The following is a 72,089-nucleotide window of genomic DNA, read 5'->3' on the forward strand; positions in this document are numbered from 1 at the left end:
GTACCCGGCCACGTGGAGCTCGGTAAACCCAACTGATCAGTGGTTGCACAATAGGTGCCGTACCCGGCCGACTATAGCGCGGCTCGGTAGAGTAAAATAGATACTATATATAATGCATGCTAGACTCATGGAATCATCTTCTAAACCTTTTGGAGTGACTTAAGAACATTATGGACATCCCTACCATCAATATGAACCTTAGTAGGATTTAAGGATCATACACACTTGTTTAGAATAATTTTATAAGGAAAGAACAATATGGACAACCTTAGTTACTAGGAGTAGAGTCATTATGAAATAGCGTATCGTTTATGTTCATTTCATTTTAGACCATGCCAAAAGAAAGAAGAAAGTGCCTTAACATACCTTAAACCCGTTGAGTCCTTAATCCCTTCCAAGCAACTCTTCAAACAAGTCAACTCAATCTATCATAGTATAAGGAGATTCAAAATCAGTGCTGAGCAAAGGCTAAGTCTATAACTTAAGCTAGTAGCTCGTTTACGTAAATTTGGGCAGCATCTCCATTGTAACAAGGGCCTCCTCCAATACCATATACCAACAACAATGACCAGAGCAATCCATCAATACATAATTATCAATATCAAGACACCATATAACCACAACAAGTCACAACTACATTACGACGAGCGGCAAACTCCGATTGGAATCCGTATACCCCTTATCAATCCTTATAGACTTCTTACTTCAACATAAAAGTATCATTAACTTGATAATGAAGTCATTAATCAATGATTCCATCCTTATACCATATATTTATAACAACGAAAATAATCCACAACTTCAACTATCCCCAACTAGCAACTTTATTCACTAGTTCAGGTCTAGCCCATCCATTTAACTTAATCAATATCAAGATAACCTTAGGCACAAGCAAGAACACAATATACATACCTCCTACAGTAACTTCAAGTCAAAATCCAAGTTATATTCATTTTACAACAACCCTTAATAGCAATACAACACCATAGAAGTGACTTAAGCTAGTCCAAGTATTATCTTATAGTTTATCATCCTAACAACTTAACCAACATACAAGCAAGCTTAAGCACAATTAGTAGGTTGTTATACTCACCTTATACAGCAGCAACAACTTGGAATTTCATCCAAATACAACCTACAACAATCCTCAATGACAACACAACCTCAAAGAGGTGTTGTTCTTCACTAGAACTAAGTTTTGATGTTGAAATATGGTGTAATCACTTTGGAATCACTTCAAACCCTTGTGATATATGTTTAGGAGGATTAGGAGAAGTTTGGAGACGAACTTTAGTTGAAAAATGAGCAAAAATAGGCGTCCAAATCATTTATAAATTGAAGTAGGTCAACCACCGCCTAAGTGGGTCCCATTGGGAGCTACTTGCGCGGTCTAGCGAAAATGCGAATATCTCTCTACTCCGATGTCGTATTAACAAACGGTTTAATGCGTTAGAAAGTAGACTAGTAGACCTTCAATTTGGTAGGTAGAACACCCCATTATTCCAAGTATATTTGGAGAAATTCTCAGATACATTTGACCTAAATTTCAACAAATTTATGAATGTAACTTGTGATGTCCTTTGCCAACTCTTGTTCCACAACTTGCTTGCCTTCAAAATGTAGAAAATGAATATCATACGACTAAAATAACTCATAGAATAACCTCCTTATCATGTTAATAACCCTAGTCTCACCCCAAAGTACATGTTATAACATTCGAAACTTGTCGACTTTCGACGAAACTTATTTTCTTCAATTGGTTTAGCTTCTAAGATTTCCAACCCTCTTGGTAATCGTTATTCATGATCTTAAATATTTGTAACCTCCAAGGTAACATTATTAACTTACTTTATTTGCTTCCAAATAGAATCTCATTTCCGAGCTTACATCAATGACTTACGATGTACTCTCACGTATGAAAACTTGGGGTGTAACAATTTATAGGCGTACCCCTGATAATATAACGAGTAATGCATTGCTCTTCCTTCTCTCCACTCAATGAATGCACGTTTAGAATGATTTGAAATGAATGCAGCATAGTGAGTTCATCTATTATTGGGCTTAAAAGGACATGGCAGCTGACAACCCAGTATCTGACTCAGGGACTCGATCCCTCGACCTCTTTCACGAAATCTGACCAGCCTTATTCAACTTGGGGCTGGTCTCAGGCCCAATGTTGGATTTATGTGAAATATCTGTCCGATTTTCTAGGCTTTGTATGGTTTGGGTCGTTTTGGCCCAAAGTCAAAAAGGGCAATTGGTTTAGTAATATCTAAATGGTAGACTATGGTTTTATTTCGTAACAGTAAATTAATTAGGACCCTTTTTATTTTTTAGAGACAAATAAAAAATAGAAAATCATAGTCACTTTAGGTTTACTCCTTTAAAAAAAATGGGACGAGCCTCGCCAAACAAAAAAATGCAAATTTACGGGGCCCTCGATAAATATTACACTAAAATATTTCAGAATTCGGGATGGGCCGCTTAAAAATTTCACGGCCTTCCCCAAAGATAAAAACACGTTAGTCTCTTTAGGCTCGCACTTTAATAACATTATCTTCCTAAAATTCGGGTGCATATTTATGTGATCCGAATCCAAATCTCAACGAAGTCGAAATGCGTTAATAACCACGGGTGCATTGATGTGACGTGGTTCGAGATGCATTTTCACGACGTTGCAATTCTTCTAAAATAATGATAAAAGTGGTTTAAAGTAAAAAGGCACATAAGTTACAACATGTATCAAAATCAGATTTTAGCCATTTATAATAGTTTAAGCGACCGTGCTAGAACCACGGGATCCAGGGGTGCCTAACACCTTCCCTCGGGTCAACAAAATTCCTTACTTAGAATTTCTGGTTCGCAGACTCCAATTGGGAAGTCGAAAATTTTCCTCGGTTCGGGATTCAAGATAAACCGGTGACTTGGAACACCAAAAGCCAAACCTATCCCAAGTGGCGACTCTAAATAAATAAATAATCTTGATCTGAATAATGTCACTTTAAATGGAAAAACTCCCTTATACATTATCCTTCGGGGTTTTAAATTAGAGTTTGTTTTTAAAAAAAATTCTCCTAGTTTATTTTCTATATCGATGAACCCCCATAAACTCCACCAACGGATGCGTAATTGATTTTCTATATTTGAATGGTATTTGTTGTTCTATGATGCTAAAAAATATACCGCACTTTGAGATAAATTATTTGACGTTACGGTGTAGAATGCATAATTCGTGATTCTATGTTTCTGTTGTGCATTTTCTAAGCAATATATGATATTCAAAGTGCGAATTATTGGATGCAAAATGAGCTTGATCAGTTTTGCGTAAGTATAATGAATTTGAAATTTCTGCACTTCATAATAATATTATTTCACGTTATTTGGTAGAATTGTGTAACGTGCGATGGGTTTGCACTTTTCAGAGTATTAAACGATGTTCTATCCCTACGGGTAGGGATAAGGTCTGCGTACATCCTATCCTCCCAGACCCCATTAGTGGAATTCTGGGTTGTTGTTGTTATAGAGTAATAAAGGATGCGCCAATAATGAATATACCTTTACCTTATTTTAGAATATCTTTTTTCTGGTGAGAAAGACAAATTTTACATATTAATCTCTCTTTTGAGCAAAGATTAGTAGTCTAAACTCTCTTTTAATGATGAATGAGGCTTTGCTTCTCATACTGCTTTTTTAGTTTCTTATCACTAGACTTTTTTTATATTCTTTGAGCTTTTGAAATTCTAGAGCAAATTACTGCTCCCAACGGAAAGAGCTGTCTAAAAAGGAAGAAACAAAAGAAGAGTTACATGATATTGGCTTAAAATTAGATTTGGTGGAGATAGTGATCTTTTCCCTTTTTCTCCTTCAACTTTTTCCTTCAACAATCCTCTTTAAATGGCCTATATTTGTCTGTACTCGCTTTTACAAAAGCAATTTTTCATCATCATGAATATGAAATAAGGATACTTTTCGAAAAAAGGATTCTATTAGTCCCACAAATATATCAGGAATAGGGGGGGGGGAATCAATGATACAATCTTTATATGCAAAAAGCGAAGCATAATTTATCATAATTCTATTGAATATCTTATCATGCCACTAGAAAAAGGAGAGGAACAATTTTCATATAACTAATGATTGACAGTGGAGGTTTAATTTCAATGCTGTTGGAATTGGTCCAAAGTGATAATTGCCTACATATAAGCCTTTAATTTGTTTACAAAGTCGGTCTTCGTTATCAAATTTTTTTCTTGTTCCTAATGATCTCCAGTGACCCATCTATGAGATTATTTGCACTAGTTTAAATTCATATAAAACGATCGACCGTATAATAAAGAATGGAAAGCAAAGAACCAACTCTCGATTGTCCAACATCACATAAGGACAAAATATATTCTTAACCAATATGAGATATTCTAACAACCCAGGACTAGTTAATTGAAGCGTGAATATCATAGCACGAGAGCCAATGTTGAGTAGATCAAGAATATAAATGAGTTTGGTTTTAATGCCATACTAAAAAAAGATTCTTTGTCTAACTTAACCTCAAAAAATTAGATCCTGAGGTAAGAATTATTCAAAATCATATAAAAAAATAACACTTTATTTCCTCTATCATTGTGGCCATTCCAAGGAGATTCACGTTACTATCAAATCAAAAGCTTTTTTCTAACGTATAATGTAATTGTAGATTTGGTATTTAATCATACAAAATGACACAAAATAGGGTACTGCAATAAAGGGTTTCTATTATCCTATATTAGAGTACAGTATTAATTATTTATGCTTAGTAATGATGTTCAGCGACACCCAGAGAGATCTTTTAATGTCTACAAATGGAAAAGTAACAACAACAAAACAAAACAAACCAAAAGGTGTCCAAGATTCCAATGTCCCTTGGCTCAATAAAAAGTGTAAGATTCTTTATCAAGACAGTGGAAATTGACCCAAGTGGCTGGACGACTCTTTAGGTTTTATTTCAAATGAAGAAACTACTTAGTGACTTCAGACCTAACATTTCTGAAATTTGATATTATAGGCATATCTCTTGCTATTTTGGTATAGTTGGATCGATCTTGGCAGAAAGGTTGGGAAAATGTTGTATATTCCTCAAGAGAACTATATAATAATTCACCAACACATGGTACAGGTGCAATGTGCCAAAATATATAATTAAGGTGCACATGCAAAACCAGATACGTTATCATCTTTTATTCACAAAGAACAACACCCATTCTTGGCTATTAGATTACTCCAAAATCATATATATGAAATGTCATAATCTTTTGAAATAGAATTTAACTTCTACACACTGATAGATCAATATGTTTTAACCTATTACAATAGGTAATTAGCTGCCTTATTTTTCGAATTACTAATCTCAATTTTTATGTAAAGTTACTTGTAATTATCTTTTCTGTGGCCTAATAGTGTAAAAAAATTCTTTGCACTATTAATGTATATAATTAAAATGCTTTTGTGATATGTTTCTATTGTTAACCGAAGACTAGTTACTTAAAATTATCTGTTAGGTGATCTGATAATATAATAATTCTTTACATTATCGGTATATAATATGGTGTTAATCGAAGACTAGACAATAATCTATTAAAGAACGACGAAATATATACCGCGCACAAATTCACTAATGTTGCCTGTTAATATAACTTTAACGTATCATTATATTTCTGCACATGATGACAAAATGCCAATAGTTTAGATGTTGATCTGACTATAAACATCAAATTATTTGCTTATCGCGTCCAAGTTCATCAGAGACATACACTGATATTTATCCTGATTTCACGTCAAAAAATCTGATCTCACCCGATTAACCTAGTGTACGCGACAAGAATTGAGAAGCAGAATTTCTTGTAGTTAAAAGCCAATTTAGACGTGGGTTTTTGGCAAAAGAAAGTTGGGTTTTGGATGATAACGTGTTGAAGAGGTATAGTAAATGAATGAAAGAACAAGACAAATAGACAAGTCATGACTCATCCAAATATTTGAAAATCATCGTGAGATTGAAGAGGGCTTCTAAAGGATATATAAGTTGGAGTTGTCGATCTATATTTCAACCAAGCAAGACTTCTGAAAGCCCTTATGGCTACTAAAGCAAATAGAAAGCGGGCAACGAAATCTAATAATTGGCACTATTTTCTTTTCACCAAAAAGCTCCTTTGGAATAAAACTCGAAAAGATCAAGAGGCGCATGACGTTGAAAAGTAGGGGGGAAGAGGGGGATTGATTGTCTATCAAGGGAGGCATTCAAAAATAAATTGAAAACTTTTATATATCTCGAAGAGGAAATATGCCTATCATTTTATTTTTCGTGCCTACCAGCATCAAGAGCTATAATATTTCAAATCCATTAGAATTGTATTATAGTTCCATATTAAAAACCAATCACATGCGAAAAGGATTCATTACTAACTTGAAGATTTTATTACTCGCAATACCCCTGACATTATTTGCCATTCCAGTAGTTAGTTATCTGATCTCCTCATCCCAGGAAGAAGTAAACTCAAGTTCATGTATGACACTGTACTATAATTATACATAATACCCTCATGGTGGAGTATAATAACCGACCTATGAATACAAATTAAAACATTAATCAAGATTAGTGGTGGCAAAATGGTTAAAAGAAAATAGTTAACTACTTATATTATCCACTAAAAAATGGGTTGAATAATGAACTTTTTAAAAACAGGTCAAATATGCATAAGAACCATATTATCTATTTAGAAAATGGATAACCAATTGATAACTAATAGGTTTAAGGCGTAATACATACGGAGACACCTAAAATTGACACAATCTTTCGCTTAGACACTTAAATTAGGTATTTTTCCAATAAGATACGTTTCTTAGGCAATTTTCATACCAATTAGACACAAAACTATGATATGGCAAAAGAAAGTGTTTCTCAGTCTCGTTGAGCGCGTGAATGAAATAAACATGACATTTTTCAATTAATTAAATATTAAAAATGCATTTGACCACAAAAAACCCTATTTTCACTAAATCCCCCACCCCACCCACCCACCCACCCACCCAAAAAACAAACTGTGTTCCATCATCTTCTCCATTTCTCCACCATATCAGCTCATCTACTATCTTAAACCTTCCTCCTCCGTAATTATACTTCAATAAGTCATCTTCTCCTCATAAATTACCTAGCAGCAACCATTTTTCATTTATCATCACCAGCCCCCAATTCCAAAATCCCACCAAAACTTCTCCTCCAACCACCATAATATTTCATTGCGATAACACCAAAGAGTAAATAAAGCTGCAGGAAAAAAATCATCAAGCAAAACTATCAATCTCAAACAAAGACAACTAAAAAGTGGTGAACAAATGAGACCAACATCCTAATAAATAGAATAAAATTACTTGGCCATTGTTATGTAATTTTGATGTTTTTGCGGAAATTCTTGGCTTCATTAAGGAGTTTGATAATGGGTTTTATGAACTTTAGGCTTTGGAGTTTGGATATGTTTGACGCCACTTGCCAGACGAGATCAGACGACAAAAATTGGACAACGAAGAGGGAGCAGGGGTGATGTTGGCGACGGGATTGGAGATATCGGCGGGTGGGGGCCGAAGGGGGTATTTGTATTTTAGTGGAAATAACACTATATAGCTGAGGTGGATAGTGAGGTGGACAAAAAAATGATGTGGCACGATTTATAATGGTTACTTTTGCCACGGAGATTGCAGAACACGCGCTTGGTTAATTAATAAGCCAGCAAAAACGTGTCTAATTGGTATGAGAATTGCCTAAGAAACGTGTCTAATTGGAAAGAGGCCTAGTTTAAGTGTCTAAGTGAAAGATTGTGCCAACTTTAGGTGTCTCCGTATGTATTACGCCTAGGTTTAACTTTTACATTTGTAAAGCCTCAAATTGGGGCGGGGTTCCTCAAGTTTGGGAGACAAGGAATTTTCTAAAAAGTGATTGTCACACCTCCTTTTTTACCACCCGAGGGGAGTATAAGAGAGTTTTTCCAATTAAAGTGACATTATTCGAAATGGGATTATTTTATTTAATTTTCTCAGAGTCGCCACTTGGAATAATTTATTTTTGGTATCCCAAGTCTCCGGTTTATTTTTAAATCCCAAATCGAGGAAATTTTTCGACTTTATTTAAAAGTCTGCAAACCAGAAATTCTAGATAAGGAATTCTGGTGTTAGGCATTCCCGAGTTTCGTGGTTCTAGCACGGTTGCTTAGCATTTTATACTTCGCTTAAGTTGTCTAATTACTTATTTTTAGAACCTATGTACATTTACCTTTTTAAAACGCTTTTATTTGCTTAATTACTCTTAATTATGGGATTATCTTAAAAAACGAGTCGCGCGTACGTGTACTCATTTCATTTGGTGCGTCAAGAATCATGTCACGCGTACATGTCCACAATTAATCATACTTTATTATTATTAAAAAAGTTCGGTCGAAGTTGCGCGAACGCATACCTCGATTTTGGTTTTAGAAATCGTGGCTATGTCACGCGAACGGATACATAATCACAATAATAAATTCAAAATGCGTCTAAAGGTTCGCCCACCCGGGTTGTTGGCCTAAATATGCTCCTAACATTTAAGAAAAATGATGAAAGCAAAATAATTAAATATTCACGGTCTGATTTTCACATCTAATATCACATCGCGACCCAATACAGCCAAAGAAACACGCAAACAGTTGCGATCCAATTTCAATTTTTAAGAGTTCCATCTTAACTCTCATTGAACCAACCCAATATAGTTCTAGTAGAATAAAAATATAGTTTATTTTCAGCAGAATAAGCCATTCTTGTCATCCAAACAAACCAAATACATGAAAGTGCTAATTAAACCAAGAATTGTGAATGTAACCACTTGAAAATCCACATAAACTGTTTACTGAAGAAGACTATGAGAATATATATTGAATCATAGGCATACGGAAATACAGAAGCTGATTTTAAAGTGAATGCATACCGTTTAACTTTAAAGTCCATGTTTATCACAACACTATACAATTATAAGCTCAATAATGGAAGATAATGAATTAGAATCACTAATAGCACTCAAACCACAGAATCTCATTCAAACTAGCATACTTGCTGAACATAGGAACAAACAATCAGAACCAAATAAATATTCAACCAAAGAAACTAAAACAAAGCCAAGATATTGCTAAATCATTCTATATAGAGAGGAGATGCACCTTCGGTAATGAATATTTCTCATGAGTACAGGAAATCAGGCGATGGTCCGAAAGCAAACAGAGAACGTGACACGAAACAAAATCCTTGCAGAGAACCTTCAACGAACTCAAATTAAGAACCTGGCTGCTAACGGCACTTCAAACCGGAATCGACGACTCAAAATCCTTCTGCCTCTCCACCTTTATGCGTGTGTATGTGTGTGGCTTCGATGAAGAGGTGTTTTGGGTGTTCAATTTTGTGAAGAAGAAGGGGTAACAGATATTTGGGGGGTCTGATTTTGGAGTTATCGCTAGTTGAGGAAGATGAACCGGGGGGGTTCCTGAATTCCCGCGGCTGTTGTGTGTAGAAGTAGGGTCCGTTTTTCACTTATTTTTGTCGAGGAGATAGGATCAGCAACTCTGTTCTTAGAAGGTTCTCTAGGATATCCGATGAAGAAGCAGGAACGGACGATTTGTTTATGGGTGTTCAAAGGTTATGGAGTTGAAAGGATAAGGAGGGTCGTTTGCTTTCAGAGTCATGGCTGCTTCTCTAGGTTGAGGATGGATCGTTTGGGGTGGTGTGAATGAGATGAAGTTCAGGGGGAGGCTTCTGTTAAGGTCAAAAAACGCGGGTCTGTCTTAGGCGTTAGGTCTAGGCATTGAAAACATCGGATATGGTTTCTATAATTGGGTATTTTATATGGAGGTAGGAAGGGATGATGACCAGTGGATTAGAAGGAAATGGATGAGTAGGATTAAATCTTGTACTTAAGTAAGCTAATGGGTTGGGAAGAATGGGCTAAGGGTAATTGGGTTGGACCATGTCCTTTGGGTTTGAACTTAGGCTAAAAACACCAAATAATACATAGTATCTATAAAAATGTAAAAATCACTCTAAATTAAAATAAACAATATAGAACTAAATACTACGACTGAAACTATTTTTTTTTTTTTTTGCATTTTCAAATGTTATAATACTATAAATATAAATACACTAATTGACTTTAACTTAAAGTTAAAAAAAAATTTTTTAATTTTTTATTTTTTGTGGTAAAAATAAAGTAAAAGAGTCAACATTATTTAGAACAGCGATACTAAACCTAAATTAAATATTTACGTTAAAATGTGTAACATCTTGGGGAAGGTCAAAAATTACATATCTATAATTGCCCTTCTTTGACTGGAAACACGAAGAGTTTTCAGACAAAGAACGACAAGACAGGTTTTTTGACCCGACCTTTAATTTGAGAGACCAAAACTAAGAGAAAGGAGAATGTGACCGAGCCCTGGTATCGGAGCTGCCTACATATCCTTGGCTATAAAGGAATCAAGCCATGTGTAGTTCAAAATTAGGAAGAGTGATGGAGTATTGAGGTGGAGAGCCGATTGAGGTGTCATCGAGGTTCCAGTCCACGATCCTGTTATTATATTAAAATCAAAAATGAAAAAGACTAACTAAGCCTATCAGCTACGAGTTACAAGATTCCTATCTATGAGTTTTCTGAAGCTTGATCTCGAGTCTTGGATGGTTCTTCCTGCAGACTCTGATTTGAATCTTGATTCTCGTTAGTTGTGAACACTGGTTCATTTTTCTTCAGCTCTTCGGATCAAGACGGGACATACGAAGCTTGTGACTTCAATTATATCTTGAGCAATTAGCATCTTTTCTCCGCTTCTACACTTAAAGTTCACTTCTTTTCTTGTTTTTCTTTTCTTTTATTTGAATCGAGACTTCTTCTTTTGGTCGCCTCGAAACTTGTGCCTCAAGTTAAAAACCTGCTCAGTCACCAAAACAAACAAACGAACAAAATTTTTCTGCCCAGTTTTCACTAGAAAAATCTCGTGAGTTATTGTAACAAAAATCTAAACTACTTCTCTATTGAAAGCAATAAAATCAGGATTGTGTATCCTTGGGGAAAAAGAGATTAGGGAGTGGAGCCCTATATCCAAAATGAAATCAAATGGGGATCGGAGGCCCTAAGTTGGAAAGATTAACAGGTTATGCTGGTATCAACTAGGAAGTGGGACCCTATACTAAAAAGACTACCAGGTTATGCTGGCAGGGTCATCGGGTTATGCCGGAAAGTTTCTTGGGTTATGCCGGGGAAGTCATCGGGTTATGTCTGTCACACCTCCTTTTTCGCCTACACCCATAAGGGCGTAAAGGAGTTTTTCCAATTAAAGGACAATCGGAACTGGATTTAATTATTAATTATTCAGAGTTGCCACTTGGGAGATTAATGGTGTCCCAAGTCACCGGTTGAATCCCGAACCGAGGAAATTTATGACTCTATTAACAGTCTGCGAACCAGAAATTCGAGTAAGGAATTCTGTTAACCCGGGAGAAGGTGTTAGGAATTCCCGAGCTCTGTGGTTCTAGCACGGTCGCCTAATTGTTGTATTTAATTTTATCTGATTTTAATACATGTTTTAGCTTATGTTTTTTTATTTTAAATCGATTTTATTATTATTATTATTTAATAAGAATTGCAACGTCGTGAAAACGCATTTCGAACCACGTCGCAATCAATGCACCCGTGGTTGTCAACATATTTCGACTTCGTTGAGATTTGGATTTGGGTCGCATCAATGCGCACCCGAGTTTAAGAAGGTAATTTAATTAAAATCGCGCTTAACGTAATATTATTCTGGGAAAGGCCGTTGAAATTCGCTAAACGGCCCGTCCAAATTCTAATCAATTTTAATAACCAATTATTGAGGGCCCGCATTTATTTTGATTCGGTGAGGCTCATCTCAACATTTATTTAAGGTCAATCCTAAGATGACTATGGTTTTCCTTTTTGTTTCGTCTCTAAAAGATAAAAATCCTACTTACTTAATATTATGGAGATCGGGCCTCAAATTCAAGTTTGGGTCCAAACAAAAGGGAGTACCTTTTAGCTTGTACCCGCTACCTAACTCAAAGCCCATAACTACCCCTTTTATTAATAACGAATCAACTGCCATTTCACCTCTGGGCCTGAATGCCTTTAATTGGCCAACATTGGCCCAGTCCTTTAGTTCCAATTTACGTGAATCGAAATCCAATCAATGTTCACAAAGCAACGAAGATAGAGAAGTTGATGATTATTTTAAACTTGAGTGACGGTATACTTTAAACAATCGTGCAATTTGATAAACGATTTACTACTCAGCACTGGTCGCGAACCTAATTTCGTAATCATTCCCACATTAGCTAAAAATCCACCATATTCTAGTTACCTACTGATTTCAATATTATTTACACGAAACTAAACATGCTTCATGAAATGACTAGGATCATTTTTGACTAAAAAAAAAATCCAACACTGCAGGTTAAAATGCAAACAATCACTAATTACCAATTCCTGTTAATTACAGATCCATGAAGGTCTCATCACAAGAAATCAACTCCAATTTACATGGATTATCCTATCACCCTCACAGGAAGCTAAATTCACTCAGTACTCTACAGATAAAGCTTCACATGAAGAAAGTTTATAGTCCATAAACTACAGTTAGTATCATATAACACAGTCCAATTCCAATCACGTTTAACTACACTAAACAATTAACTAAATCATATTAAATCATACACAGGAATACTTAAACATAACAGAAGGAGATTTATAACAGATACTGCAGCTTCATTTCCCATCAGGAGAATTACATTGAGACAGACTTGAGGTATGTACCTGGATAAGGGAAAATATGAGAAGAAAAGAAGTCAGCTACTTTGAACAGCAACAGCAACACAACTCAGCAGTATAGCATCACAGAACAGGCCAGGAAATGATTTTGGAAAAACCAGAAATACAATCAGACTCAACAGATCAATTCAACACACACTTGAAATGCGCTCCTAGCCCTCACAGCTGAACCTAGATGCCTTTGCAATCCTGCTGGACCTAAAACCCAACTGAAATCCAAACTAATAGGCCCCAAATTCACCTAAATCAGTTGTTGATCACTTTTGAACACTTTTAAAAATAGAACCTCAAGCTGGAATGAAGAATGCCCGAGGAAGGGCTGAGAATCACTAACACTAGTAATGAAACAGAAAAACTGTTTTTGATTTTTTCTTTTTTTGATGTTTTATTTTTTGAGTACTGGAATTGAAATGCTAGCTGAAATTGAAAGCAGGGAGGAGAGCTTTTGGTGGGGATTTTTGAGTTGAAAGTTCCAGTCCCCTTCCTCAAGGCACTTGATAACCTTTTATAGGTGATACAAGAGGGTTAATCAGATTTTGGGTTTTCTTTTTAGTCCCTCCCCTATTTTCAGTTTAGTCCTCTTATTTCTAACTAGTTACTCAAGTAAGCACCTCTATTGTGCTGAAATGTGCACTAAAATCCTATTCCAGAAGGCCCTAGGGTATTCTTCTACCCATGCAATACCTATACTGCCCTTTCATTACTTTGAAATTACTATTCCTATCAGAATTACCCTTTTCCATGCCCAAATTACCCCTGAAAGCTTCTCAAAGTTACTGAGTCTACCCACATTTTCAACAGCTATAACCAATCTCCTAAATTAATCCAAAACTAACTAGGACTGATTAATTAGAACTCAGAAATTAACTAATCAAACTAACCAATCCCAATTGTTCAATCACACCAACTCAATCAAACTAGGAAAAACCAGAGGCCAGGGTCAATCAAAGCAAAGCTTAAGCTACTGATCAACATTAAATGAAATTAAACTAACTCTTAACCAATAAGCTCACAATCGACCATTCAAACATCAAATTCAAAGCTAACAGAAATTGACAGAACTATACTAATACGCAACAATAAATCGTAAAATTAACAGAACACTTAATGAAATCAAGACTGTAACTAAAACTTCAACCATGCAAGTAAAAGAAACAGGAAAACTCACTGAAGCACGAGAAACTCCGGCCAGTCACTGACGTCCGAATCCTTTCTGATTTTTGACACGCAACATCCCTAACCATGTGTTCTTACAAGAGAACACATGGTTAAGGATATTACGGTTCGAAATCATAAAGATTTTGGTTTAGGGTTTTGGCCAGAAATTCTTAGATCTGAAATCCGAGCCGCTTCACAGAGATTTGAAGGAAAATAATCATGGATTTGGGTTGAGGGAAGTCCGGGGATTGTGTGGTGTGATTTTGGGCTGGTTTGGATAAACCTGCGATCTGACCGGAAACTTCTATCGAAGATTCGACGAGCTTCGGCAACATTTGAGGGAAACCAATAACGGGAGTGGAAAGAGGAGTTCATGGGGGATCTATGGTGTTAATCTGGGTTTGAACGGTGTAAGTGGCGTTCACCGCCGGCGAGGGATTTAGGGGCGGCGCGGATTAGGGTTCATGAAGATGAGAGGTAGGGTGAGGAAGGTGAGAGACCGGGGTGGGGGGGGTAATGTTTCGGACATATATATATTAAGGTGTGAGGCTTGCTAGCCGTTAGATCATGGGACCTCGACGGCTTGGATTAATCGACGCCAAACGACATCGTTTTGAATCTAACGCCTTGGACCGGAGGGTTTTGGGCTGCTTGGGCGTGATTGGGCTGGGATCCGTTTGGGCTGGGGGAGTTAAGAACGAAATTGGCCCAACTTTTGGGTCTTTAAGACCAACTCCTTTTAATTGTTTTTCCTTTTATTTTTCTAATTTTCCTCTTTCTTTTTCTTTGTTTTCATTTGTCTTTTTTTTTTTTATTTTATAAAATTGCAAAAATAAAGTCCTAATATATAAACTAATTAATGCCTAAGATTGTTTAAAACTATTTCATGACAAATTCATAATAAAAATCATAAAATGCAAAAGTGAACTAATTTTTGTGATTTTCATGTTTTGTTCTAAACAAATTAACCCTTAATTGATACTAAAAATATAAAACTAAAACCTAAATGCAACATGCATATTTTTGTATTTTATATAAATTAACATGCGCAAATAAAATGCGACAATTTATCAAAAATGACACCGAAATGCACAAAATTGTAAAAATAAAGAAAAAATTATTTTGTTGGAATTTTTGGGAATTATTCATATATAGGGCAAAAATCACGTGCTCACAGCTGCCCCTCTTTGCTCGGAAACATGAAAGGTTTTCGGGCAAAGACAAGTAAGCAAATACGAGCTATTTTTGCTCGTTCAAACATTTCGTTGTGAAGCATTGTTGAAAAGTTTGACCGCATCCTTCTTCAGAGGTTGCCTACATATCCTGGGCTAAACAGGAATCAGGTCAGTGTAGTTCGGGAATGTCTGGTAGCTGGGACTACCAGGAACTGTGATTTCACTGCGCTTGCTGCTGTTACTGCTTGCTGACCTCCCTTATTACACCGTGTAAAAATAAAAGAAGTTAGACTAAGCTATTGAACTATGAATTACAAAAGTCCTATCTAGATTCTTCAAACTTGCTCTTGTACTTCCTTGTTGTCTTGTGTTGCCTTGTTGTCTTGTGTTTTCTCGCTAAAATTCCCTGTTGCTATTTCAACTGGTTAACTGAGATGTTATTCCCTCTCTCCAAACTGCTGAACTTGAGTAATCTTGAACTCTAATGTATTTCTCTGTTATCCAGGCGGGCTCCTGACTTTGACTACTTAAAAATTTAACACCTCCATTCTCCAGGCAGACTCCTGACTTTGACTACTTAAAAATTTAACACCTCCATTCTTCAGGAGGGCACCTGACTTTGAGCACACCAAGAAATTGATTGAAAACTAAAATCTAAATTGTGTGACCTCTGTTCTTCAGGCGGGCTCCTGATTGCTAAAATTAAATTGTATGTCTCTATTCTCCAGGCGGACTCCTGATTGCTAAACTTGACTTGTATGTCTCTATTCTCCAGGCGGACTCCTGACTTTTAAAACTTAAACTGTATGTCTCCGTTCTTCAGGCGGACTCCTGACATCAAACTTGAAAAGTATGTCTCTGTTCTCCAGGCGGACTCCTGACTTCAAAATAAACAAAGAGATTTGATTGAAAGCTAAAAACTTGAACTGTATCACCTTCGTTCTTCAGGCGGGCTCCTGATTGCTTAAAATTTGAATGGTATGTCTCTATTCTCCAGGCGGACTCCTGATTTCTGAATTTGAAATTGAATGTATTCCTCTATTATCCAGGAGGGCTCCTGACAACTTGCATTTATTCTAATCATGCAAACTTTGCAACCAAATTATATTCCCCTATGTTATTCAGGATTATCTTGTATTTAGTCAAACCGTACTTTGTGGTCAAGCCTGATTACTGCTTGTTTTTCCCTCCTGGAGAATTCCTCTCAACGGCTAACTTTTCTGCCCCTGTTTCAATCAAAGAAAATTTCGTCAGTTTAAAACGGTGGTTAGTTGATGGCATTCTTGCTGAAAAATTCTTCCACTGCCTTGCTTTGTGTTGACTGCCTTCCACGCACTGACCCTGAACCGTTTGACTTTCTGACCAACTTTTAGATTTCCCAACATCTGGCGACCTAAATGTTTTACACCCATGCTGTTATTTCACTTTTTTTTTTACCTTTTTGTTTGAGCTTTTGCCTCTCCCACGACATTCCCCAATCATTTCACCGATGAAACTTCCGTTAATTCCCTGTATTCTACTTGACATCAAGTTATTTTTGACATGCTCTGACCACGTTGTGCTTTACAATTATGGAAGCTGGTAGTGAGCTTTGAAGTCCTTTCTGCTTATATTGACCAAAACTAGCACTGAAACATCTCAGCTAGATAAAACCCTCAAAAGAAAATGAAATGCGATGATTTTTTGAGTTAAGGATAAGAAGAATCCAAAACTAGATGATTGTTTTAAAAAGAGAAGGAAAAGAAACTTATCTGAGCGAGACAGCTGGTACCAATGGTCATGACATGCATTTTGGATTAAACGTCCCAATCTGTCCAAATAACCAGCTTTCAATTGCCATACTTTGTTGCCCAGAACTTCCATAAATTGTTTGAATTACCCAGACCTTACCCTTGCTTTCTTGCGGTACCTCGAAACATTTTTCCACCCACAGACCTCTTGCCATTTAACCATCTTTCAACTCACTTTCGCCTCAAGGTGCCCGCGAGGGTTTTCACCAATAAGACTCTCTCATTTATTTCTCTCAGCTCCCGTCGCCTTACGGTGCCCGTGAGGGTTTTCACCCATAAGACTCTCTCATTTTTATCTTTTGTTCTTCTTGGCTTTAACCAGAGTGTTGCCGCTGCCACGAATTACCGTTACCCGCTCGACTTGGCGTTTCCTAAAAATTGATCAGAAGGTCTTTCTTTGGACCGTAATGTAGGCTTTTGGATTGGGTTAGAAAGAAAGGTATAAAAAGGCTCAAATAATTCAAACGGGCTTAAATTACAACTTTCGGAATCCAATTTTTCACAACAATCATAAACTCTGCCCTAGTTTCTTGCTTGGGAATTTTTGGATTTCTATTTTGGTATGACTGAATCTCGGAGTAAGGCTGCCTACGTACCCTTTCGGGATCAAGTCAAACGTAGTTCAATGTATCGTAATTAACTTTTGTTGTTGTGTTTTTCTTTCTTTCCTTTTTTTTCTTCTTTTTTTTTCTTATTCTTCTTCTTTCTTTTTCCTTTTCTTTTCTTTCTTTTTCTTTTCCTTTGTTTTTCTCTTCTTTCTTTTCTTTTGCTTTTCTTTCTTTTTCTTTTCTTCTTCTTTCTTTTTCTTTTCTTTTCTTTCTTTTTTCTTTTCCTTTGTTTTTCTCTTCTTTCTTTTCCTTTTGCTTTTCTTTATTTTCCTTTTCCTTTGTTTTTCTCTTTTTTCTTTTCCTTTTCCTTTGTTTTTCTCTTTTTTCTTTTATGTTCGGCACCTGTGTTCCTTGATAGTGCCATTGATTCCGAAAGATGGGTGTGAAAAATAAGTAAGGCTCAAAGGGCATGACAAGGGATAAAAGTGTTTGGATAGCAGGACAAAACACCTTCATCATTTCAATCTTTAAGATATGCCAAATACAAACAGATACATTCAAAACTAAAGAAATCATACATAATATCTCTTGACTGCATCGGAATTGATGGCCATTTCTATACATTTTCCTTCCACATCTGTCAAATACAATGCTCCGTTAGAAAACACTCTGGTTACCACAAATTGTCCCTGCCAGTTTGGGGCAAATTTTCCTTTTGCTTCAGCCCAATGAGGCAAAATCTGCCTCAGTACTAACTGTCCGACTTCGAATTTCCTTGGACACACTTTCTTGTTGTATGCTCTTGCCATTCTTCGTTGGTACAGTTGGCCATGACACACTGATGTCAATCTCTTCTCGTCAATCAAACTCAACTGCTCAAGACGGCTTTTCACCCATTCATCATTATCGATCTCAGCCTCCGCAATGATTTGCAGAGACGGGATTTCCACCTCTACGGGTATTACTGCCTCGGTGCCATGTACCAATGAATAAGGAGTCGCCCCCACCGAGGTACGAACGGTGGTGCGATATACTAACAATGCAAAAGGTAATTTCTCATGCCACTGTCTAGATCCTTCAACCATCTTCCGGAGTATTTTCTTTATGTTCTTATTGGCTGCTTCAACCGCACCATTTGCCTTGGGACGGTATGGAGTAGAATGCCTATGAGTAATCTTAAACTGCTCACATGTCTCCTTCATCAAATGACTATTAAGATTAGCCCCATTATCCGTGATGATTACCTTCGGAATCCCAAACTGACAGATGATTATTGAATGCACGAAGTCGACTACAGCTTTCTTAGTCACAGACTTGAACGTCTTAGCTTCCACCCATTTGGTAAAATAGTCTATAGCTACCAGAATAAACCTGTGCCCATTTGATGCTGCTGGATCAATTGTCCCAACAACATCCATGCCCCATGCAACAAAAGGCCATGGTGCGGACATCGTATGTTATTCTGATGGTGGAGAATGAATCAAATCTCCATGCACTTGGCACTGATGACACTTACGCACAAAACTGATACAATCCCGCTCCATCGTGAGCCAATAATAACCTGCTCGGAGAATCTTTTTTGCTAGAACGTACCCACTCATATGCGGTCCACAAACTCCAGAATGTACCTCAGTCATGATAGATGTAGCCTGTCTCGCGTCAATGCATCTTAACAACCCAAGATCCGGAGTTCGTTTGTACAACACTCCTCCACTAAAGAAAAACCCGCTTGCCAATCGCCGAATCGTTCTTTTCTGATCACCGGTGGCCTATATCGGAAATACTCCCGCCCTAATGTACTCTTTGATATCATGGAACCATGGCTCGCCATCAATTTCCTCTTCTATCATATTACAGTAAGCATGCTGATCACGAACTTGAATCTGCAACGGATCAACATAAGCCTTATCTGGATGATGCAACATCGACGCCAAAGTAGCCAAAGCATCGGCAACCTCATTATGAATCCTTGGAATGTGCCTGAATTCTATGGCCTGAAAATGTTGACAAAGCTCATGTAGACACTGCCGATATGGTATAAGCTTCAAATCCCGTGTTTCCCATTCTCCTTGAATCTGGTGTACCAGTAGGTCTGAGTCACCCGTGACCAAGACTTCTCGTACACCCATATCCACAGCTAATCTCAATCCCAATATAAACGCCTCATATTCTGCCATGTTGTTCGTACAGTAGAAATGAAGCCGAGCTGTAACAGGGCAATGCTGACCTGTTTCAGAAATAAGTACTGCTCCTATTCCCACGCCTTTCATATTTGCAGCGCCATCAAAGAAAAGTTTTCATCCTGGCTTCTCAGCTTGTTCCAATTCATCAATGTGCATCACCTCTTCATCAGGGAAATAAGTTTTCAAAGGTTCATAATCTTCATCGACGGGGTTCTCAGCCAAATGATCGGCTAGTGCCTGTGCTTTCATTGCAGTCCGTGTTACATAGATAATGTCGAACTCTGTAAGCAGGATCTGCCACTTTGCAAGCCTCCCTGTGGGCATGGGTTTCTGAAAAATATACTTCAACAGGTCCAAGCGAGATATAAGGTAAGTAGTGTAAGATGACAAATAATATTTCAAATTCTGTGCCACCCAAGTTAGGGCGCAACATGTCCTTTCCAGATGAGTATACTTAACCTTGTAAGATGTGAACTTCTTGCTGAGATAGTAGATAGCCTGCTCCTTTCTGCCCGTAACATCGTGCTGCCCCAGTACATAGCCGAATGAACTATCCAAAACTGTCAGATATAGAATCAAAGGCCTCTTTGGTTCTGGCGGGACTAACACGGGTGGGTTCGACAAATACCCCTTTATCTTACCAAAAGCCTCCTGACATTCATCAGTCCATTTGATCGCGGCGTCTTTCTTCAATAATTTGAAAATTGGCTCACAAGTTGCCGTGAGCTGAGCAATGAACCTGCTGATATAGTTAAATCTTCCCAACAAACTCATCACCTCGGTTTTGTTTCTTGGAGGTGGCAATTCCTGAATAGCTTTGATCTTCGACGGGTCTAATTCAATACCCCGCCGGCTGACTATAAACCCCAACAACTTCCCAGATGGCACCCCAAAAGCACACTTTGCAGGATTGAGCTTAAGATTGTACCTGCGAAGCCTTTGAAAGAACTTTCTCAAATCTCTAACATGGTCGGATTGCTATCTAGATTTCACGATCACATCATCCACGTATACCTCGATTTCCTTATGTATCATATCATGGAATATGGTCGTCATGGCCCTCATATAAGTTGCCCCAGCGTTTTTCAAACCAAACGAATGACCCGATAACAATACGTTCCCCACGGCGTGATGAATGCCGTCTTTTCTACATCTTCCTCGTCCATTAGAATCTGATGATAACCCGCATAACAATCCACAAAAGAGCCAATATCATGTTTGGCACAATTGTCAATCAGTATATGGATGTTGGGCAGTGGGAAATTATCTTTTGGACTTGCCTTGTTAAGATCTCGATAATCGACACATACCCTGGTTTTGCCATCTTTCTTCGGCACAGGCACGACATTAGCTAACCAAGTGGGGTACCGTGTAACCTGAATGACCTTTGCCTCAAACTGCTTGGTAATCTCTTCTTTGATCTTTACACTTATGTCCGTTTTGAACTTTCTCAGCTTCTGCTTGACAGGGAGGAGTGCCGGATCAGTGGGTAATTTATGAACCACCAAATCGGTGCTTAGACCTGGCATATCATCATATGACCATGCAAAAACATCTTTGTACTCATGCAATACTTTAATTATCTCCTCCTTGAGTTGTGGCTCCAGATGAACACTTACTTTAGTTTCCCGCACATTGTCTTGGTCCCCTAGATTAACTGCTTCTGTGTCATTTAGGTTAGGTTTGGGTTTTTCTTCAAAGTGACTTAATTCTTTACTAATTTCCTCATAGGCTTCATCGTTGTTACAATCCATCCCATCATCACACTCGATTTCTTGTATTATTACTTCCGAGCTAGATTGGCTTTTAAAACTGGGCCGAAGATTCCTCATGCATGTCATATCATTGATATCAGAACTGTACAAAAGAAAAAAATGGAAAGAAAATTAGGAACGAAGAAAATTGCATTTCATTGAATGTAAAGATAACAAGGTTTTAACTCATCCGAACGGACGGAACATAGCAACTGGATTACAAACCCTGGAATAATCCAGGTGACAAAAGGAAAACAAAACCCACTACCACGACTCCCTCCGAATTGGAAGAGGAGTAGCTTCCCAATTGTTGATGTTAGCATGTGGTCTGATGTACTGTATATCTGCTCCGCTTGACCCTTCCCCGGCCTCAACTATGTTCACTTCAGCAAATACTCTCTCGAACACCTTATCCAAGTTCCCCTCTACCCCAATCAGTGAACCTGACACCTTTGCCAATGACTATTTCTTGCTACCCGGCCTGACGAAGGACCTGGACAAGCGTGGAATTGGTTTGGGAAGAACCCAAGCTTTCATTTTCAATTTACGGGCCCTTCTAACATCTGCCGTTGTTGGTTTGAACCCCAATCCGAAGGTGTCCAGATTTTTGGGCAGGGAAACAGGTTGAATAATGCCCTGAAGTTCAGCCCCCAGACCTTTCCCTGGCACGAACCCGTTACTTAGCATTTCTGATACTACTATGACGGTCGCAACTACCACCCTGGGATATGGAATGCTTTTGCCCTCAGGCACTCTGCTCACCGGGACCGTGTCGAAGACCTGATAAACCCATGGTCCCTTATCATCTTCAGTTTCTATAAAGGGCACAATGGCATCATTCATGGCGCATGTGGGATCTTCCCCATATAACACAATTTCTTGTCTGTCCCACTCGAACTTGACCATTTGGTGCAGCGTGGAAGGCACGGCTTTGGCCGCATGGATCCATGGTCGTCCCAACAAAAAATTGTAGGATACTGCAGCATCCAACACCTGAAATTCCATAGTGAACTCGACTAGACCAATAGTCAATTCGAGTACAATGTCCCCTACTATGTTTGTTCCCCCTCCGTCGAACCCTCGAACACAAATGCTATTTTTGCGGATTCTATCATCATCGATCTTCAACTTGTTCAATGTGGACAATGTGCAAATATTAGCACTCGATCCATTATTGATCAGTGCCCGAGTAACCATTGAACCTTCACACTTGACCGTCAAATAGAGAGCTTTATTGTGTTATGTGCCTTCCATAGGCAATTCATCATCAGAAAATGCTACCCTATTCACTTCAAAGATCTTGTTGGCAATTGTCTCCAGATGGTTCACTGAAATTTTGTCGGGCACATGAGCCTCATTCAATATTTTCATCAAAGCTCGGCAATGCTCGTCAGAATGAATTAACAACGACAACAACGAGATTTGGGCCAGTGTTTTTCTCAGTTGTTCAACAATGGAATAATCTTGCACTTTCATCTTTTTCAGAAACTCTTCTTCCTCTTCTTCCGTCACAGCCTTTTTGACTGGCACTGGATTGTCTTTAGCACCCTTAGCCTTTCTCAACTCTTCGGGAGCAAAACAACATCCCAACCGAGTTAGTCCTTATGCTTCACAACTCTCTTCCTCAATTTCCTTTCCTTTGTATGTCACCACTACCTTGTCATATTTCCACGGTACAGCTTTGCTATCAACCATGGGTAACTGCACTACTGGTTTTATGACAACTGGTTCTACGTAGGCCCCTTTCACAACCACCACGGGTGTAGATGATGACCCTGGTACCACTAACTTGACTGGCTCTGGCTTTTTTGCAGCCACAAATGGTCTCTTTCCCATTACCAACACTGGCTTGTCTTTTATTGCTTTTAACTGAACCACTGGCCTTGCACTCACTGTCTTTTCTTTGGCTTCCGTAGAACGAATCACCATAACCACCTGCGAAGGTTTTTTAGGCTCTGTCCCCTTATGTATCAGTTCGATCATATTGGCCTCATAATGCGCTGGTAACAGATTTTGATTGATGTTTGGGGCCTCTGGAGCCTGTACTTCAATACGGCGATTATCAATAAGCTCTTGTATCGCGTTTTTCAACTTCCAACATTTTTCAGTATCATGCCCCGGCATCCCTGAGCAATACTCGTAGCTAACAGAATGGTCCAGGTTTCTGGGAAGGGTTTTGGTGCTTTGGATTCAATTGGGGTCAACATTCCAACTGTTTCAATCTATGGAAGAGAGCAGTGTAAGATTCTCCCAGTGGAGTAAATGTTTTTCTGTTTGGGGCCTTCTCACTTCTAAAAGCTTGGTTTGGGCGGAAGATGGTTTCTGGTCTGTTTGCCCTGGGAGGTGGATAGGTGTTTTGTGGGAGTGGATGTATGTTTTGGGGATTCGGTGCACGCCATTACGAGTGCACCGGAGGCTGAGTGTAGGTCTGGGCATGGTGGATAGAAAAGTGTGGTTCTGGTGGTGGATAGTAGTGTTGCGGTGGGCCATATGGGGTATATTGGTAGTTTGGGTGGTGGGGTCTGGGTTGGTTGTAGTAGAGTGGAGGGTTATTGGGCCTGGACCAAGCACTAGCTTCAACCGTAGCAACTTGTTCCTTCTTCTTCTTTCCAAGAACACCACCAATACCGCTTTGGATGGCCTGGGTGGTTGCTTTCAATGCCGAGTAGCTCAAGATCTTGTTAGATTTCAATCCTTCTTCAATCATGGCTCCCATCTTTACCACTTCATTAAACTATTTTCCGACGGATGTCACCAGATGACCAAAATAGGTAGGTTCCAATGTTTGCAAGAAGTAATCTACCATCTCACTCTCCCTCATTGGAGGATCAACCCTTGCTACTTGTTCCCTCCAGTGGAAACCAAACTCTCTAAAACTTTCCCCAGGCTTCTTTTCCAATTTCAACAATGACAGACGGTCGGGGACTATCTCAAGGTTATATTGAAAATGGCCAATGAATGCCTGTGCCAAATCATTCCATGTATACCATCGGCCGGGGTCCTATCTCGTGTACCATTCCAACGCGGACCCGCTCAGGCTTTGACCGAAATATGCTATCAACAATTCATCATTTCCCCCAGCACCTCTCATTTTGCTACAAAAGCCACGCAGATGGGCTACTGGGTCACCGTGCCCCTCATACAAGTCAAACTTCGGCATTTTAAACCCCGCAGGCAACTGAACATCAGGGAAAGGGCACAAATCTTTGTATGCGATGCTGACTTGGTTACCTAAACCATGCATGTTCCTGAAGGATTGCTCCAGGCTTTTGACTTTACGAATCACTTCCTCCTGTTCTGTATTCTTAACCGGTTTCTCAACCTCTCCCGGGATTTCAAAATGGGGAGAATAGGTATATGGCTCAGGCGCTTTGAAAGTGGGTTCGGGAGGGTAATATTGGGTGTCGTGAGCTTGGAATAGCGGCTCACTGGACGATCTATGTAATGGGGCTGGGGGAGGTGCCACAAAGACTGGAACCATGGGTGGGGGAGGGTTCTGTTTGGGTGGTGGAGCTGGAGGAGCATATGAAGTAGTACCATAGCCCTGGGTGTGATAGGGGAAGGCTGAAGATGTGTGGGGAGTGGTGGGCTCCCGAGCTTGGGCCAGGGGTGGGATGTAAGATGGATTAGCGGGATATAGTGGTGCCGGATGTCCCTGAGACCATGCCCGATACATTTCATTCATTTGTGCTTTTAATTTCCTCATCTCTTCTTTCATAGCACCCACATTTGTTACCTCAACTTCATTCGAAGGGTCTACGATGCTGATTTCCGAGTCCTGCCCTGTTATTTTTACTTTATCTTTCGACCGGGTGTTGTACGGGTGAGTTGCCAGAATTGTCAATCAACTAACCACCTGCCTGAACTCACACATTTCGACAACCACTTTGTTAGCGATTAAGTTTTAACAGATTTAACAACCGCACGTTGGCATGAATGCACTTATACAGTTAATCATTTCTATTATGCATTTGCTCGATTGCATGCGTCATCCCGGCACTTCGCCCCTTCTTTCAAATTTCCTCACCTCATCCCTCTCTTGTGCTCTTACCTTTCTTTTATTTCTTTCTTTTATGTGTTCCCGCTCATTTCTCTTTTTGTTTTTCTGCTCTTTTCTTTCTCTCTTTCTTTGTTTTTTCTTTTCCTTTTTTTCCTTACGATTACGGGCGAATCCTATGGAGATTGCCTACATATCGTGACCCCGCACGAATCAGACCAAGCGTAGTTCATGAAAATAAATGCAACAATAAAGGGTGGAATTTTTTTTTTTAAATTTTCAATTTTCATTACTAAAACAAACTATTACAAACTCAACACTTTTTGGAATGAAACTAACAGACACAAATTAAAAGTAAATACAGACTCTAAGACTGCAGACGTACTTGACCTGGAAAGATAACGGACATACGAAAGACTGACTCAAAATGGTAGAAAATTACAGACACGAACTATCTAGTGCTTCAAACTTAGGTGTTCGCGGGGCGTCGTTCGGCCTCGCCGCGGGCCTAGGATCCAAATCCCTTTCAAGCTGCTCTAATTCATTCATGGTTCGCTTCACATAGATCATTACTGCTGAGATAAAAGTAGTATAGGTCATGTCTTCACAAACCTGGCATCTCCTGAAAATGGCATGAGCAATGGCTCTAATCCTGTCTTTTGTTTGCTTCTTTTCTATGAGCAAGCGTCTTATCTGTTCGCTGCACGTCTTTAAAGCTCGAGAATCCTGCAGGTGTTGATCTTGCAACCGCTGCACTTCTACCTCCATTTGGGCCAACAAGTCGTAACAATGTCCACTTTCAATTTTAAAATCTCTAGCCTGTCTAACCGCTTTACCCTCAAGGGCAACCACTTTTCTCTTTAAATTGGCAACAATTTTCTCATGGTCCCTTTTCAACTAATTCAAGTACTGGCGACGCTCCTCTGTTCTTGTAGCCCATTGTGCTTTAAGTTCTGCCATGATATTCTCAGATTTTTCTAATTCATCCCGCCATTCCCTGACTTCGTTTTCCAATCTTTTTTTTCAATTGCTCATCGGATCGACTCCTCGGTTGCTTATCGACAGTTATCTTCAATTGCCGGATTTGGGCCCTAAGTGCTTAATTTTCTCGAGCTAGTCTATTCTTTTCACCTTGATCCGCGGCAACCTGTACACTGTTCTCGAATTTCAGACTCTCAACTTGCTACTTCAGTTCACCAATCTCAACTCGATAGCCTTCTTCCTTTGCTAACCAGTCCCACTGCTCTTGGGACGACTTGGCAAAATCTTCGAGATGAGGTCTTTTAGCCGGTCTCCCACATGCCACGTCACCTCTGAACCAATCATGATACCCTGGGGCAACTTCACCTTTAACCCTATCAGACACACAAGTGTTTGCCATCAAATGCTGACACTCACTCCAGATTTGGCGAACCTCTTCCTCGGGGAACCGAACGTCAGGACTAATTTCGACCACTTGGGTACTCAGATCTTCATCTCTACTTGATACCTCCCGAGTTGCCTCAGAACCCGATATGGTGCATAGGGCTGGATGATTTTGAGTCCCATCAATAAAAAATGCGGCCGGGCTGCTGGCATATATAAGACTTCTTCGACAGGCAACCATCCAAGCACCCACTGTATCTGGCTGGCATTGAGGTTCCGAAATAATGATGTCCAGGTCGTGACTCCTTCAGGTAGACTAGCCCCTTTGATTCTTGTGTAAAATTCTCCTATACAAGTTTTCTCAACCGAACCATAACTCAATAGCTGAGAGCGAAAGCACAAATGCTCAGTCATCCACATTTGTAACAACAAGTTACATCCCTCAAAAAATTTGCCCCCAGCTTTGCACGCAGTGAGAGCCCGGAAGATGTCAGCCACGATCATAGGTGCTAACGTGCTTTTCCCCATGGTTTGCAAGGTACTGACGACCCCCGCTACTTTCAAGTCAATATTACCATCTTTCCTTGGGAATATTATGAGTCCCAAAAAGGCTATCATAAATGCCACTTGTCTGTGTTCCTCCCATTTTTGTCGGTTACTTCTACTGCATAGCTTAAAGTCTGGATTATTGAACCCGCCCACGTGGCCATATCTATCATATATGAAGCGGAAACTGCAGAAACCCTTTGCAAAATCTGGATGATGAACTGTTCGGGGTATTTTCAAGGAATCCAAGAACCGGTGTATGGTAATGGCCCTAGGAGCAATCAAGTATTTGAACCTCAATGGAGCTTGATCACTTCCAATATACCCCGCTATTTCTTCCAATGTTGGGGTGAGCTCAAAGTCTGAGAAATGAAATACATTATGTGTCGAATCCCAATAGGCGACCAAAGCCCTGATAATATCCCCCGAGGCTGAATGTTTAATAAATCCGGAAGGTCTTTCAAATATTTTTTCACTTCGTCTTGCCCTTCTTTGCCTAAATCTCCACCATAATTGTAGCTCAAAAGGGATTTTGGTCATTATTGAAAAGGGCTCATTTATCATCGTGCTCATCCTGCACATTTATTAAAGCGTTTAAGCAAAAAGAAAACTTTTAGTAGACTCAAAAATCTATCTATATTTTCGACCCAAAATTAACTATATATTTTCAAGCGAAAAACTTGACTCTCAAACATGGCCTTTCAGCACTTTGGGAACAAAGATTTTAAGGCTATCTATGACAAGACGGCTCTACTTGGCTTAGTCACAATTCTTACTACTTTTTTTATTTAAGATAAAAAAAATACCCAGTATTGCAACACGGCATTTCAACGCCTCGGGGACGAAAACTTAAGGCTGTGAGGGTCGAAAAAAAATGAAAACATGACCAAAGGTGGCTATCTATGCAAGGTCAGCCTTCTGGCGTTCCATTTGGGAACATTTGGCTATTTTTGACAAAACAACACCACCCAATTTGTTATAGAAAAAAAATTCTGACATTTTTTGGCTATTTTTGCAAAGGAAAGGTTGGACCCTATGAGGGTTGCCTACGTATCCCACGCCCTGTGAGAATCAAACCGGCGTAGTTCGGGCAAATTAACCGAACTATTTTTAAAACAAAACTCTTTTTCATTTTCAATTTTTCAACGAACAATAAACAACCTATTTTCCAAACTAAGAATAAAAGACTCTTTTTTTTTTCAACAACCACTTTCCAAAAATAAAAGACTTGTCCTTTCTTTTTTCCTTTTGCTTTTAGTAAAATAGATTATTAGAAATAAAGCATTTTCCTTTTCATTTTCTCAAAATTTCGGCAGAGTTTCGACAGTGTTTGGGCATTGGGTTTTTAACTCCCTAACTGTTATCTCTCTCTTCCTTTTTCTCTTTTTTCTTTTTCTTCTTTTTTTCTTTTTTGTTTCAATTTTCCAACATTTCCGGGATCCAGAAACTGGTCAACATGCAAGTTTGGAACAAATAAATGCACAGCACAAGAGAATGCATCAGGATGGTCTTTTCATTTCAGGTTGCTAGTCCTAGACGGACCCAACCCCTGTGTTGAGTCCCCTAAGTCAAATGCAGCATGATGAAAATAACCGTTCCTACTAGGGATTCGGCATGAAGTCATGTTATTCTATGTTCAAATCCTGAGTCGGTGTTCTAGACTGTGTACCCGAGCGGACAACTCAAGTCGAGGAGGGGGCAACTTACCGGGAACCAAAAGGCCATCCAGCTTCGTAACTTGTCCGGCCTCTTTCTTATTTCAAGCTATGACACTAACAGAATAGGGAGTCTCAACCAGTAAGCACATCCCCGGAGGTGAAGAGAGAAGGTTGTCGGCACAGTTTATATACAGTTCAGATAATATCAAAGCGGTAACATTTAGCACATTCAACACAAAACATGTAGGAAAATCAGATACAACCAAATACAACAATTTATCTAAGCTCGAATTCTGAACCCTGAACCAGAGATTCTGGGTTTTCCCCAGCAGAGTCGCCAGAGCTATCACACCTCCTTTTTCGCCTACACCCGTAAGGGCGTAAAGGAGTTTTTACAATTAAAGGACAATCGGAACGGGATTTATTTATTAATTATTCAGAGTTGCCACTTGGGAGATTAATGGTGTCCCAAGTCACTGGTTGAATCTCGAACCGAGGAAATTTATGACACTATTAATAGTCTGCGAACCAGAAATTCGAGTAAGGAATTCTGTTAACCCGAGAGAAGGTGTTAGGCATTCCCGAGCTCCGTGGTTCTAGCACGGTCACCTAATTGTTGTATTTGATTTTATCTGATTTTAATACACGTTCTAGCTTATGTTTTTTTTATTTTAAATCGATTTTATTATTATTATTATTTAATAAGAATTGCAACGTCGTGAAAACGCGTTTCGAACCACGTCGCAATCAATGCACCCGTGGTTGTCAACACATTTCGACTTCGTTGAGATTTGGATTTGGGTCGCATCAATGCGCACCCGAGTTTAAGAAGGTAATTTAATTAAAATCGCACTTAACGTAATATTATTCTGGGAAAGGCCGTTGAAATTCGCTAAACGGCCCGTCCAAATTCTAATCAATTTTAATAACCAATTATTGAGGGCCCGCATTTATTTTGATTTGGTGAGGCTCATCTCAACATTTATTTAAGGTCAATCCTAAGATGACTATGGTTTTCCTTTTTGTTTCGTCTCTAAAAGATAAAAATCCTACTTACTTAATATTGTGGAGATCGGGCCTCAAATTCAAGTTTGGTTCCAAACAAAAGGGAGTACCTTTTAGCTTGTACCCGCTACCTATCTCAAAGCCCACAACTACCCCTTTTATTAATAACGAATCAACTGCCATTTCACCTTTGGGCCTGAATGCCTTTAATTGGCCAACATTGGCCCAGTCCTTTAGTTCCAATTTACGTGAATCGAAATCCAATCAATGTTCACAAAGCAAACGATTTACTTGATAAACACTCGTGCAATTTGATAAATGATTTACTACTCAACACTGGTCGCGAACCTAATTTTGTAATCATTCCCACATTAGCTAAAAATCCACCCTATTCTAGTTACCTACTGATTTCAATATTATTTACACGAAACTAAACATGCTTCATGAAATGACTAGAATCATTTTTGAAAAGAAAATCCAACACTGCAGGTTAAAATGCAAACAATCACTAATTACCAATTCCTGTTAATTACAGATCCATGAAGGTCTCATCACAAGAAATCAACTCCAATTTACATGGATTATCCTATCACCCTCACAGGAAGCTAAATTCACTCAGTACTCTACAGATAAAGCTTCACATAAAGAAAGTTTATAGTCCATAAACTACAGTTAGTATCATATAACACAGTCCAATTCCAATCACGTTTAACTACACTAAACAATTAACTAAATCATATTAAATCATACACAGGAATACTTAAACATAACAGAAGGAGATTTATAACAGAAACTGCAGCTTCATTTCCCATCAGGAGAATTACATTGAGACAGACTTGAGGTATGTACCTGGATAAGGGAAAATATGAGAAGAAAAGAAGTCAGCTACTTTGAACAGCAACAGCAACACAACTCAGCAGTATAGCATCACAGAACAGGCCAGGAAATGATTTTGAAAAAACCAGAAATACAAGCAGACTCAACAGATCAATTCAACACACACTTGAAATGCGCTCCTAGCCCTCACAGCTGAACCTAGATGCCTTTGCAATCCTGCTGGACCTAAAACCCAACTGAAATCCAAACTAATAGGCCCCAAATTCACCTAAATCAGTTGTTGATCACTTTTGAACACTTTTAAAAATAGAACCTCGAGCTGGAATGAAGAATGCCCAAGGAAGGGCTAAGAATCACTACCACTAGTAATGAAACAGTAAAACTGTTTTTGATTTTTTCTTTTTTTTGATGTTTTATTTTTTGAGTACTGGAATTGAAATGCTAGCTGAAATTGAAAGCAGGGAGGAGAGCTTTTGGTGGGGATTTTTGAGTTGAAAGTTCTAGTTCCCTTCCTCAAGGCACTTGATACCCTTTTATAGGTGATACAAGAGGGTTAATCAGATTTTGGGTTTTCTTTTTAGTCCCTCCCCTATTTTCAGTTTAGTCCTCTTATTTCTAACTTGTTACTCAAGTAAGCACCCCTATTGTACTGAAATGTGCACTAAAATCCTATTCCAGAAGGCCCTAGGGTATTCTTCTACCCATGCAATACCTATACTGCCCTTTCATTACTTTGAAATTACTATTCCTATCAGAATTACCCTTTTCCATGCCCAAATTACCCCTGAAAGCTTCTCAAAGTTACTGAGTCTACCCACATTTTCAACAGCTATAACCAATCCCCTAAATTAATCCAAAACTAACTAGGACTGATTAATTAGAACTCAAAAATTAACTAATCAAACTAACCAATCCCAATTGTTCAATCATACCAACTCAATCAAACTAGGAAATACCAGAGGCCAGGGTCAATCAAAGCAAAGATTAAGCTACTGATCAACATTAAATAAAATTAAACTAACTCTTAACCAATAAGCTTACAATCGACCATTCAAACATCAAATTCAGAACTAACAAAAATTGACAGAACTATACTAATACGCAACAATAAATCGTAAAATTAACAGAACACTTAATGAAATCAAGACTGTAACTAAAACTTCAACCATGCAAGTAAAAGAAACAGGAAAACTCACTGAAGAACGAGAAACTCAGGCCAGTCACTGACGTCCGAATCCTTTCCGATTTTTGACACGCAACATCCCTAACCATGGTTAAGGATATTACGGTTCGAAATCATAAAGATTTTGGTTTAGGGTTTTGGCCAGAAATTCTTAGATCTGAAATTCGAGCCGCTTCACAGAGATTTGAAGGAAAATAATCATGGATTTGGGTTGAGGGAAGTCCGGGGATTGTGTGGTGTGATTTTGGGCTGGTTTGGATAAACCTGCGATCTGACTGGAAACTTCAATCGAAGATTCGACGAGCTCCGGCAACATTCGAGGGAAACCAATAATGGGAGTGGAAAGAGGAGTTCATGGGGGATCTATGGTGTTAATCTGGGTTTGAACGGTGTAAGTGGCATTCACCGCCGGCGAGGGATTTAGGGGCGGCGCGGATTAGGGTTCATGAAGATGAGAGGTAGGGTGAGGAAGGTGAGAGACCGGGGTGGGGGGGTAATGTTTCGGACATATATATATTAAGGTGTGAGGCTTCCTAGCCGTTATATCATGGGACCTCGACGGCTTGGATTAATCGACTCCAAACGACGTCGTTTTGAATCTAACGCCTTGGACCGGAGGGTTTTGGGCTGCTTGGGCGTGATTGGGCTGGGATCCGTTTGGGCTGGGGGAGTTAAGAACGAAATTGGCCTAACCTTTGGGTCTTTAAGACCAACTCCTTTTAATTGTTTTTCCTTTTATTTTTCTAATTTTCCTCTTTCTTTTTCTTTGTTTTCATTTGTCTTTTTTTTGATTTTATAAAATTGCAAAAATAAAGTCCTAATATATAAACTAATTAATGCCTAAGATTGTTTAAAACTATTTCATGACAAATTCATAATAAAAATCATAAAATGCAAAAGTGAACTAATTTTTGTGATTTTCATGTTTTGTTCTAAACAAATTAACCCTTAATTGATACTAAAAATATAAAACTAAAACCTAAATGCAACATGCATATTTTTGTATTTTATATAAATTAACATGCGCAAATAAAATGCGACAATTTATCAAAAATGACACCGAAATGCACAAAATTGTAAAAATAAAGAAAAAATTATTTTGTTGGAATTTTTTGAATTATTCATATATAGGGCAAAAATCACGTGCTCGCAATGCCGAAAAAGGTCCTGGGGTTATGCCAGGGAGGTCTATGGGTTATTCCGGAAAAGTCATCGGGTTATGCCAGAAAAGATCCTCGGGTTATGCCGAGGAGGTCCACGGGTTATGCTGGGAAAGTCATGGGGTTATACCGGAAAAGGTCCTCGGGTTATGCCGGGGAGGTCCACAGGTTATGCCGGAAAAGGTCCTCGGGTTATGCCGGCGAGGTCCACGGGTTATGCCGGAAAAGGTCCTCGGATTATACCGGGGAGATCCATGGGTTATGCCGGGAAAGTCCTCGGGTTATGCCGGAAAAGTCCTAGGGTTATGCCGGGGAGGTCCACGGGCTATGCCGGAAAATTCATCGGGTTATGCCAGAAAGGGTCCTCGGGTTATGCCAGGGAAGTCATCGGGCTATGCCAGAAAGGTCCTCAGGTTATGCCGAGGAGGTCCCCGGGTTATGCCGGGGAGGTCCACGGGTTATGTCGGGAAAGTCATCGGGTTATGCTGGAAAGGGTCCTCGGGTTATGCTGGGGAAGTCATCGGGTTATGCCAGAAAGGTGCTCGGGTTATGCTGGGGAGGTCATCGGGTTATGCCGGAAAAGGTCCACGGGTTATGTCAGGGAGGTCATCAGGTTATGTTAGGGAAGTCATCGGGTTATGCCGAAAAGGTTCCTTGGGTTATGCCGTGGATTCATCGGGTTATGCCGGGAAAGATCCTCGGGTTATCCGGGGATCAACTAGGGGGTGGGACCCTAAGTTTGAAAAGATTACCAGGTTATGCTGGCATCAACTAGGAAGTGGGAACTTATGTTGGAATGATTACCAGGTTATGCTGGCATCGACTAGGGAATAGGACCCTATGTTGGAAGGATTACCAGGTTATGCTGGCATCAACTAGGGAGTGAGATCCTATGTTGGAAAAGACGCGGCTAGGGATTGGAGACCCTATACTACCATAATTTTGAATTTTTCTTCTTTTCTTTTTTGTTTCATTTTCATCATTTTTCTTCTCTCTTTTTTTTCATCATTTTTCTTCTCTCCTTTTTTTTCATTATTTCATAGAATGAGTAAATGCGAGAAAGAATTTTGAATGAGACTTCCCTTTTTTGGGTTGTTGTTGCAACGCTGTTTCTAGCCCTTGCGCAATTTCTTCTTGGCAGCACCTGCTTCTTGCAAGGTTGATTCTAGATTGCACCTGTTTTTTTTTTCAACAAAGAAAAATTTGTCAGTTTGAAACGGTGGTTGGTTTTATGGCCTTGATTATTTCAACCACTTGATCTCGACCTCTTTCATCTGCAACTGGTTGTTTCTTGAATACTGATTGCATTTCTGACCCTGAAGAAAACTCTGGCTTTTCCAGACTTTGCCATAAAGATTGGTCGGTGGGACTCACCCTTTTTGACTTTATTTTGCCTTTATAGGCCTTTCCCTTCTGACTTATTGTTTTTCTTTCTTCTTTTTTTTCTTTTTTCTTCTCTTTTTTTTTTAAACAAAAACTTCAGAGCATTGGGGAATTTTTGGCTCCTCAAACTTTGTCGCAACGGCTAGTCGCATGGGACTTGACCTTTTTCAACTTTATTTCGCCTTCATAGGCCTTTCATTTCTGGATTATTTCTTCCAAAAGTTTTAATTTCGAAGCATCAGCCACCATGGCCAGTCGAAGTCGACTTGATGCCCCTGACGAGGTTGGGTGCCTTTTTGCACATTAGCCTGTATCAAACGAAAGCCCTGTAAATCGATCTTACCATCCTTTCTTTGTCTTAGTTTCAGAATAGAATTAGACCGAAAGGGATTCAAAGAAAACAAACCATGGAATGGAGAATGAGTTTAAAACAAGAAGTGTCCCTTTCGGGAAAAGGAAAGAAGGACTTATCTGGAGTACATGCGGACTTCAATGAACATGACATGCCTTTTGAACTGGATGCCTGATCTGTGTAAACCGTCCGACTCTCAGAAATTCATCACATCTTTTTCCTCGAAAACGAGAAACCTTGCCCAAGACTGCATCAATGTCCGTGACTAAAGATCCTCTTTTTCGACCAATGGTGCCCTTTGCGGATTTTCACGAGCTGGCCTCTCTCATTTCTCTTCTCACCATCGCCTTGTAGTGCTCTTACGAGTTTTCACTAAGAAGACTCTTAATTTAGTTTCTCTACTTACTATCGCCTCACGGTGCCCGTGTGTTTTTTCACCAATAAGACTCTCTCATTTTATTTCTCTGCTTACCACCGCCTTACGGTGCCCGTGTGAGTTTTCACCAATAAGATTCTCTCAATTTTTTTCTCTCATTTTGTTGTATCAGATCCAAGTAACCGTATCCTCCCGTTTGAACCTCTTTGCCGATTGATCAGAAGGATTTGAACATGGTTTTGGGGTAAAAAGCTTTTGGATTGAACTACAACCTTGGAACCTCTCAGGCGAACTATCGCCGAACCATTATAACTTCTGCCCCAGTTTCAACTTTTGGGGGAATTTGGATTTTTATTTTGGTGTGACTGAACCTTAGAGAGAGTCTGCCTACGTATCCTTTTGGAATCAAGTCGAACGTAGTTCAAGAAACTTTTGTTTTTGGTTTTCTTTTTTTTCTCCTTTTTTGTTTTCTTTTCTCTTTCGTTTTCTTTCCTTTTTCCTCTCTCTTTTTTTCGTCTTTTCTTTTTTTTCATTTTCTTTGTCTTTTCTTCCTTTTTTGTATTTTTCTTTTTTCTTCTCTTTTCCATTTTTTTTCATTTTTCATTTCATTTTTTTTTTTTTGCAATAACACTTTCAGGTTCCAAAGAGGGTATACAAAGAGGAGTAACCGGCACAAAGGGTTTGCAAAGGGTTGAATATGGATAGTAAGAAAGAAAGTCTTCTTCATCCCAACCGAAGAACATTAATACTATATAGAGGATCCAGCATAGTACCTTTTGACTGCATTTGTATTGATAGTTGTTTCAAGGACATTTCCTTCGATATGCCCCAGTACAACGCACTCTTTTGGCAGTACTCTTGTTGCAATGTATGGACTTTTCCAATCTAAAACCAATTTTCCTTCAGATGTTCCAAATCTTTGTTTTATTTCCTTAAACTTATCTTTATTGCGATCTAATTCTTGATTCATTATTTCGAGGTCTGACAGCGTTTCAGGATCTGGGCATGAAGTCCACAAGCATGTCATGTTATTGAAATCTGCATTTAACAGAACTAAAAAAGAGAATAAGAAAAGTAAAATTAAGAAAAGAGACATTCCTGGACAATGAAATATTAATTTCATTTGATTTTTGATTTTTTGATTATTTTTTTTCAATTTTTGAAGATAGAAGGGTCTACATCGGAAAGTAAGACAATAAAGTAAAATATTCGGATCACACCCTGAGATAATCCGGACGCAAAAAGGATAGCAAGACTGGCTACCGAGACTCACGTCTGATGGGAAACTTTCGGATTTTCTTCTATCTCGGCAATGGCTGCATTGGACTTCAGTGCCGGATCAAATTCCTTATATTCACAAATCATTCCGACTATTGGCCTGATGTTGTGGGCAGGCAACAGATTGTTCATCACATCAGGAGCTTCTTCATCCCAAAAAATAATTCTTTTAGCTTCAATCAAATCTTCAATTGCCATTTTGAGGGTCCAACAGTCCTCTGTACTGTGTCCCACTACTCCAGAGTGGTATTCACATCTAGCATCGGCTCGGTGCAAGGGGGACTCGGGGTTTGGCCGGTTCGGGGCCACTGGCTGCGATAGATTTAGCCTTATTAGCTTTTGGAACAAGCTTGAATATGATTCACCAATAGGGGTGAACTGATTCTTTCTGAAAGGCTCTCTTGGGCTAGGATTGTATTGGGGATCATTTAGTTGGGGATTATATGGAGCTTGGTACGGATGTGCATTTATGGGAGGCGGAGCTCGATTTTGTGTATGATGTTGTGGCCGCGTGTAAGGTTGCGCGTTCATCACTGCATAAGGAGGCGGTGCCACGTCATAAGCAGCATATTGAAGGGGATAATAGTGTTAAGGGACATCAGAAAGCATATATGATTAACTGAATGACCTGCGGGGCCCCCTCGAGCTCGAAACCATCATGGCTCCCTCTTCACTTCCATTGTTGTTCATCAAACCCTCTGAGCCATTCTGATCAGCCTATGATATGGCCTTAAAAGCAGCATGATTCAATATTCGACCTGTTTTTAAATCGTTTTCAACCATTTCCCCAATTTTGATAGCCTCAGCGAAAGGCTTACCCATAGAGGACATCATGTTCTGGAAGTAGTCCGCCTCTTGGGCCTGTAGAAAGACCGTGACCATTTCAATTTCGTCCATTTGAGGCCTTACCCTGGCAGCTTGCTCACGCCATTTGACAGTATATTCGTGGAAGCTTTCTGCGGTTTTCTTTTTCAAATTGGACAAAGAGTTTCTGTCGGGAGCGATATCCACATTATATTGGAACTGGCGGACAAAATATCGAGCCATATCGTCCCACATGTGACAATGAGTAATTTCTTGATCCGTATACCACTCAGAAGCGATTTCGGTAAGGCTTTCCCCAAAATAGGCCATTAACATCTCCTCTTTTCCACCAGCGCCTCACAACTGGTTACAGTATCGTTTCAGGTGAGCGACAAGGTCTCCATGCCCATCGCACTTTTCAAATTTTGGCATCTTGAAGCCAGCTGGCAAGTCGACATGGGGAAACATACAGAGGTCAGAGTATGAGACACCCTTTTGGCCACTCAGAACTTGCATGCTTTTCAGGCTTTGTTCCAGGCTCTTCATCTTCCGAGTCATTTCCTCTTGCTTGAGATTTTTAACAACCTTTTCTTGCCCCACTGAGAGATCATATTGTGGAGGTTGAGTGAAGGAGTACGAGGTTACATATGTTATTTCTGATTGAAGTTGTGGACCCTGAAAGGTGAACATTGGAGGCTCAATATACGGCCGTGGTAAAGTTAGTTGTGCTCTTGTGCAGACTGGTGCTGAAGAGAACAATATTAGAGGTGCCCTGAAAACTGGCGCCTAGGGGCTAACCATAGAAGGCATGCAAGGAACGTTAGACAGCATTGGAGGGTGACCGCATGGGATGAGCGGGTTGGGCATAGGGGCGTTGGTAACCTCACCTGACCTGGGGATCAACTCAGGGAGCCCAGGGATTGCACTTAGCGGTTCCCTACCATTAGATCAGACGTCCCACATTTTTAATATACGGAGACGCAACATCCTATTCTCTTTAGCAGTTGCTGATTCTGGTTGTGGAACAACCGGTGCTGGGCTATCCTCAGGATCGATGATTTGTGGATGACTTTCAGAGGCTATAGGAACCTTTTTCTTTGGATCTTGTAAGTAAGGATGGGAAGCCAGATTACCAATAAAACCAACCACCTGAACAGAACCTAGCTAATTTGCACACCCAACAACCTTGTTAGTTTTGAGACATTTAACATATAGGAAATCGCATATTGGGATGCAATGCACCTAACAGTTAAATGCTTCTACCATGCGTTTGAACGGTTGCATATTTCATCCCGGCCTTAACTAACTCTTTCAGTATGTACCTTTTTTCTTTTATTTCTGCCTCTCTTTAATCACTCTTGATTTTTTTTCAATTCATTTCTGTCGCTCTTTTATTTTTTGGCACTTTCTTTTCTCTTTTTGCCTTTTTTCACTCTTTTCTTTTTTTCTTCTTCTTTTTTTCACTCAATTTTATTTTATAGCTATGATCGAATCGGATGGGGACTGCATACGTATAATGACGCCACATGAATCAGATTTTGCGTAGTTCGAAAAGATCGGGAATAAAGTAAATAAGTTAACTCTTTTTTTTTGTTTAATTTTATAAAGCTTTAAGAAAAAGAAAAATAGTTTTTTTTTGAATTTTTTGTTTCTTTTTTTTTTTTGGAATTTTCGAAAGAAATGCTTTAAAAGAAGAAAGAAAATATATATATTTTTTTGGATTTTTGATTTTATTTTTATTTTTTGAAAGAAAGACTTCTAAAAATTTCTTTTCTTTTGATTTGAACTTTGGGAATTTCAAAAGTAAAAGGAAGATATTTTTGTTTGAATTTTCATTTGTTCGCTCTTTTTCTAAAGAAGAAAGAAAATATTTTTTTTTAGATTTTGGATGTTGCCTCTTAATTTTTGAAAGAGTGACTTTTTGGATTTCTGAGTTTTTTTTTTAAATTTACAAAAGTATTTCTAAAGAAAAACAAAAATATTTTTGGACTTCAATTTTTTTTCAAAACTTTTTTGAAAGAAAGACTTTTAAACAAGGAAAATGTTTTTTTTTTTTTGGAAGGAGGGGGGAAGACTTTTTAGAAAGGCAGAAAAATATTTTTTTTTGGATTTTGATTTGACTTGTGGATTTTTGAAAGAATGACTTTTAAGAAAACACTTTGGATTTCTGAGTTTCTCTTTTTTTTTTCTTTTTCAATTTACGAAAGTACTTTTAAAGGAAAGCGAAAATATTTTTTTGGACTTTTATTTCTCAAATTTTTATGACATTTACGAAAGAAAGACTGTTAAAGAAGAATTTTTTTTTGGATTCTTTTTTCTCTGAATTTTTGGGAAAAATACTTCAAAATAAAGGAAACCCGTATTATGGATTTTGATTTTTTTTATTTTGTTCGTATGAAAGACTTTAGAAGAAGGAAACTACTTTATTGAGTTTTAAAAAAAATTGAATTTTCTAAAGAAGGAACTAAAGGAAAATATTTTTGAATTTTTACAAATTGGGGTCGGAACCGATGAGGTAGGCCTACGTATCTCACATCCGGTGAGAATCAAACCCGTGTAGTTCGATCAGCTTTGACAGAACACGGGAAACATGGCACTTAAAAATTTTGGCTCATTTTGAAATAACTTTTTTTTTTTAGAATTTCGGAAGAGTTTCAGGATTTTCAAATACCTACCTCACTCTTGGTTTTTTATTTTGATTTTCTTTTCCTAGCCGGTCAACATGCAAGCCGAAACAAATAAATGTTCACATAACACGTAGGATGCATCAGTGTTTAGAAAAGCGATCGCTTCGTTGCTTAAAGCGCAAAGCGACGCGAAGCGACAGTGTATCGCTTCTGGCTGCTCGAAGCGATGCGATCTTGAAAAGCGCGCGCTTCACTAGCTGAAGCGACGAAGCGAGAAAATCGACGAAGCGATCGCTTCTTTTACAAAAGCGCACTGGCCCTTTTTAAAAAAAAAAATTGGGGTCTGTTTTTTAATTATACAAAAAAGACCCCTAAATAGTCACAACAGACCACTGCTTCTCCCGTCAAAATAGAGACATCGACAAAGGGCTAGGGTTGACCCCTTCTCTCTCAAGCTCGAGCTCGACCACTGCTTCTCCAGTCCAGGTAATTTCTTTCTCCTTTCTTCTTCATTTCTTCTTCTTCTTTCTTCTTCTCCTTTCTTATTTTTCTTCTGCTTCTGCTGCTTCTTCTTCTGCTTCTTTTGCTCCAAGTTCAAGCTCTATTAGGAAGGGAAAATGTGTGGCTACTACAAGTCGATCCCTATCCCTAATTAATGAAGATGAAAGTGATCATGAAGAGGAGGGGGAAGAAGAAGATGACGAGCAATATGAAGATAATAGAGGAATTCAAGATTTTGACAACTTGAAGAAGAAGAAGAGTAGAAGAATAAGATGTTGATTCTAGTAATTTAGTAGCTTTAATTTTACTTGTCATATGGTTTGTGGATGGTTTGTGGATGATTTGGTGGTACCTAGTACCTACTTTTAAGTATTTAAATTGAAGTTTTTGATTATTTATAATTTTACATTATGTTTTTTAAGAATTGCGCTTCACTTTAATAAAGCGTGCGCTTCGCTTTTGAAGCGAGGCGAGCCTTTGTCGCTTTTTTGCGCTTCGCGCTCTCAAAAACAATAGGATGCATTAGGATGGTCTGTTATTTTGGGTACACCTATCCTAGACGGACCCAACCCCTGTGTTGAGTCCCCAAGGTCAAATGCACGTGATGCAAACAAACGTTCCTACTAAGGATCCAGCATGAGGTTGCATTATACTAAGTTTAAACATGGGGTTGTGTTCTAGACCTGGCTTACTCGAGCGAACAACTCGAGCCGAAGAGGGGGCAACGTATCGGGAGCACGAAAGTCTACTCGGCCTTGTTGCTGGCCGATCCTCGTTCTATTTGGTATAACTTCTAACAAAAAAAGTGAGTCACGCGAACGTGTGCACCATTTTATAGAATACTCAGAAGGGAGGCGTAGGGAGACAGTTTAATAAAGTTCAGGTAATATCAAAGCGGTAAATAAACAGGAATTAGCACACTAGGTCCACAAAATACAGTAATCAACAATAAATAAAGCCAAATAAAAAATCACATTAAAAATCTCGAATTCTTGAACCCTAAACCAGAGATTCTAGGTTCTTATCCCCAGTAGAGTCGCTAGAGTTGTCACACCTCCTTTTTTAACACCCGAGGGGAGTATAAGGGAGTTTTTCCAATTAAAGTGACATTATTTGAAATGAGGTTATTTTATTTAATTTTCTCAAAGTCACCACTTGGAATAATTTATTTTTGATGTCCCAAGTCACCGGTTTATTTTTAAATTCCAAATCGAGAAAATTTTTCGACTTTATTTAAAAGTCTGTGAACCAGAAATTCTAGATAAGGAATTCTGTTAATCCGGGAGAAAGTATTAGGCATTTTCGGGTTCCGTGGTTCTAGTACGGTCGCTTAGCAATTTATACTTGGCTTAAGTTGTCTAATTACTTATTTTTAGAACCTATGTGCATTTACCTTTTTAAAATGCTTATATTTGCTTAATTACTCTTAATTATGGGATTATCTTAAAAACGATCATTTTATTTGGCATGTCAAGAATCATGTCACGCGTACGTGTCCACAATTAATCACGCTTTATTATTATTAAGAAAGTTCGGTCGAAGTTGCACGAACACATACCTCGATTTTGATTTTTGAAACCGTGGCTATGTCACGCGAACGGGTACATAATCACAATAATAAATTCAAAATGTGCCTAAAGGTTCATCCACCTGGGTGATTGGCCTAAATATGCTCCTAACGTTTAAAAAAAATGATGAAAGCAAAACAATTAAATATTTACGGTCTGATTTTCACATCTAATATCACATCGCGACCCAATACAGCCAAAGAAACACGCAAACAGTTGCGATCCAATTTCAATTTTTAAGAGTTTTATCTTAACTCTCGTTGAGCCAACCCAATATAGTTCTAGTAGAACAAAAATATAATTTATTTTCAGCAGAATAAGCCATTCTTGTCATCCAAACAAACCAAAGACATGAAAGTGCTAATTAAATTAAGAATTGTGAATGTAACCACTTGAAAATCCACATAAACTGTTTACTCAAGAAGACTATGAAAATATATATTGAATCATAGGCGTACGGAAATACAGAAGCTGATTTTGAAGTGAATGCATACCTTTTAACTTTAAAGTCCATGTTTGGAACAACACTATACAATTATAAGCTCAATAATGGAAGATAATGAATTAGAATCACTGATAACACTCAAACCACAGAATCTCATTCAAACTAGCATACTTGTTGAACATAGGAACAAACAATCAGAACCAAATAAATATTCAACCAAAGAAACAAAAACAAAGCCAAGATATTGTTAAATCATTCTATATAGAGAGGAGATGCACCTTCAGTAATGAATATTTCTCATGAGTACAGGAAATCAGGCGATGGTCCGAAAGCAAAAAGAGAACTTGACACGAAACAAAATCCTTGTCGAGAACCTTCAACGAACTCAAATTAAGAACCTCGCTGCCAACGACACTTCAAACCGGAATCGACGACTCAAAATCTTTCTGCCTCTCCACCTTTATGAGTATGTGTGTGGCTTCGATGGAGGAGGTGTTTTGGGTGTTCAATTTTGTGAAGAAGAAGGGGTAACAGATATTTGGGGGGTCTGATTTTTGGAGTTATCGCTGGTTGAGGAAGATGAACGGGGGGAGGGGTCCTGAATTCCAGCGGCTGTTGTGTGTATAAGTAGGGTCTGTTTTTCACTGATTTTTGTCGTAGAGATGGGATCAGCAGCCCTGTTCTTAGAAGGCTATCCGATGAAGAAGCAGGAACGGACGGTTTGTTTATGGGTGTTCAAAGGTTGTGGAGTTGAAAAGATGAGGAGGGCCGTTTGCTTTCAGAGTCATGGCTGCTTCTCTAGGTTGAGGATGGATCAAATGAGGTTAGATGGAGACCAAAGTTTCGGGGGGGGGGGGGGGGGGGTTAGTTGGTGTATAAACGGCGGACCTGTTTTCTCTTACGCATCTGAATTGAAAACTTACGGTGGGTTTCTATAATTAGGTATTTTATATGAAGGTGGGAAGGGATGATGGCCATTGGATTAGAAGGAAATAGATGACTAGAATTAAATTTTGCATTTAAGTGGGCTAATGGGTTGGGAAGAATGGGCTAAAGGTAATTGGGTTGGACCATGTCTTTTGGGTTTGAACTTAGGCTAAAAAGACCAAATAATACAATGTATCTATAAAAATGTAAAAATTACTCTAAATTAAAATAAACTAATATAAAACTAAATACTACAACTGAAACTAATTTTTTTTGTATTTTCAAATGTTATAATACTATAAATATAAATATACTAATTGTCTTTAACCTAAAGATAAAAAATATTTTTTTTTGTAATTTTTTATTTTTTGTGATAAAAATAAAGTAAAAGAGTCAACACTATTTAGAATAGCGATAATAAACCTAAATTAAATATTTACGCTAAAAATGTGTAACATCCTGGGGAGCGTCAAAAATTACATATCTACAGTGATCATATCTAGGAAGTCATGGATAATATGGTTACCCATATTATCTGCCGGTTAACCCATTTTTTTATCCGTATTGAACATAGGTCGGGTTGGATAATTTATCCATTTTTTATTATTCGTTTTTGACATGTCCTATATCCGACCCGACCCGCCCGTTTGTCACCTTAATCAAGATTATGGGTGTGCTTGGTTCATGGAAATTTTTTTCTTGAAAATAACTAAATAAGTAATTTTCTTACTTATTTTTTTGATATTTGTTTAGGTAGTAGAAAATTTTGTTTGAAAAATATATAATTTAGACAAACATTACGGGAAACGAAATGGATAAGAGTATGGAAGGGTGGTAGGTCGGGGTCTAGGGACCGAGGTGGCGGTGGTGAGGGTACGGGGGGAAGCGAGGGTAGGGGTTTGGGGGTGGGGGTTTGTGTGAGGGGTAGAGTAGGGCTTGGGATAGGGGTATGGGTGGGGGCTGGAGGGTGGGTGAGGAATAGGGTAGGAAGGTTGAAAATATTTTCCCTCCTTTTAGTAAGGAAGTTATTTTCCTCCAATTGAAGGAAAATGAGTTCATGAGAAATATGTATTACAGAACATTTAACCCAACCAAACATGAAAAAGTTGAAAAATATTTTTCAGAAATTATTTTCCTTCATACAAATTACCAAACACTGATACTCAATTGCTGAGTATCAGCTGATAAACCAATGAAACAGTCACAAAAGAAGAGAAAATAGGTGCAGGAGAAGAGAATGAAGCAGAGATACAGAGAAAGAAGGAACTCGGATTTTCTTATAACATGATAATTCTGTGAATTACAAATGTTATGCTCTATTTATAAGTGCTGGAATCTATTTATAAGTGCTAGAATTTGAAATACAACAAAAGAAATTACAGAATTTGAATTAAAATTTGCTAACTACTTTTCCCGCCACTTTAACTCAACTAAAATTCAAATGGTTCCACCCTTAGCCACTAATATTCGTATCAATACCCTCCGGATGAACAACACCCTTGTCCTCAAGGGTGAAGGAAGAAAATTGAGCTTTCAAAGCAGAGGCCAACTCCCAGGTAGCATAAGAAGAATCTGAGCTTGTCCATTTAATCAAGCAATGAGCGACAGTCCTATTACCTCTCTTAATCAATCTGCGATCAAGAACAACTTCAGGAGAAGGGAAACACTGGCTGGCTAGATTAACAATAGGAGGGTAAATAATAGTGGGAGGGATTTCATAACAAAATTTCCGTTGAGACACATGAAATGAAGGATGCAATAAGACCTCAAGAGGGAGGAGGGACTGTCTATAAGGTTGAATTTTGACGAAGACCCAGTCCCCCACTTTAAACTGTTTATCAGACCTATGGGCATTATCATGGGCTTGCATTCTTTGTTGGGCTCGAGTAAGGTGAATTTGGCTAGCTGAAGTTTGAACTCGCGAAGTAGTGCAACTTCTTCAATATAAGTAGAATCAGAATCGCTTGGTAATTTTGGAAGATGAAAAGGAGGATATCCATATAAGAGTAAAAAGGGGAAGTTTGCATGGCAGAGTGAAGGCTAGTGTTTTACCACCACTCAACCAAGGAGAGGAAAAGGGACCAGTCTACAAGAGAATCTGTGCAGAAGCAGCGTAGGTATGTTTTCAAGCAATGATTAAGTACCTCTAATTGGTCATCTGTTTGTGGGTGATAAGCAGTAGAAGTTTGTAAGGTAACATCCTGAGCAGTAAGGAATTCCTTCTAGAAGGTGCTGATAAAGATAGGGTCCCGGTCAATTGTGATTGAAGATGGCCATAAAGCTTGAAAATGTTATCTAAGAAAATAGGGACTAAAGATTGGGTTGTGTTGGGGTGAGATAAGGCAAGGAAGTTAGCATGTTTGGTTAGCCTATCAATGATTATCCAAAGGACAGATTTTCCTTTAGAATTTGGTAAGCCTTCAATGAAGTCCATAGTAATGTCAGTCCAAGGAAGAGTAAGGATAGGAAGTGGATGCAAAAGACAAAAAAAAAAGCAGCAGTATCATACTTGTTTCTATGATAGACAATGCACGTGTGAATGAAATTCACAATGTCAGTTCTTATACCCTTCCAATAGAAATAAGAGAGAAGCTTCCTTATAGTAACATCAATGCCAGAATGCCCACCAACAGGAGAGGAATGCCAAAGTGTGAGAATCTTAGTTCTCAGAGCAGCATCATTGCCAACCAAAAGTTTGCCATTTCTTCTAAGCTGCTGATTAATCCAGGTAAATTGCTTATGTAGAGTGTGTTGGAAAGGAGCAATGAGATTAGCAAGCTCAGGATCTGCATACCAGTTATACTGAATTTCCTTCCAAAGATCAGCATACACAAAACCCATAAGTAAGGACATGAGTTCAGCACCTTGAACTCTAGATAATGAATCAGTAATTATATTTTCTTTTCCCCTTTTATACTGAACTTCAAAGTCAAAGGGAAGAAGTTTGGACAACTACTTGGTCTGAGAGTCAGTGCGAAGTTTCTGCTCCAAAAGGTACTTTAGGGCCTTTTGATTAGTCTTCATAATAAAATGCTGACTTATCAAGTAGTGAGACCACTTGTTGACATCAAACACCAAAGCTAAGAGTTCTCTTTCATAGACAGAAAGAGCAACATGTCTAGGTGCAAGACCTTTGCTAATGAAAGTTATAGGGTGATCAGATTGCATTAAGATAGCACCAATACCAGCACCACTTGCATCAGTTTCTACTATAAAGAGCAAGGAATAGTTTGGCAAGGCTAATACTGGAGTAAAAGTAAGGGCTTTCTTGAGCTTAGCAAATGCTTGATTAGCAGAAACAGTCCAATGAATGTTATCTTTCCTTAGCAACTCAGTCAAGGGTCTACTAATAAGTCCATAGCCCTTGATAAACTTTCTGTAATAGCCAGCTAATCCCGGGAATCCTCTAAGCTTTTTGACAGTAGTTGGAGTAGGCCATTGCTACACTGCATCTATCTTTTTAGGATCAGAGGATACACTTTGAGCAGAAATAAAATGCCCCAAGTATTCAACACTAGGAACACCAAATACACACTTGGACCTCTTGGCCAATAACCAGTGCTGCACCATAACCTCAAATACCTGTTGTAAATGTTGAACATGGTCTACTAAAGTCAAACTGTAGACCAAGATGTCATTTAAAAAGACCAACACAAATCTCCTCAGGAAAGGTTGGAACAAGTGGCTCATCAAACACTGAAATGTAAAGGGTGCATTTGTCAACCCAAAGAGTATGACCAAATATTCATAGTGCCCCATGTGAGTCTTGAAGGCAGTTTTAGGAATATCCTCAGGCACCATTCTAATATGGTGATACCCAGACCTAAGGTCAATTTTAGAAAAGATAGTGGCACAAGTAAGTCATTTATAATTAGAATAGGAAACTTGTCCTTGACTGTGCATTGGTTTAGTTCTCTATAGTCCACACACAATCTCCATGTACCATCCTTTTTTTTCACCACTACCAAAAGTGATGAGAATGGTCTGTTACTGTATTGGATCACCCTTTGCTGCAACATTCCTTTCACTAGCTTCTCTATAAGGTCTATAATGAAGAATACCTATAAGGTCTAATGACTGGTTTAGACCCAGGATGCAATGGAATCCTATAGTCGAAGACACCTCTTTGAGAAGGCAGATAGTTGGTTCAGAGAATACTGCCATGTAAGTGTTGAGAATATCATGAAGAGGCTATGGTACTGCCTCATCTTTTGAAAGGTGGAGTGCATTCAGCTTAATAATTTGTGGTTGGTCAACCATGACATGTAGCATGAAGAGTTCCACCTCTTCCCCATTGGACTTGTTAACAACTTTTGGGCTTGACAGTCTGCAAGCATCAGAAACACCCTTCAAGATATGTTATTTACCCAAATAGTTATAGGTCATGGTAAGGGCAGAATAGTACATAGTCATTGGACCTAGAGTTCTCATCCATAAGGCACCCAGGACCAAATCATACTTCCCAACTGGAAATACAATCAAGTCAGATTCATATGATGTACCTTCTAACATCCATTGGAAATTCCTAACTACACCAGAAGTGGCTTCCATTGTGTGTTACCTAGACTGACATATCCCACCTTAATTGGAACCACAGTGCATCCCAATCTCTTGGCTGATTCAGAGTCAATGAAGTTATGTGTACTACCTCCATCCAATAAAACTTGAATGTGTCTCTTGTCACTATAACCAGTAACATGGATGGTTTGAGCACCTTGAATTCCTGTTATAGCATACAAGGAGATGAAAGGCTGCTCACTTCCAGGAGATGACCACTCCTCACTTGGTGAATCAATCTTACTCTTGTATAGAGATTTGATTGTATCAAATTTTATATTATACAAGTTAACAACCCTATATACCTTAACATATATGAAAAAGATTATAAGCGATCCTAGTTTCCTAGTTTAATACAAACTCTAAATTACAGCAAGGAAAGGGCCTTCGGTTTTATGACTCAAATATCATTGCTTCAGAAAACTGGCAGGCTTATGGATAATTTTGCATTTGACTGCTCCGCTTTTGCAGCTAGCAGATCAATTTTACGGTTTGCAGAATACGCCGCCTAATATAATTAACTATATTTAAGTAATAAAAAATATTTAAAAATATTTGTGATACATTTATTTGTTTGGTACTTATCATTAAATAAAATCGTTTAAAACGCATTATCACAAAACTAAAAATTAAAATAAGAACTCTTTTACCTGTTCATTTTAGATATGCACACATATTCACAGGTGAATCATATTCATTTCTAACTTGAGTATGTTAAAATATTTTCCTAATGGATGATAGTGAAAGTTGAAACGAAAACCTCTATCTATTACGATAACATCTTGAATCATGTAAATTAGCCCGTTTAAAACTTCGCCGTATTTTTATTGTATTACGGAAAAGGTCTAGATATGCCCTTGTATTATACAAAATTGAGCACATTTACCTTTCGTTAGTACTTTAGTTCATATATGTCCTTATCGTCACATAGTTGGTCCATATATACCCTTAGCGTCACATTGTTGGTCCATTCCCTTTTCGAAACGGAATCCACCCAAACTAATTAGCTCTTTCTTTAATTGTATTAAAGTGTATTACAAACACTCTTCTTTTTATTAGTACTTTTTTTCCTTACCTTTCTCTTTTCTTTCTTCTTTTTTCTTTTCTTATCTTTTTTTTCTTTTTCTTTTTCTTTCTCCCATATCCGATTTCCTCCATTGCTGATGCCTTCACCAATTTCACGTGAATTTATTCTTAAAAATCGAACCTACACCACCAAGAGCTTCCAAGCGAGAAGACTCTAGTTGTTCTGAAAAGGAGATGAAAATTGTCAGAGAAATTTTTTCAGTGGTGTTAATTTGGTGAATGTATGATATGGTTATTCAGATTTTGAAGGTATTATTCACTGTGGAGTTTTAGATCTGAAGGGAACAAGACCTTCAAAATCTGATTAATCATATCCTACCTTCGCCCAATTAACACCACCGAAAAAATTCCTCCGATAAGTTTCATCTCCTTCAGGTCAGAAGAACCTGTGGGGTTTGTGATAGTAAAATTAGCAGGAATTCATGAGTTTTGTCAAATTAAATTGGTGATGAAAATGAAAAAGGTATCAGCAATGGAGGAACTCGGATATTGGAAAAAGAAAAAGGAAAAAAAAAAGAGAAAGGTAAAGAAAAAGAAGTACTAATAAAAAGGAAATAATGTTTACAATACATTTTAGTACAATTAACGAAAGAGCTAACTAGTTTGGGTGGATTTCGTTTCAAAAAGGGAATATATGGACCAACTATGTGAAGATAAGTGCATATATGGGCTAAAATATTAACGAAGGGCAAATGTACTCAATTTCGTATAGTACAAGGGCATATTTAGATTTTTTCCCCGTTTGTATTATAGATCTGCAACTAATGGATTAAGCTGTTTTAAAATTGGACGAGTTCTCCGCAGTTATAATCTTTCAATATCTCCATCTTTAGCAAACAAAATTATGATTAATGTTACTGTCTTTCATACCCCAAAAAAAAAGGTATTTAAGAGAACCTTCACTTACGATACAAGCTGTGGTTAGTTCTACCCGTGATATATGTAGACTAACCTTACTTTTGAGTCTTTTGATCATGATGAATGAGACTTTTGCTTTTCATAAGCTCCATTCTTATCACTGGACCCTTTTTTACGGTCTTCTGAAATTCTAAAGTGTGGCTGTCCCAAACCTAAAAAGCAATCCAAAAAAATAAACAAAAAGTTGCGCAAATTAGGCTTAAAAGATTTAGTGGAGATTTGTCTCTCCCCTTTTTATCCTTGACCTCATTTTTCTAAAAAGACCTAAATTTGAAATAGGAGAGTCAACGATACAACTTTTACAAGCAAAAGCGATGCCCAATTTATTTGGATTCAACCATGGCATTCTAGAATATTCATTGATCATTCAACTTCTACATTTGTCTATTAAAAGCTCTTTCGAATATGTAATGCAAATTAATATTTTAGCGAAGAGTCACGAATGAGAGAAAATATACGATGAAGTTGACGTGAAAATATTTTGTTTCCAATTAATGAATAGTGTATGATTATGCTTATTAATATTGTCTATTGACACTCAATGAGTAGAGTTATCATATATCGATAGCAGAAACATAATAGAATAGTGGAGTTGTATACAAACTGATTCGCCGCCGCTACAAAAAAAAAATAAAAAATAAAAAAATTAATGCATTGTGACACTAAGGGCTGGTATCTATAAACGTCTGAAATGGGAAAGTGACGATAAAAGACAAAGCGAAAAGGATCCGAGATATTAGTGTCCCTTTGCTCAATGAAAAGAAGGATTCTTTAGCAAGAACGCGATAGTGGAAATGGATCCGAAGTCGGCAAAATGGTTCTCTTACTATTTAGAGAATGAACTACTTTTCCTTTGATTTTCATCTTCCCGTGCATTTTTAAATATTTTTCATTAAAAATAAAAGCTCAGTATTATACGTTTTAGGGAAAAAGATCAAAACTATCCATGTACTATCTTTGAACAATCTTGACATTCGTTAAACTTTTAGAGATCGTTTGGTAGAGGCGGATCCAGGATTACAAGGAGAGGGGTGCACAATTACAAAAATGTGATTCTAGAATTTATATTTGACGGGTTTAACCTTCAAGTTTTTACTATGAATTCATTACCATTTAGAAATAATAGATTAAAATTATTATTTTTTTCTTATAATTTTAGTGATATATATATTATATATGTGTGTGTGCGTATATCTGTATTTCGTATCAAAAATATTGGTATCATTGTACCATTCTACATGATTCACTGCTATTACTTTTAATTATATAAATTTTTGTGATGACAAAAAGGAAATAAAGGATTTCAATGTGTTAGATTTGAAAATTTTGAATGAATAAATCAAACAAAAAAAGAAGGAAAAAGAAGGGGAAAAAAAAGACTTAATTAAACACAAGAAGGGACACTAGACATGCCTACAAACCGAGAATTGAACATCTAACACAAGAAGGTGCCCTAAATATTTATTGCACAATGGAACTCTTTGAGCTTGGGTGCACACACATATATTTAAGCATATTTTAAAAAATATAAAATAAATATATATGGTATAGAGAGAGGAGCATGGGTGCATGTACGTACCCCATGCTCCAATACATACGTACGCCTCTATCGTTTGGTACGCGGATTAAATTATTCCCGAATTATAGTCCTGAGATTATAAACTCCGAACTAATTTATTCCACCTGGGAAGTGAGATAAAGTAATCCCAAGTTTGATGGAATAAAGTGTGATAGGTGGGATTACATTTATATTGTGTTTGATTGACGGTATAAATTTATCCTAGGATAAACTTATACTGTCAACCAAACAAAATATATATTTAATCACATACTTTATCCCACCTTATACCGCTTACCAAAAACCCCTTAGGCTAATTTTCCCCCGCCTTTAGGCAAAAGTCTTTGTTGCCAAGCTATTGACTCCTCACGAAGTTCCACCTAAGGGTAATCATAACCATAATCAAAAGTTACAGAAGTAACAATGGCAAATACGAGACAATTAACTAACAGAAAGAATAAAAATGAATCAAAAGTGTAACGTATTGCAAAATATCGATGCCTGAATTCACTAGAAAAATTAAATACTTGGACTCTTGTACTCTAAACGATATCATCCTTTTGGGAGATAAACTCTCAATGAAACATTTTTTTATTTGATAATGCAGATGCACCTCTTTCGTGTATTTTTGGTATAAATGGATCTTTTGCTAAAAGGTAAATGCATTTACTTTTGCTGATAAATTGCCTCCACTTAGAATGGTACTGTTGGAGGTGTCATCCATAAATATTTTTTATGGATCGCATAAATCACTTCCAACATCAGATGCTTACTGCGCGCTTAAAATCTGAGGTGAGGCTCAAAACATGTTGAACGCTTCGTCTCACTTAATGAACGCTTTAGTGTTGTGATCAAGGCTCTAAGGCATACTTTTCCTTGCTAACAAGTATAATCCAAAACATGTGACACTAAACATTTGATATTTCACTTTATTGTAAACTTTCTTCAATTTCTTTGTCCATATATGTGGTATTCATGTGTTTTATAGATATTAATCTTAGACTACATATACATATTTGAAGTTTTTCTTCATTTGCGTCTTTCTTCATTTTAACCCACGTTTTATTTGCGCTTTGCGCTTAAAGCCCCAATAAACCATAAAGCTTTTTTGCGCTTTCCGCCTTTGATAACACTGGTCTCGACTTCATCTTACATTATCAAAAGGAACTACACCATACTATCACTCATCAGGTAACTCAATGACACAGATTCGCATAATCGCAGAGCTTACTAATGTGATGCACATTCCCTCTTCTCCACCCCAAAAAAGCAAATTGGAAGGCAAAGTAGATTATGTGAAATGTCATAATCTTTTGAAATATAGTTCAGCACACTGGAAGGATTAGAAGATCAGACGTCTTTCATGAACGATGTGGGTGAGATAATGAGGAGGTTCTCACATAAGCCAACAATTCAAAGTTCCTTTTCCTCCAATAAGGTAATATGCCCAGAGAAGACAGGTTTTTCAATACAGGGCTCGTTACGACGAAAGGATCTATTAGCATAAGGAGCGCCAGTTTAGCCAAATATGAATACATATATTACCAGGATTTCATGTCAAACAATGATTTGATCTCATTTCTAGCCTAGTATATACAAGAATATCTAGCCATGACGAGCAGAATTCCTAGCATTGTACATATAGACATCCTTTTAAACATTTTCCCCTCCCATGTTGGGTGTTTGACTGCTGATGAGGGATCACCTTCAAGCTCAATGGGAAGGACAAATCAGAAAAGACCACACCAACACTCGTATCAAAACTTCTCTTCCTATTACCAAAGCTGCTGGTTAAACACAGCCTGGAGATTAGAGCCATTGAAAGAGGGACAGGACACAAATGACCACAACACACAATGCAGTAAGTCACTCTGAATGAAGGGATCAAGGTTATCAGTGTGTCATTACCAACTATAAGGAAGTCCTTTTTTTTTATATATTACACATTCTGGTGCTTTTCAACAGTTGTACCGTGCACTAAAATCTACTTCAACAGGTGAATTCACCTTCTTGGCAATCTTTAGTTAGTCCAAAGGCAATTCTGCATGGAAAAATAAACAGGCATATTATGCAATATGTGACGTAACAGGTACCACACTGCTTCGCTCTTGGTTAAGAACATCAAGAAGGATATGAAAAGGATAAATACCATGTAAAATAAACCTTTGTAAGGTGTTGCTCACCATCAAAAAGGGGGCAGACTAACAGAATACGCCACTGAAAAAGGATACATAGGCACTTTTTATTAATGCTTCAATTGCCTTGCTTGTAATGAATAACACATTTCGACACAGTACCAATGTCCCATTTCATTGCACTTCAAACTAATGTCCCACGCAGAATAACTCTTGGGATTTCACAAACAGAAGCACCCACATAAACCCTTCAATTACTCAACAAACATTTGCTGAATAAACTAGAGACTCATAAACCCATCCAAAAAAGATTGTCCCAAAAAAAGAAACTAAAACTTACCATTCAAATACTACACACGCACACCCCAGGCAGAAAAAAGTTCAAAAGACTTGGTTACAAAATTAGAGCCTCATAACAACTGCAAAGTCATTTAGATTGCACGCAAATAGATAATTTCTCTATATCTGTAGTGCTTCCAAAGGAAGAGAAACATGCATTTAGCATCAAATGGTATATGTTGCAAATAGTAATAACGATAATACCAGTAAGGTCGCATATACAGATGTTCATTTTGGATACCAGTTCAAAGGTGAAGAATGGTGCAGAGACTGAACTTCAGAAGCGAAATATGCATTAACCATCAAATGGTATATGTTGCATACATATAGAAATAAGCTTTAACATCACTAAGATCAGATATACAGATATTCACTACGGATACCTGTTCAAAGGTGAAAATTCAGCATGGTACAGAAACTTAAAATGAAGCTGCTTTATCAGATCCAACCATTCAATATTCACATGCCAAAGTAATTTCCAAACATTGTCTTGTTTAAACTTCCTAGAGTGCCTTAAACACAGAATTCCAGAAACTGAACAAGAAGCTGCTTTTCTTAATCCGGTATGTGCATTTTGTTGGAGTCCCTTCAGAGACATCCAATAAACTAAGTGCATCCTTTGTTGGAGACTACAGTTCAATATCACATGCTGAAGAATTCAGCTAATTGTGTCTTGTTACCTTTCTACAATAACTGAAAACAAACTAACTACATTACCATCCGATTCCATCTTTTTCCCCCTATCACACCTCTAAAGATAAATACGGAATAATTGGTTTTTGTTTTTTTTTTGGGGGGGGGGGTGGGGGGAAGGGAGGGAGGGGGGTTTACGCCTGTTAGTAGTAGCTGTGAATACTCAATTTACACTTAAGGAGTGCAAATTAGGCTGCCACAATCACTGTTGATGCAATCTAAACATCTTATGGAGAAATGAAGTATAAGTAGCAAGCTCCTTCTTCCTTCTATCCCAAAAAAGTGAATATTGAAACATAGACAAGTGCATTAACCATGTATTTAAGAAATGGTCCATCCAATTATTAACCATCCTGAAAAGGAGCAAAATACTTGCCAGACTGGTTACACAGCACCAGTCTTAACTGTTGGTAAATTATATTCAGGGTCTTAACATTGAGAGATTCAATGCAAGTTTAATGTGGAGTGAAGTTCCTACTTCCAATATTCAATGAGGTAACACGGATTTCATGATATCCTTATTTTCCTTCCATCCCATTTCCTTTTCCTTCTGATATTGTTCTTGTCTCTTTTATTGTCTAGAGAACAAAAGAAGGCAAGATTAACGCACGGATCAGAGAGGACTCCAATCAAGTGCGGCACTAGAAGCTATGTAATAAAGCTGAATCAGTTTACATCAGGTCTCTTTAAATCAAGGTTTAATGATAACTCTACCAACTAATAGTGAACAGATTTACCAAGACTGTTGTTCAAGATGATGTTGTCATGCACCCTAAGCCCTAAGGTGATGCTTGAGCAAAAAGTTAGACAATTTGCTCATGCAATTCCTTCGCAGAGTTTTGCTTCCATTTAAGGCTTTAAACTCCTGTTTACCCCTCACCTACGAATATGTCCAAAAGGAACAAGTATCATACTGCCAATTCTCAGAGCGATTCTGCCTAAGCTTTCATAATCTAAGTTGGACAAAATCCTTATTCCATGAGATGCTTGGTCAGTGGTATACTCCATTTTAAACGGTCAAAGACATCTTCTGTGGATCAAAGTTTATTGGCATAACTAAGAATCTTAAATATATTTAATCCACCTATGAGAGGTTATTCTACTATAATGAAAACCAAAAGCTAAGGGATCGCACATCATTGATTGCTTTTCTTATTTAACTGATCTCAACTGCGCACCAATATGGATAAGAAACTTCAGTCCTTTTCTAACTATCCTTTGGTAGCAACTTTCACCTTTTATTCTCCAGCGTACATGTAGAGCAACGTCGTCAAATTTGTAAACTCTATACTCACCTTAGTATAGAATCAGACATTGGGATAATATGCATGTTGAATTTGTGCCATAAATAGCCTGATATTTCTCTTTCCACTTCCATATTTTACCTCTTGATGTTCTAATCTGTTGAGACGATCTACTCCTTAGCAACAACAACAACAAACAACAACAACAAACCCAGTTTGATCCCAACAGGTGGGGTCTGGGGAGGGTAGCACTTAAAAAAAAATATGTATCCAGTTAAAAATACAATAAATAGTTTATATGGCGTTTCAGGAGGAGAAATACTAATTAGATAACTAATTAAAGCACACAAAAGTATACTTGTTTCTGATGCATATGCTGCTTCTTTAACATTGAAAAGATAGTTGAATGAGTCTGTTTTTTAAGTTGGTAATTTTGGAAAAGAAAAACAAAGTTTAATTATATAAAGCAAAGTCACATATGCACAACAATTGTGGTGGCATCTGATCAGCTGTAAACTCTATGGAACAATCTTGCCCATGTCAAGAAAAAAGTGGAAAAAAAGGGCATGCCAATGAAGTTCTTCAGTTAATGTGTAGAAAATAGATCGAAACAAAAGGGCATACCAATGAAGTTCTTCAATTAATGGGATATAGCAGGAAACTAACTTCTGTACCTCAGATTTTTCACAATACTAAGTAAAGGATCCCTCGAAATTCTCAACTGCAAAGTCTGAGGATTAAACAAATGATAGAACCACACGCCATATTTCAGCCTGCTACCTTTATTGCACCAATCTCATCAATCTTTGAGCTCTTGTGCTGCAACATTTCAGCATGTGATAACAGCAGAATTAGTTGTAGGTGTTAGTGTAAGACCAAATGTAACTTGTTCAGAACAAAACACTTGAGACTTTCTGGATACTTGTTTGGTTAAGATCGTTTGGAAGTTGTTCTTTTTAAAAAAAAAATTAATAAAATAAAAAACCTACAAAAAGGTTTGTGGTTAATTTTTGAAAATTTTAAAATTTTTGAATAAAATAATACTTCCTCCATTTCAGTTTATATGACACACTCTCCTTATTAGTCAATTCCAAAAAGAATGACACATTTCTATATTTGGAAACAAATCAACTTTAAACTTATCATTTTGTCCAGTGAGAAGTGTTTTAGCCACACACATGTCATTTCCCCACAAAGTTTTGTACCCTTAAGCTTTAACACCATAGGTTTCAAAAGTCTTTTTTTCCCATAAACTCCGTACCGAGTGAAACTACCTCATATAAATTGAAACGGAGGGAGTACACTAGCTTACACACTCACAATTCCAACCAAAACAAATGACTGTCCATACATTTTTCTAGCACAAATATTTCCTCAAGAATATCTCTCCAGGGAAAACACTTCAATAAAGTTGTTCAAAAACCATATGAATTCAAAATCATTCAGTTCTACCTTGCTTCTCTTGTGTTTGTGAACGTCATTAAGATCCTCTCCATCATGCTTCCTTTTCTGGGATCAATTAAAATATCATAATCAGTCGCCGCTATAAATACAACCGCTTTCAATTCTGTGAAGTACCACTGTTGCTTCTTGCTAAAGTCCTAAACTCGTGCAAATATTGGTGATTTTCAACTAGCAGCTCAAGTAGAAGGTAGATAAGCATCATGGAACAAGAACATAAAATGGCAAGGGGGAAAAAACAAGTTTCGCAAATAAAGTTTACAAAGTCAACCTCTCATCTAATTCAGTACGTTGACAAAACAAAAAGGTTAACAAATTCAAAGTTCAGGTTACCGCGATAGGTTAGGAGAGAGAGGATAGCTTGAGTCATATCAAAGCTGCAGCAGCAAGAAAGAGTTTTATGCTGATGTGGAAGTGTCTTAATAAACTAAAAAGTCTAAATCATACAGCAAACTCAACTTTTTGCCTCATTAACCAAAAAGCCGGGCAACAGTTCATTTCACAGGTCCTGGTCTCATTTTTCAAGAAAGATAAGCCTTTATGTCCTTGACTTTCTCCCTGTGATCCAATACAGGCAACTGACAACACAAAAGGATAACGAACTCAATAGCATCATACAATCCAGTGAAATTCAAGCAAGAGTAACTTTCAGCAAAGTTCAAATGTCACAAACGACAAAGTAAAATTTTATCATCTTTAGACAATTCTATTAAGAAAAGACAAATATTTAGCAAATTAATTTGAAAGGGCTATTCTTTAAACCATTCATCTAAACTATTTCATATTAAAAAAGCATAGGACATGTATAGTAAGAATCAACACATCGCACCAAATATCTCAAGGTTAACAAGAGGGGGTTGCTCAGATGGTCAGCACCCCCACCTATAACCCCAGGATCGTGGGTTTCGAGTCACCAAAGGAGAAATAGCTCCAACAAAAGGGGATCAAAAGGGAATCAAAGGGGAGGGAAAAAGAATATCTCAAGGTTTTGCTAGTAGCAGACCTTCTCACGATGTTTCTTCGAATGATCAGCACCAGAATCATGATGACCACTTTTATCTCTATTTTTCTCTTTATCCTTGTCTTTGCTTCGATCTTTATGCCGATGTTTGTGTTTCTTATGCTCTTTGTCCTTCTCCTTGTCCTTATCTCTGTGCTTTTTATGCTTCTTATCCTTGTCTTTCGACTCACTTTTAGATTTTCCAGCTACAGTTGGGATGCCTTTCTCAGACTATGAAAAAAAGAAGTTAAAACATTACTTAAAAGACGCTTACACAAATGAACTATTGTCGCCCAAGCTTCACTCAGTAAATTTCTTACAGGAGGCAGAACAACTGGAGCCGCTTCACGTAGTTGAAAAGCTTCTCCAAGAACATCTAGGTCAAACGGCTGGATGCGGGAACTCGTCTCTCTTGACAAGGAAGTGTCCTGTATAAGCTGATCCAACTGCATCCCTTCCCCTTTCCTAATTTCTGTGTCTCCCACCACATTGTGAAGATAGTGGGCATCTGAAATAGACAACGGAAGTGACCTCTTGCAGAAGAACTCGTGATGAGGCAACAATTTGAAGTGACTGATAAGATCCACAGCACCTGTAAGTTCTCTGGGCCCTGGTGGTGCATTTTGACCATATCAAAAACAGTTATAAACTAATTCTTGATTAAAAACAACAGGCATTCTAAAGAGAACAAAACCTGAATTTTAATTCATCATCAGAATATCAATAGATAAATCTAAGCCCTTTGAGAAACCTGATACTCTTTAGCAGTCCAGCATCTTTCCAGCACCTCACATGTGACTAAAATATCAACTACCTTTGCTAAGATTTAATCAACTTTGGCTTATAATAGTCACAATGATCCCGAACTCAAAGAATATTAATCTGACAGCTAACACCATCCGGATGATGAAGGAAAATGCTTGAGAATACATTGCTTTGTGATATAAACTTCTACAAAATTCTATGATAAACAATGTAAAGCCCCAAAGATAACATTAGCATTACTAGTCCTTTATCTTTCTCCCGAATGAACAAAGATAGATTTGTCCTAGTGCTGCAGAAGAACCACACAAAAATGAGAATGCAGTACAAGATCATTTCTAAATCCGGAAAGAGATAACTGGCCCACACACGAGGATTGCAGAAGCAAATAAATCAGCCAGCTGCAGATTTGAGCAAGATACTGATGAAATGAAGCATTTTACTGTAAATCAGAACCTAGCTATGCAAATAAAGACCCTCACGATATCAAATGTCTGCAGTAGTCAATGCAGGGCAACATGCAAAAAGACTGTATGTTACAATTCTGTTTCAAAGGGAACATAATGCTGTAAGGGTCTTACCTCTTCCAAAACTCTTGCTATCAGGATCCATCAATTAGCAACAAGTACGTAGGTACAGCATTATCTCCTGGCAAGTGTTGATAGGTTAGAAACAGTCCAGAACTATCTTTTCTGGGAACATTAAGAATACAGCACTGAAATAAAAACAAAATGGATCGAATAAGCAGAAACCTAAGTTGCGCGGACTCTTCGATTTTGGTGCCGTCCCCATCCCGATAGGAGACGGGGACGGGAGCGGGATACATCCCGGATTCAGTCAACTGACTTCGGACACTTTGACCGGAGCCCATCGACAAATTTGGGAGAAAATTTGAGATTTTGATTTCTCACAATCAAAAATAAAACAGATTTAGGAGAATGAAAGAATAATGTCCATCTTGAAGAATGAAAGATTGAATTCTATAATATTCATGTAAGTTTTTCACAGAATAGCTCTCAAAATTTACAATATTTTTATAGCTCTATTTTTTATTAGCCGAATACCCGCACCCCTATCCATATCCATACCCCGGATCCGCACCCCCAAATCTTAAAATTTAGATTTTGCCGAATCCGATACTCGGATTCGTCCCCGTATCGGATACCCACACCCGAGTCCGAGCAACTTAGGCAGAAACTAGAAGATATAACAGTAATGTTGGGACCACCATACAGAACCAGGAGGTATTAAAAGGGTTCATCAACCTTTTTGGTATCTTGTCCAAAGAAAAGCTACCTGATGCTCTCATTTTGCATAAGCTCTACTGGTCTAACATAACCAAGACATGAAGCGTGGGGAAAAAGAATGCGACAAAACAAAGCTAACTCCAGAGCAAAAATACAACCTTCTTTGGTGAAGCTAAATAGATAATTCAGAATGTGGGTTCACACAGAACTATTCTTTCAGTTTCTAACGCTCCACCTTCCAGGAGGGTTGGGAAGTCTTAAAGTGGACATCCACTGATACTTCGAAAAAGAAAGTGAAATAAAATAAAACTAAGAAAACCAAAATCTACTAAGAGATGAAGTAGGCAAGAAGTTACTCAATATTCGGCACTATGCTTTTCACAAGATGTAGCAGGTTCTTTCTTTTTTAGATAAGTAAGGAGGCACGTTGTACTTAAGCAATGATGTCCACATCTACAATGGTAGGGCAGAAGAGAAAGACGAAAAAGGAAGTGGTACTGGATGTCCAATCAGATTGTTAATGGGGAAACCAGAAAAAGTCCCCCCAAAAGAGAGAGGGGGGGGGGAGATTAAGAGAGAAAGCTACTTGTTTTTTTTGTAGCAATCACAAGGACAGGAATTGCAAACTATCAAGACATCAAAATTTTATACAAAATTAACAATGACATAGTTCCCAATTGCAAAAGATTGATAATTTCTTTTCCTTTTTAATAATTAAATACCACATCATCTAAGCAGTGGAATTACTACAACATTTTATTCTAAGTTTGAAATATGCCTATCAAAACATGCAAAAAGGGATACCCAACTAAACAACTCCTGACAGAGATTTTTTGCACTGCAAATATCTCACTAACAAAAAGTAGATGTGCAAACTCTTGGTGATCATGACTCAAAAAAATTGATTATCCAATCATCATCTCTTCTTTCCGTATTCCTTTTCAACAGCTAACATCAATTCTCACATTCCTCATTCAGCAAAATCTCATACTTACAAACTTCAATTATCAGAGACGTCTCCCAAGAAATAGCAGATTATCAGCCTAAGTTCAACATTTACAGACTATTACTTCACAAATATTACAGGATCAAGCAATTTAAGTTTTGACCAGTAGCCATCACAGTAATTGCGCAACTTACCAGAACAATAAGACTACTAAAGGGAATAAGGTTAACTAAAGGGTAAGCAGAGAGTTGAACTCCGAACACCAACCAAAGTAGATAATTCCTGCCCTCTCTCAAATTCATTCACCACCTCCGCTGCCAAAGTTCCCAAATTTAACATACAGAATATACGCAGTACTAAAAAATTCGGATACACACCAAAGATCAATAACATTAAAACAATATACAACGTGGACGTTCCAAATCTCTAGTCATTTAACATATTTCTGTCACCAAGGAAACATCTTGATCTCAGAATTTAAACATCAATATAACCGTTGGAAGACATAATACGAGCAAAATTTCCAACTAGGAAAAAGGAGCTTACTCGATGAAACAGAGAGATCGAAGAGGTAAATGTGAGCTTCGCGAAGCACGAATTCCAATCAAATATGCTCCAGAAGCAAGCAATTCAACTCAGGAATTAGGGTTTTAGCAATTGACCACAAGGCTTCGTCTTAGAATAAATAATTTGTTTCTGATACGCTCGTTCTTGAACTGAAATAAACCCTAATTCCTCTTGGGCATAAAATAGTTGAATAACGATTGGCTCAGGAAAGAAGAAAACGGACTTCTCGCTTTTGCTTCTATGATGATACTGCAACCTTATTATATTATTATCATTATTATTGTAATAGTAATATTTTATTCTTAGATACTTTTCCTATATTTCTAATTGGACATTTACTGCCCCTGATCTGGACTATGTTGGAGGGAGCTTTCCGTCATTTCAGAGTACCATTGATGACGACGACTGACAGTTCTCCATGAAAGGAGGAAATAGAGGTCATGGGTTGGGCAGAATTTTTTTTTTTTCTAAAACAAAATAGATGATAAATCGAATGTGATAAAATTATGTTGAATTGAGAATTTGAAAGATTTTGGGTGTGCTTGGTAATGTTTTCAATTTTTCCATATTTTGTTGGCTTAAATGTTTTAGAAAATATTTTCCTCATGCCTCCAATAGAAAAATTAGCAAGGGAATATTTTTCAAAAGTCGTTCTCACCGCAACCAACCACACCCACCCCACCCAAGCCCTACCCCAACCCCAACACCACCCCACCCTATGCCTACCCACCTCACACCTCATCTTCATCCCCACCCTACAACAACAACAACAACAATAACATACACAATAAAATTTCACAAGTAGCGTCTGAAAGAGTAGTGTGTATGCAGACCTTACCCCTATCTGGCGAGGTAAAGAGGTTGTTTCCAATAGACTCTCAGCTCAAGAAAGATGAAAAAAGAGAAAGGAAGAAGACGAAGAAAAAATAGGAAGAAGAAAGAAAAAATAGAGGGATGAAGTATGATAAGGAAAAGGGGAGAAAGACAACTATACTAACAACAAGAGCAACAACGACGACGGCGACGAAACCAGTAACCAAAAATAGCATCAAACAATAGCAGACTGGAACATACGATATACAGAGCGAACGAAAAAAACAAGGGAGCTACTAATACTACTAAAAAGAACGAGGAACTCTCGACTACCTACTAGCCAACTCCATCCTAATCACCTTTCCCATCCTCATCCTAAATAAAAATATTATTAATAATACTTTCTTTTCATGTTATAGATATGTTTTTTTTGTTTTGCATTTCAATAAATGAGTATTTTTTTATATATGATATAAAAAAGTATTTTTTTATTTCAACAAAAATAGTACTTTCTTTTCATAGAAAAAGTATTTTTTTCATTTCAACAAAAAAAAGTAGTATTTTCTTTCATTTTAACAAAAAAAGGTATTTCTTTTCATGATGTAGAAAAAATATTTTCTTTTATTTCAAAAAAATGAGTACTTTATTTTTATGCTGTAGAAGAGTACTTTATTTTTCAACCAAAAAAGAGTATTTTCTTTTTAGTTGTGGAGCACAAATTTTAACGTTATTTTTGCGTAAAAAAGTAAAGCAACACATTAGTTCCTTTGGGTTTGTGTGAATTTGAACAATTAAATTCTTGAAGAAAATAGAGTCCTGAAAACGTTGGGTATTTGAAGGGAGGGGGGTGATCAAAGCAACATGGGGACTTGGAAGAATGGGGGTGAGGAGAGTAACATAAAAAGGTATTTTCTACTCTCTAACCAAGCACTAGAAAATATTTTCCGGAAAAGATTTTCCACTCACCAACCAAACAAGGAAAAATAAGTGATAAAACTACTCATTTTCCATGAAAACATTTTACATAGAAAACATTTTCCTTCGTACCAAACACACCCGTTATCTTTATTGATTTCTTCCACGCAAATTGGATCAATCGAGCCCGTGAATATCTTTAAAAAAAATTGTGCAAATTTGGTTCTATGAAAAAGAGAAAAAAGAGATATTGTAACCTAAATATGATAGGTGTGAGATTAGCTGCTGTATAGAATGTTTTGTGGATTATGTGTGACAGTGTCTATCTTATTTGAAGATTCATGACGCATTCATATTTATGGTGGATATGCCACAAACTAAGTAGATTGGTGACCACACTCAACAACTAGATTATTGTTACATGTCGTTTCATAATATATCATATCGTATTGTATTGTATTATATGATGAGTATAATGTCTGTATAGATTATATTATTTGCGTCGTTTTATGATATCATGCACCAACAATATGAAGAATAAACTTGCAATATTACTAAAAGAAAATAGGATATGGAATGTGTGTGTGTATATATATATATGGGGGGATAGAAAAGGTGACTTGGCATCTCTCTTTGGCCAAAGATCCTATTTATCTTTTTTCTCCTTCTTTTTTTTTTACCTTTTTCCCTTTCATTCTTTTTATTTAAATTATTTAATAATTGAAAGATGATTATTTTCTATCGTATTAATTACATCAGTTAACCATTCTGCCCATAAATACGTTCATTACAATTATTAATACACTTATTATCCTTTCTATTACAATTACTCAATATAGGTTGCATTTTTTTTTCCTATTACTCAGTGTAAGTTACTACTTTTATTTTGGTTACTATAAATAGTAAAGCATATCTTTTCCTTTGCATCACTCTCATCTCTTCTTCTTTTACCATTCCTTCTCCTTTTCATTTGAAATTTTTTGTACAGAAGTTCTCTTCTTCTTTTTTATCGACTTTTTCTTTACATTATTGGTGTTTTTGCAAGAGTTATTTGTTCATACACAATATTGGTGCATAACTTTCATTGGTTAGGGAGTGAGCAAGAGAAGAACATATTGCATTATTTGTGGGCAATATTTAGGATTCAACTTCAACCTTGATAAGTACACTACCATTTACTCCAGGCTTGTAGTTATAGTGTGAATTTATATGTAATAAACAATGACTCTGCCTTTTTTTTTCTTGCATTAAAATGCTTTTTATTTTATTTTAGGAATGATTGTAATAAATTTTGCACTGAATTTTAATTATTGTTTTATTATTTTAAAAAGAATTGAGAAAGTATGGTTACATGCTCAAACAAATGACAATTTGAGAAAATATGATTATTTTTCTCATCTGGAAACAATTGATATGGTTTGTGTCCTGTCACCTTTTAATGACCTTTTGACTATTTATAAAGAGATTGTCTCGCTATTTTTTTTCAAATTTATTATGCTTCTCTATGTAGTTTACAACTATGTATCTCTTAAACGGTATTTTCCTGGACTCCTCTCTATTATGTTGTAATGGCAGAAATAATAATCAAGAGAGTTAATTTTGAGATTTTTATAAAATTAGTAGAAAAAAGGATAATTAAGTTAATTGTTCAAGGAAGGATAATAATTTCTCATTTGTTGGAGGGTTTGAATATGAGAAAGAAAAAGAAAGAAAAAAAAATGAAAATAACACTTGAGAGATATCCGAGCATTTGATTATGCATTTTATTGGTATGTGATTTTTATAAGTTTATGCATATAAAGTTTGACTTTATTATATCTATTAAATCATAAATACAATATTTTTATTGGAATTAGAGGTTGTATGAACAAAAGGTCACATTTAAATATGTGTGTCTTTTTTCTCCTATTCAAAAAAAAGAAAAGAAACATGAAATGGAATTAAAAAAACTAAAAACATAAAGAAAATCGAACAAGTTATAGTCACTTACCTTTCTTGAAGATTCACAAATTTTTTTTGCAAGGTAAAGTACATATAATTATAACTAACTGTATAATTTTTTCATCAACTCAAGTACTTATTCATAGATACCGAAGAAACTTTTAAGAAAATAAAGAACCTTTAACATTCAAGAAATGCTGAAGGCCCTAGTATTAGTGGACAGTGGACATCAATTCGAGAAGACTGACTAAAAATAAAAGAAATATGAAGAGTACGAACAACAAAAGGAACGACCTCATCTTCATGGAGGTTGCTTTTTCACGTAGCTTTAGCATACCTCTAAGAACAAACTTCTTAATATTTTCGGTTAATTCTTGAAAGCTCTTCGTTGAAAATCAATTTTTGATACCATATATATAGTATGCAATTTAGCTCTGCATACTCTATAATATCCTTCTTAATTTGGCCTTTGTTTGCCAAAGTAAGAACACTGTTTTTATGGATTAAAGACATGGATTAAAGTGATATGGCCGAATAGTATAATGAATTGCTTGCGTAATTAATACTATAATTTAGTTTGTCTAAGGCTACCGATTAATGATATTCATTAGTGTTACTTTTAATTATCTTTTAAAGGATTTGATTGCGAAAATATTTTTACACCTTTAATATATAGAACTTAAAGTTATTTTTAAATTTATTTATTTGACTTTAGTTTATGTACATTGATACTAAAAGAGAAATTTGAATCACTCTATAGTATCGATTTATATAAGATTAACTCTTTACTTTTTTATGTCCTTGACCTTTTTGAATTTTCACAAAGTTCTTAAATTATGTGCGCAGAATATGTATAAATTTTTATACATTAAACTAAGTTCTCCACTTCGTATAAAAGCACACTTAATTAATCAACAAAGATTGATTTTTTTAATAAATTATGACATTAGACATATTTTGATTTTTTTTATAACTACGCGAAGCGCGGATAAATTCACTAGTATTATATTAAAAAGTAGAGTAAAAAATAAAATATGATTATTTAATAATAAGGAAAGATGAGAGAAAAAGGTAAGGTAACGACACCACCACACCAAATCCGTCGTTCCATAAAGTTACACTTTTTGTAGTTATGTAGCGATGAATTTAACAATACGATACAATAAAATTTAAGTAACAATCAAAACAAACATTATAGTTAAAGAAACAATATGATACAATAAAATAGGTAACAACCATCCAAACAAGCTTTAAAGGGGAAAATTTATATGATATTATGAATATGGTTTGATTTTTTACCTCTAAATTTTCTTCTTTTATATATAATATAAAGTCAATATATCAGCGCTAATGTAGCATAAAATTGGGGCATCAGCGCGATTTTGAAACTCACTTCAAAATACGGATAAATCAATTCTGGAGAGGTCCCAAATTATTTTTCGATTGTAGTTGCTATTTAGCATGCTTATTACAAGCTCATTTAATTCTTGATTTTTTTCTGAGCTAAAAGTTTTTATTTGTTATGCCAGACTGTAAATGTGCATTTAATAATATATTGCAAAACTTATGGAGCTCTTAAATTAGATGTTTAATCTAAATAATGGCACTGTTCCGTGTCTTTTCGCTTGCACGAATGACCTTTCATCCGGTAGTCTACTAACAGTGGTTTGTTAGTTGCTAATTTATTGTAATATTAGATGCACAAAATATTACTGCATTATCTGTTGCTCTTTAATCCCTATATATGGTATGCACTCGGATAATTTTACATTTAGTATTTTTTTTTGTTACAGACAACACTCACCCATCCCCCCTAAATAGGTATTGGGGTAATTTATTTGCCATGACAATTATGTCATTTAATAGCCTCAATCCTTGAAGTGATGATTTGGTTATAAGGATCAAAATATGCCACATGTGAAAATATGGTAGTTTTGGAAATAATTTTCATCAATGAAACTATTTATTTATTTATTTATTTGAGATTTGCGATATGCTGATATTGTGGACCTCTCGCAAATGTGACCAATGCGTTTGCGGTCAATGTATCGCATTTGAGATGGGGGCTGGATTTGGGCACTTCACATTTGCGAAATAGGAGCCGCATTTGCGATAGGTTGGTCATCGCACTTATGACTGGTGTGTCGCATTTGTGACGCTGGGCGACTTTGGGCATCTTTGCAAAAGTGAGGTTTTGTTCACATTTGCGAGGGAAGGGACCTTCGCAAATGCGAAGGCTTTTCCGCATTTGCTATAATTCTTAGGCTGAGGCACTGATCGCAATTACGATCAGTGGTTTGCTTTTGTGATGATCGCAATTTGCGAACAAGGGTTTGCAATGACAATACATACAACTGGGTAAAAGTGAAAATTTTGGGGCTTAGCTCATTTTACAATATTTTTCAACCCTAGACTCCATAGAGGCGATTTGTGAAGAGTCATTTCTTTCAAAATTCATTGGTACGTAATTTTAACTAATTTTTAATCAATTTCAATTACTTTTCATGAATTTTATCATCAAACCCATTAATTTTAAAGGTGAAATTGGGGGTTTGGGATAGAATTTAAGAACTTTATAAAATTGAGATTTAGACCTCGAATTGAGGTCGAATTTCGAAACAAATTACGTATCCAAGCTCGGGGGGGGGGGGGGGTGAATGGGTAATCGGGATTTGATCTGAATCTCGGATTTCGAAGACGTGGGCCTGGTCTAACTTTTTGTTGACTTTTTCAATTTAGTTAAAAACTGAACCTTTTTCATTCGTGCATACTTTGTAAAGCTTGTTTTAAATTGTTTGAATGATATTTGGCTAGATTCGGTTAGTTTGGAGGCTTGTTCTAAAAGAAAAGTCGTGATTGATTGTTGATTTTGTTCTAGAACGAAGTAAGTGTCGTGGTTAACTTTGACTTGAGGGAATTAGGACTTATTTAGTGTCACGACCCAAAAACCGACCCGGTCGTGATGGCGCCTATCGTGAAACTAGGTCAGCCGACACAACTCCCGAATCAACCATTTTCCAATAAAAGTTATTTTTATACTATTTATAAACCAATAATCTCATATTAAAACTCAAAAGAAAAGTGCGGATAATTACACAAGCCCGACATCGGAGTGTCACTAGTCATGAGTATTTACCAAGGTCTGAATACAACAAGAGTCTAAAAAATGTACTAAATACCGTAATGAAAAATGAGAAAGGAAATCAGTGCTGCGAACGTCGTGCAACCACCTTGCTAACTCCGCCGACTCCGCCTCTGAGCAATCAACACCCGCTACCGGGTTCCGAAATACCTGAATTTGCACACGAGGTGCAGAGAGTAATATGAGTACTCCAACCCAGTAAGTAATAAGAGTAAATAAAGACTGAGCAGTAGGAAATGGTGAATCCACATTTATGATAAACTCAATAAGCACAACAGACTTTCAGATCAGAATGCGAGTCAATCATCTCATTTAAAATCCAGTTTTGGGGTAAAAATCATTTGAAAATGCTTTCCAACAGTTTCAGTAGGGGTTCAATACCATTTATAATAAAAGAGATGAAAACCATAATCGGCCCCTCGGGCAAAACATAGTTCGTAAACAGCCCCTCGGGCAAAACAGGAATCATAAACACCTCATAACATAAAAATCTTAGTGGAAATAACAAAGCCAAATCAGTGATTAAATACTGAATATCTCATAAAAACCCCAACTTAAATGAAAGTTGTTTAAAAATATTTGTTCAATATTTTCAACAGAGGCTCAGTATAAAGAGGAGTGAAAACAACAATTACATCAAAACAAGCCTCTCGGGCAAAGCATCACTCATATATGTATACAGCCCCTCGGGCAAGCCTCTCAGTCACTCAAGACTCAACTCTCATCAATCAGCACTCACACTCAATAAGTACCATATAGTAACCACTGCGGCGTTCAACCCGATCCATATATCGCTGCAGCGTACAACCCGATCCATATATATAGTCGATTGCGCTCATTGGGGGTGTACAGACTCTGGAGGGGCTCCTACATCCCAAGCGCTATATCGCTGCGGCGTGCAACCCGATCCATATATATATATATATATATATTGCTGCGGCGTGAAGCCCGATCCATAAATATATAATCCTTACAACCAGGACCTCGGCCTCTCTCAATTATTAACCTCACCATCAAACCCTCGGTCTATCTCAGTCATTAACCTCACAATCAGCCCCTCGGTCTATCTCAGTCATCAACCTCACAATCACTCGGACCATCAGTAAAATAGGGAACTCAGCTCAAATAGTTTTTCAAATTTTAAGAATTAAAGTGATAAAACCAGATTTAAACAATAAACAGGTAAATCATGATTGAAGATATGCTTTCAAAATAAATAGAGTGAGGAAAAATAGTAAAAATGCCCTTAAGGGTCTCAACAGGTCGGCATAAGGCCCCAAACATGGCATACATCCCAAAATATAATATCAATCTCTAAAATATGAAATATTATACAATTTCAAATCAAATACGCGACTTAACAGTAGTACAGGACAGACCAAGTCACAATCCCCAATGGTGCACGACTCCACGCTCGTTATCTAGTGTGTGCGTCACCTCAAAGTAGCACAACGATGTGAAATCCGGGGTTTCAAACCCTCAGGACATCATTTACAATCATTACTTACCTCGATCAGGTTCAAACTCTAGCCCGCGTTGCCTTTGCCCTCACGAATCGACCTCTGGATGCTCTAAATCTAGCCATAATCAGTACATAACCATTAAAATATGCTAAGGGAACAAAGTTCACTCGAAAATATCTAATTTACATCAAAAATCTCAAAATTGCTCAAACCCGGCCCCGAGCCCACGTCTCAGAATTCGATAAAAGTCACATCAATAGAATCTTCATCCTCTCATGACTATACATACCAAGAACATCAAAATCGGACCTCAATTGCCCCTTCAAATTCCCAATTTACACTCTCCAAATCCAAGCCCTATTTTCCCAATTTTAGACTTTAATTTCCACATATTTCATGATTAAACAAGTAAGAATCAACATAGGATCGAGTATTAAGTTCAAAAATCTTACCTCCAAGTATTTCCCTTCGATTCCCTCTTCAATCTTTCCCAAAAGCTCCAAAAATTGCTCAACAATGGAGAAAATAGACCAAAAATCGCGAACTCACTTTTTAAACATTCTACCCTAGGCCTGAAATCCTTCATTGCGATTGGGGGACTTCCTTCATGATCGCGAAGCACAATCTACCAGGCCCTTAAATTTACTTTACGCGAATGCGATGCTCAGAACTTTAAACCTACGCGAACGCGGATAGATCGAACGCGATGCTCCACTTGCCCAACTCATGCAATCACGAATCACGCTAAGTGATCGGGAAGAAAAGCTGACCTGCTCTCATCACAGCCCTACGCGATCGCGAGACTCCTTACGCAATCGCGAAGGAGAAATCTCTGAAACAACTGAAACTCAAAACCTGCAACTCCAAACAACATGGAATGGTCCGATTGACCACCTGAAACTCACCCGAGGCCCTCGAGACCTCAACCAAACATGCCAACATATCCCATAACCTCATTCAAACTTGTTCCAACCTTCGGAACGCCCAAAACAACATCAAAACACAAAATCACATCGAATTCAAGCCTAAGAATTTCAAGAACTTCCAAATTACGCTTTTGATAAAAAAAAACAACCAAACCACGTCCGAATGACCTGAAAGTTTGCACACACATCAAAAAGGACACCACAGAGCTACTGCAACTTCCGAAATTCCATTCCAACTCCTGTATCAAAATCTCACCTATCAACCGGCAACCGCAAAAATCTCAATTTCGCCAATTCAAGCCTAAACCTTCCACGGACTTCCAAAATGCATTCCAATCATGCTCCTAAGTCCCAAATCACCTAACGGAGCTAACCAAATCATAAAAAATCCGATCCGAGATCATATACCAACAAGTCAAATCTTGGTCAAACTTTTTAAATTTCAAGCTTCAAACTGAGATCTGTTCTTCCAAATTCATCCCGATTACCCTGAAAACCAAAACCAATGATTAAATAAGTCATAATACATTACACGGAGCAAGTCATGCCTGAGAACTGATGAGCAAGGTGCATAAGCTCAAAATGACCGGTCGGGTCGTTACATTTAGTTTATTTGCTATGTGAATTATGTGTGTGATGACGTATATGTAAGGTGACGAGTATATATGCATTGGCGTGGGTTTAAGCATACGGGGTGGAGTATTTAATTGCATGTGTTCCAATTATATTATGCCTTCTTTTATTCCAAGTTATTACTTGTTTAATGTCGATACACGTTTTTACTTGTCACATGCCTTGTAATGATCTGACCGGCCGTTTTGCTTTTTAGAACACCATCCCCCTAAATAAAACTTCTCGCGCTTGCTGAAACTAATTTAC

General features: G+C 37.5%; 1 protein-coding gene and 1 long non-coding RNA gene across 8 annotated transcripts; both read right to left on the bottom strand.

Annotated features, from left to right (window-relative positions):
* Positions 1-30,546: 30,546 nt before the first annotated feature.
* Positions 30,547-43,379, bottom strand: LOC142176680 (uncharacterized). The gene is made up of 2 exons (XR_012705403.1): positions 42,849-43,379; positions 30,547-30,905 (listed from the first exon to the last, which is right to left on the bottom strand). It is a non-coding gene; the product is annotated as an uncharacterized LOC142176680 (long non-coding RNA).
* A 10,116-nt stretch (positions 43,380-53,495) lies between these two features.
* On the bottom strand, positions 53,496-62,502 carry LOC107806566 (mediator of RNA polymerase II transcription subunit 19a). Of its 7 annotated transcripts, none has more exons than XR_012704886.1 (8): positions 61,990-62,502; positions 59,832-59,898; positions 58,809-59,098; positions 58,492-58,719; positions 57,480-57,536; positions 56,702-56,846; positions 53,800-53,833; positions 53,496-53,657 (listed from the first exon to the last, which is right to left on the bottom strand). XR_012704886.1 is itself a non-coding variant. In XM_016630741.2 (6 exons), the coding sequence occupies exons 2-6, from the start codon at positions 59,860-59,862 to the stop codon at positions 56,796-56,798; spliced, it is 657 nt and encodes a 218-aa protein (XP_016486227.1). In that variant the 5' UTR covers positions 59,863-59,898; positions 61,990-62,502; the 3' UTR covers positions 53,496-56,795. The 7 variants fall into 7 exon arrangements, 1 of the variants encoding a protein (XP_016486227.1); XR_012704885.1 differs by having other exon boundaries at positions 53,766-53,833; XR_001652697.2 differs by adding exons at positions 57,822-57,865; positions 57,948-58,066 and having other exon boundaries at positions 53,496-56,846; positions 61,990-62,360.
* Between the last annotated feature and the right edge of the window lie 9,587 nt (positions 62,503-72,089).

The sequence above is a fragment of the Nicotiana tabacum genome, chromosome 22, assembly GCF_000715075.1.
Source record: "Nicotiana tabacum cultivar K326 chromosome 22, ASM71507v2, whole genome shotgun sequence".
Classification (NCBI taxonomy): domain Eukaryota; kingdom Viridiplantae; phylum Streptophyta; class Magnoliopsida; order Solanales; family Solanaceae; genus Nicotiana; species Nicotiana tabacum.

What these genes read in the sequence shown, in the direction of transcription:
- LOC107806566 (XM_016630741.2), bottom strand. Translation starts at nt 59,862, where the DNA reads ATGGATCCTGATAGCAAGAGTTTTGGAAGAG. An exon ending in CGAAGAAACATCGTGAGAAG is followed by an intron (nt 57,537 to 58,491) that starts GTCTGCTACTAG and finishes AATTGATCCCAG; the next exon opens with AAAAGGAAGCATGATGGAGA. An exon ending in ACAAACACAAGAGAAGCAAG is followed by an intron (nt 56,847 to 57,479) that starts GTAGAACTGAAT and finishes GAAATGTTGCAG; the next exon opens with CACAAGAGCTCAAAGATTGA.